This window comes from Ictidomys tridecemlineatus, chromosome 10, assembly GCF_052094955.1.
Source record: "Ictidomys tridecemlineatus isolate mIctTri1 chromosome 10, mIctTri1.hap1, whole genome shotgun sequence".
Taxonomy (NCBI): Eukaryota; Metazoa; Chordata; class Mammalia; order Rodentia; family Sciuridae; genus Ictidomys; species Ictidomys tridecemlineatus.
Genome location: NC_135486.1, coordinates 142521443 through 142591149, shown reverse-complemented (window position 1 = coordinate 142591149; position 69707 = coordinate 142521443). Strand labels below are relative to the sequence as shown.

At 49.7% G+C, this 69707-nt stretch overlaps 1 protein-coding gene across 3 annotated transcripts; it reads left to right on the top strand.

The window, feature by feature from the left end:
- Nucleotides 1-10801: 10801 nt before the first annotated feature.
- Nucleotides 10802-67161, top strand: Usp7 (ubiquitin specific peptidase 7). 3 transcript variants are annotated; one of them, XM_078024620.1, is made up of 31 exons: nt 10802-10964; nt 36603-36707; nt 41975-42173; nt 44336-44474; nt 45154-45242; nt 46493-46601; nt 47472-47602; nt 47983-48037; nt 48988-49068; nt 49155-49245; nt 51700-51782; nt 53648-53757; nt 54598-54754; nt 55793-55937; nt 56464-56594; nt 56975-57109; nt 57564-57665; nt 57801-57906; nt 58703-58795; nt 58877-58944; nt 59599-59699; nt 60320-60473; nt 61540-61607; nt 62078-62186; nt 62280-62357; nt 62925-63025; nt 63813-63912; nt 64861-64980; nt 65118-65189; nt 65330-65420; nt 65849-67161. In XM_078024620.1, the coding sequence occupies exons 1-31, from the start codon at nt 10877-10879 to the stop codon at nt 65953-65955; spliced, it is 3318 nt and encodes a 1105-aa protein (XP_077880746.1). In that variant the 5' UTR covers nt 10802-10876; the 3' UTR covers nt 65956-67161. The 3 variants fall into 3 exon arrangements, 2 of the variants coding, with proteins under 2 accessions (XP_077880746.1, XP_021583325.1); XR_013427142.1 differs by lacking the exon at nt 10802-10964 and having other exon boundaries at nt 65849-66275; nt 66341-67161; XM_021727650.3 differs by lacking the exons at nt 10802-10964; nt 36603-36707 and adding an exon at nt 37433-37577.
- The last annotated feature ends 2546 nt before the right edge of the window (nt 67162-69707 follow it).

The following is a 69707-nucleotide window of genomic DNA, read 5'->3' as shown; positions in this document are numbered from 1 at the left end:
TGCACGGAGCTATGTCCCCAGCCCTCTGTATTCTTTGACACAGGGTCTGGCTAGGTTGCCCAGGCTGGCCTGGGACCTGTAATCTTTCTGTCTCAGCCTCCTGGGTCCCCAGCTGGGCGAGCTAAGCAAGCGCTTTACCACTGAGCCACACCGCCAGCCCTTCTAGAACATTTTCATCACCCCCAAAAAGAAGCCATGTACCCAAGAGCGGTTATTTCCCATTTCCCCACCCGCCCCTGGCCACCCTTAGTCTGAGCTGTGTGTGTATTTTCCTATTCTGTGCATTTCCTACAAAGGAAATCTGATCTTTGTTTCTAGCTTATTAGCGTAATGTTTTCACGTTTCATATTGTAGCATAATTCAGTACTTCATTCCTTTTAATGGCTTGAACAGTGTTCTAGTATTGGACAGGCCACGTTTTCTTTACCACTGATCCGTTGATGGACTTTGGGCTGCTTCCCCTTCTGGGCTGCCATACACACTGCCGCCGTGAGGTCTCAGGTACAAGTTTCTGGGCAGGCGTACTTCCATTCTCTTGGCAGGATCCCGAGGCGTGGATCTGCACAGTCACTTTTGGAACTGTCCTTTCACATTTTAGAATGACCACACACACACACACAAAATTAAGTTACAGATTATATAATTTTCACATTATCATTCCGGTTGCATATTGCTGGGCTAGAATGGCTACTTTGGGTCCCAGCATTGTGGTGAAAACAGGTCCCAGCAGGGTGTGGTGGTGCATGCCTATAATCCCTGCAACTCCCGCCACTGAGGCTGGAGGATCACAAATTCCAGGCTGGCCTCAGCAATTTAGCAAGGCTTTAAGCAATTTAGGAGACACTGCCTCAATACGAAAAATAAAAAGGGCTTGGGGTGCAGCTCAGTGGTAAAGCCTGTCTGGGTTCCCCAGAACAGCAAAGAAAAAAAAAAGTTGGAAGGAATTACCCAGGAAAGGGTGTCTTGGCGATGGGGGGAGAGAGTCTTACTTTCCTTGCCTTCATGCCTCTGTTATCTTTCACAGTTGCCAAAGGCTGTTAATTGATCTTCTTGCCTCTAAGGCCAAACCTCCACCTAGCCAAGAGATTTTTAAATGTATAAATCTGATCAGATCACTCCCGGTTTAAAACTCTCCAAGGTTGCTAGAGGTGTAGCTCAGAGGCAGAGCCCTCGCCTAGCATTTCAAAGACCCAGAGTGCAATCTCCAGTTCTGCAAAACCAGCCCCTGAACAGCTTCCACAGCAGTTGCATGGAGGTAAAAAGGCGGGAATGTGGCCCAGGGGCAGGGGCAGAGCCCTTGCCTGGCCTGCGAGGCCCTGGGTTACATCCCACCTCCAGGAGCAAAAGGAGAGGAGCTCTGCTCCATCTGTCGTGGGGAATTTTTTCACCCCTTTCTTTTTGTGCTGGGAATTGAATCCAGGGCCTCAAGCGTGGTAAGCACATGTCTTACCACTGACCTACCTCACCCCAGCCCTAACTTTAAAAAATCTCCAAAGTAAATGCATTCTCACAAATCAATATCCACTAGTTCAAAAATACGGGAGCTGTATATTAGGAATTGTATATTAGGAAGACCCTTAAAAAGGGGAAAGAGACAGTCGCTGATATTTACACAGAATGTACTATTTTATTGTTCATACCAGGGGCCGTATACCTTTTCTAGAAAGACCCAGATAGTGAATATTTTGGATTTGGGTGACTCTCCAGTCTATGGCAATCACTTAACTGCTACTCTAGAGCCAGACAAGTCAGTGAAAGGGAGTGGTGATCCTCCAGCAATATGTCATTTTGAATAATTTTCTTTTCCTTTTTTTTTTTGATGTCAGTGATTGAACCCAGGGGTGCTTAACCACTGAGCCATATCCCCAGCCCTTTCCACTTTTTATATTGAGAAAGGATCTGATTGCTTAGGGTCTCACTAAGTTGCTGCAGCTGGTCTCAAACTTGCAATCCTCTTGTTTCAGCCTCTGGCGGCACTGGGATCAGAGGCCTGCACCACTGTGCCTGGCATCATTTTGTGTAATTTTCATGTGCTATGAAATTGTATTCCTTTGCCTTTTCCCCCCAAACCATTGAAAAACGAAAAAACTAGCTTTGGGGAGATAGTTCATAGTAGGGTACTTGTCTAGTGTCCCTGAGGCTCTGGGTTCCGTCTCCAGCTCCATTTTTATAATGAAAACAAACATGAAAACCAAAACATCACATTACCTCTCGAACACATTTTAGTTTAATATGCACATTTTGGGGGACAGTACTAGGGATCACATCCAGGGTTGTTCTACCACTGAGCTATATCTCCAGCTCCACTTTTTAAAAATTTTTTAGACAGTGTCTCACTGAGTTGCCCAGGCTGGCCTCAGACTTGCAATCCTCCTGCCTCAGCCTCCCGAGATGCTGGGATCACAGACTTGTGATAATATGTAGAGTTTTTATGCTTATGTATCGGTTAAAAATAGATTTAAAAAGAAACTTCTTTTCATTATAAATTGTTTGATAATTTGAATTTATACTGTGTGAAGGTATAACCCACTCAAAATTAAAATTCCATTTTAAAAGTAAAAAAAAAAACAAAAAACAAAAAATCACTATTCTTCGCTAGGAGGCTGTAGGAAACAGGAAATAGGGCAGTCAGATTTGGCCTCCCAACTGCCGTTTGCCAGTCTCTGATCCTTCTCATGTGAGTGTCATTATTCCTGGGTGAGGTGGTCAGGGATATATATATTTTTCCCCCAGGGCCAGGGATGGAACCCAGGACCTCCCCTGTGCTAGCCAAGTGTCTTCCCGCCGAGCTCCGCTCCTTGTCCACCTGCAAATGCTTGCGAAAGCCTTAGCGAGTCCTTTTGAGTACTTGTTGGATGTTTTCCCAGCCCAGGGGGTCCCCTCAATGCCATTCAAGCCGAGGTGACAGGGGCCCAGGAGGGCTGGGGGAGGTGCAGATGCAGGAGGCCAGGACAGGAGGCCAGGACAGGAGCCCGGCTTTGGAGTCCCCCAGACTAGGGTTGTCCTTTTCAGTGCAAATTTGCATCAATGCAATATGCAATAAAGATATGGGTAAAGTCTGACTTTTTTCCCCCTGAAGAGAAGGAATGAATTCCTGACACTCCCCAGGGGAGTTGGTCCAAGATCCTGTAACTGAAGGTGGGCAGGACCCAGAGCCCGCAGCACCCCGTGCGTAGCCATCACTAGGACCACCCCACCTGATGTGGTAGCTGGCCGACACCTGCCCTCCATTGTCACGGCTGGTTCTTGAATGATTAGCCACTGAACATGTAAGAAAAGCATTGGCACAGAGTGGCCCAGGAAGACCCCGGCTGTGTGAGAGTCGGGCCCAGGGTTCCCTTGGGGACCTGCTTAGGGGAATTCAGCCTGCAGTGGCTCCCTGTTAAAAGGGGCCAGGTGCAGTCGCTGGGGTAGCCAGGATCCCAATGACTCAGGAGGCTGAGGCAGGGGGATTGCAAAATAGAGACCAGCTGCAGCAATTTAGTGAGATACAGAACAAAGGACTGAGGATGTGGCTCAGTGGTCAAGCGCCCCTGGCTTCAATCCCCAGTACCAAAACCCAAACCAAAATAACAGTGACAAAGAGCTCTGGTGGAGAGTTCAAACTTAAAAAAAAAATAAAAAACTTCCCTAGCACACAATCCACCCGGGTTACGTGTGCAGTTCCGTGGCCGTTGGTTGCACCAACCATCACTTTGGTCAATTTTAGGACATTTCCTTCCTCCCTCAACCTCTTAAACCCCGTGCATTAGCAGGTACCCTCTTGTCCCAGACAATTGCCACCAACCACTCACCCGTCCCTGTGGGTCCACCTAGACTGGGTGTTTCCTATGAGTGGGACCTGCCGTGTGTTTTCGGTGACTGGCTGCTCGGCCTGGGCATGATGGGTTCCCGCTGTGTGCGGGTGTGCGGGTGTGCGGGGCTGGGGATGGAGCCCTCTTCCACTGAGGGCACGCCCAGCCCTGAGCTTGTGGGGACTACGTGGGCAGCCTCAACCCTCACTCTCAAATCTTTGAAAGAACTTTGCTTTTCAGCTCAGCGGTTGATTCAGCGACATAAAAGGAAGTTGGGTCACCGAGTGCACGGTGGTCATCTGGGAGACAGTTTGGGTTCTCACAGCCCTGGGTACTGCTGGCACACAGGGTGGCACCCTACAGGGCACAAGATGGATCCTGACAGAATTATCCAGCCCACGGTGTGTGTGGTGGGGAGGGCTGGGGACCCTGCTGTGTGTGGGTGGAGGCAGGCAGGGTCACCTCACTGACCTGATGGGCAGGGCCAGGTTGGAACCCCACTTCCTAGCCCTGCCTCAGCTTCCTGTTCTGTAACACGGGGATAAGGAGACTTAAGCTTTCTGCGGAAATGGGAAGCATGAAATAGGGACCAAGGGCAGAGGCTGCGGAGAGGTTCCAACCCTGGTTCAAGTCCTCACCTTGCTCTTTATTTCAATAGGGAAATACGACATGGGTGACATTGAGCCATCAGGTGGGGTGGCCCTAGTGCTGCAGGCGCTTGGTCTTGTTGAGAGGATTAAAGGAGCGAATTCATAGAAAGCCCTTGGAACGGTGCCTGCCCAAGAAAGTTCTCCGTCGACAGCGGGGTAGACATTAGTAGCCTGCAGCCTGTCACCTGGCTCTCTGGGCAGCTACTTGATTGCTTTCCAATTTGTGCTGAGAAAACTGTGGGAAGAGAGTCTGCGACGGGACAATCTTTAGGGTGGCATCGGCCGCATAACAGTTCAGTGGTCGGGCTTCGGTGTCGCTCAGGGCAGAGCCTTGTCTCGTCTGCACGAGGCCCTGGGTTTGTCCCGTGGGCCCTGCCAGCCAGGCACAGCGGCACAGGCCTGTGGTAACAGCGATTTAAGAGGTCAGCAGGAGGATTTCAAGTTCAAGGCCAGTGAGACAGTTTAAAAATAAAAAATAGAGAACTGGGGATGTAGCTCAGCGGTAAAGCACCCCTGGGCTCAGTCCCCATTACCAAAAAACATGCACAGACAAAGTGGCCTGGGTCCATCTTCCGTTAACGTGGAGGAAGAAACTGTGAACATGTTCCCCCCCCCCCCTTCCTGCAATGCTGGGCACGGAACCCAGGGTGTGGTGCCTGCTGGGCCCTGCTTTATCACTGAGCTACATCCCCAGTGCCTGACAGCCCGGTTCTGAACTTATGGGGTTCCCAGTCCATGTTTCCAATCGTGGAGGGCCTAAAAGGGGGCTCCAGTGAGCCGTTTGCCTTTGCTGTGTGTGAAGACAGGCTGCTTGGGCTCAAATTGGGGCTCCTTACGGGGAGTCTGACCTTGAGCCAGCTACTTAACCCTACGATTGTGCCTCATTGTTTCATTCTTCAAATGGAATCTTAGCACCTGTGGCCTCGAGTTGTCCAAGGAATTAAATTAGCAGCGAGTCCTTGGCTCAGAGAGTTATTTATCTGAACACTTAAGAGTTTTTCCAAATTCACATAACTGAGAATGTTCCCTTCTTCCATGTTCTTGCCCTAAAGTGATTTTTTAAAGGAGAGAAGGAGGTTTTGTAGGCTGCCCCTGACCTCACCCTTCTCATTGATGGGTGGTTTTTCTCTTCCCCTGTGGAACTGGGGATTGAACCCAGGGCTGCTAGACCTCAGAGCTACATTCCTAGCCTTTATTTAATTTTGAAGCAGAGTTTAGCCTACAACTAGTCTAGCCTACAACTAGTGATCCTCCTGCCTCAGCCTCCCAAGCAGCTGAGATGACCAGTGTGTGCCACGACACCTGGTCACTTTGTGAAAATTTAAGTCAAACTGGTCATGTGACTGAAGCATCTTTGTGAGCTCTTTTTAAAAAATAACATGACCTCAACCTCTCTGCACACACACTCCTGCCTGACCAGGAGCAGCAATTCCACAGAAACACAGCTGGGAGAAGGTGGGTCATGGGGTTGCATTCAAATTCACCGCCCATGGCCATTTGGGGTATTCAACCTAGAAGCAGTACAGTCCTCTACACATAGTAGACATTCAACCCATAAACAGTGAAAGCAGGGTACATCCTGGCGTCCAGAACTGGCAGGGGGCCTCTGAGCTGGCTGTAGTGGTGCATGCCTGTAATTCCAGCAGTTCAGGAGGCTGAGGCAGGAGGATCTTGAGTTTAAAGCCAGCCTCAGCAAAAGCAAGGCACTAAGCAACTCAGTGAGACCCTGTCTCTAAATAAAATACAAAATGGGGCTTCTGAGCGGCTCATTGTCGAGTGCCTCTGAGTTCAATCCTAGTACCAATCATCATCATCATCATCATCACCTCTGAGTACTGAGGTGCTGGAAGTTTTTACCATTTTACCTCCAAACTGTCCTTCCCTTTTCCCTGATAAGAACCTTGTTCAAAAAGTTTGCCATTCAAGCTCAAGTGCTGGGAAGCCTGTCTGGGGTCCAGACCACCTGGCTCTGAATCTTAAAGTCCCTTCTCCCAGCTCCAGGTCTTCCGCTGAGTGACCTTGGCCAGGTCCTTGATCTCCTGAACCCAACTCTAAACTAACCTTGAGCCGCCGGGGGATGAGGTCTTCCTTCTAGGGATGGGTCATTTAGACATTGGCATTTCTCGGGAAAAAGAAAAAAATGGGCTGCTAATCCCATTTCTCCTCTGACAGTTGCTATTTCAGACCCTGACTGACATAGTCTCCAGGTACATAAATGTCTTGGTTCTCAAGAACAAAAACCGACCCACTGTTTATGCCAAGTCATGGCGTGGGCCTCGGGAGCAGCAAAATATGTTTTGCTCGAAGAGTAATGATAGGGTGGCCCCTCCCTGCACCTCCCTGCCTCCACCTAATGACATGCCAGCCTCTCCTGTGGTTCCTGTCGCCCCGGTTTTCCATCTCGTCCTTGGGCTTCTGAAGCAGGGTAGAGGTTATGAATTTTTAAATTGGCCATCGTCCCCTCTGAGGCTGTCCAAGCCCTGTGGAGGCTTCTCGGCATCAAACCTCAGAGGAAACGGGCATTTTGGCCAACTCACTTCTGCAGTGTTCTCTCTCACACACACACACACACACACACCCATTCTGTGTACAGATGGGCCTTAGATCTCATGCAGGCTTACTTCCATCCGGGAAGAAAAGAACAGGCTGTCAGAGCCCCCTAGAGTGATTGAGTCTTGGCCTCTCTGCTAGGCCTCCAAGGGCGCTGGGGCTCTTCTCTGGAAGCTGTGGTGGCCTGGGAATGACCTTACCACCAACCACCTGCCATCTGCAGGATAGGTATGGCCAGGCAGGGAGACATGGGAAGCACTGACCCATGAGAGGCCTCCCAGGCCGGCGGGCACCTGCCTCCCGCCGCCATAGCATCCCCGCAGCTCCTGTCTTGGCACACAGGTGAAAGTCCTCACTGAGCATCCACTCTGTACCAGGTGCTAAGAACAGAGCTGCGAAGGAGTCAGTTTCTCTCCCTGAAGTGCTCCCAGGATAGGAGACAGATGTTGTTCGTGTGCATTGTTGCTATTGCTGCAGAATCCATCACCACAAGTTTAGCCACTTAAAACTCCCATTTATGACCTCAGAGTTCTTAGATCACGTCCAGGTGGGCTCAGCTGGGTTCTCAGTGTGGGAGCAGGTCTCGGCCAAGGCCTGAGCTCCCACTGGAAGCTCTGGGGAAGAAGGCCCCTGTGTGGGTTGTCCCGAGGTCCCTGTTCTCCTGCTGGCTCTTGGCTTTTCCCCCAAAGAGGCCACTCTCAGGTCCTTTCACGTGGCCCCACCCATCTTGCCACAAGCCAGAGACAATCTACTCTTAAAGGGTCAAGTATGACCCTTTTGCTAAGCACTATGACTTAATCACAGGAGGGCGGCACAGTTACAGGTACTGGCCCTCCTGGAACTCTGGGAGTTGAACCCAGGGCACTTAACGACTGAGTCACATCCCTAGCCCTTTTAATTCTTTGAGACAGGGTCTCACTAAGTTGCTGAGGCTAGCCTTGAATTCGTGATCCTCCTGCCTCAGCCTCCCAGACCCCTCGGATTACAGGTGTTCCCACCATACCCAGATGGAACACGTCTTTTATCTAAAGAATAGTTTTATTGAGAAATGATTCATGTAGCATACAATTCACCTATTTAAAATGTACAGTTGTATGGTATATTCAGAGAACGGTGCAGCCATCCCCAGAATCGAATAGTGTAGTGTCTCATTTTCAGCACTCCAAAAAGAGGCCCTGTACCTACCAAAGAGAAATGACAGGCACTCCCACACACCAATACCCTAACCCCTGGCAACCCTAATCTACTTTCTGTCTCTATGAATTGATCTGCCTGTTTTGGACATTGCATAGAATTGGAGTTAGACAATATGGGATCTTTTTTCTATCTTCTTTGAGCATAACGATTCCAAGTTCCATCTATATTGTTATGTAGCACATTCAGTAGTGTAGTGTCTCATTCTTTTTTATTACCAAGTAGTGTTCCACTCTACACAGGTGTTCAGGTTAAGTATCTCTAGTTGAAAATCCTAAGTCTAAAATGCTCCAAAATGACAAAATTTTTGAGTACCCACATGACACAAGTGAAATTCCATACCTGACTGGTTGCAGTCAAAACAGGTGCACTAAATATTATACAAAATCACCTTCAGGTTTTTATGAAACAAATGTATATGAATTTCATGGTTAGATTTGAGACATACCACAAGATATATCTTTATATATACAAAATTCAGAAAGAAATCCAAAATCCAAAATACTTCTGGTCTCTAACATTTTGGATAAGGAATGTTCAATGGAAATTACCTAACCCCTGTCTTGTTTATTTGTTTGGTTACTGGGGACTGAACCCAGGGGCACTTAACCACTGAACCACATCCCCAGCACTTTTTTATATATATAATTTTTGAGACAGGCCTAAGTTGCTTAGGACTTCAGTAAGTTGCTTATGACCTCACTTAGTTGCTGAGGTTGGTTTTTAATTCACGAACCTGTGTCAGCCTTCCGCGCCACGGGGATCACCTTCATGTGCCAGCAGGCAGGGAAAGCATTTTTTAAAATATTTTTTTTAAATTTCATTTTTGTAAGTTGTTGATGGACCTTTATTCATGAATTTGGATGTGGTGATGAGGCTCTAACCTCCCACAGGTAGGCAAGTGCTCTACCTCCGAGCTTAGCGCCAAGGCATTCTTTCTACTCCCCTCTGACCTGGCAAGAGGATGAGGTGGGCTGGGGGAACTGACCCTTTGCTCCCCAGGACCCTCCTTGCTGTCCTCCTGTGAGCTGGGGAGTGCTGCATCTGTGATAATAATGTGTGTTACGTTTGTGTGAATGGACACCTTTTCCGACGGGGTGATCCAGGGGAGAGGGTAATTCCCGGCGAAATAGCTTTAGTATCATCCTTTTTTAAACTGGGGGATGGAAGCAGGCCCCATTCTTTTTGAGGGAGGGTCTAAATGGCGGAGGTTGGCCTCACACTTGGACCCCGCCTCACCTCCCGCTGTGCAGGGCCACGGATGCAGCCTCCGCACCCTGCGGCTCCCCTGGCTGGAGGGAAGCCCAGGTGCATGAAGGGCTTGGGCCCCGGGAGCCCGTTCGCCTCGCACGTCCCCTTAACCCCGTTTCCCGAGCACTTGGGTTCCAGTCACCGCGGTGGACAAGGTTCCTCTGAGGGAGGGACAGCGAGGCCTGAGTGGGGGGGCAGAGCCGGGCGGGACGCGCGCGCCTCAGGCAGCGGGATCCGCAGGTTCGAGGCCAGCCTTGGCGACTGAGCGAGGCGCCGTGTGGAGAGTGGACTCCAGGGCTGGGATCTGGTCCGTGGTGGGCACCCTGGGCTCCCTCCCTCGTTCCACCCAGCAAAGGGTGGCGGACGCCGGGGCCTGGGGGACGGCGGCCGGGCCCGCTCCTGCCCTCCCCGGAGACCGCGGGGCGTCCTGCTCCCTCCTTTGTCCTCCCCACAGCGCCTCGGTGGGCGCGGAGGGGCCGAGCGGGGGGCCGCCCCTGGGGGCCTGCGGGGGACGCGGCCGGCCGCGCGGGCGCCGGGGTCCGGCCTGCGTCGGCGGGAGATGCACGCGCGCCCCCCGCGGCGCGGGTTCCGGCGCGGGCGGGCGGGCGGGGAGGCCCGGCCGCGGCCCCGGCGCCGCCCCCGTCCGGGCCGGGCGGGCGGGGGCCCGGGGCAGCCCCGCCGAGGGGCGCGGCGCGGGGGCGCGGCGCGGGCGGGCCGGCCGGGCCCGCTCCGCCTCCCGCGCCGCCTCCCGCTCCGCCTCCCGCGCCGCTCCGCCCTCCGGCTCCCGCCCGCTGTCGGCTCTCGGCTCGCTCTCGCCCCCCATGCGGATGTGACATTTCACGCCGCCGCCATTTTGAGAGCCAGCGGAGACGAGCGCCGGGCCGCGTCCGCCGCCGGAGCCCGCCGCCGCCCGCCGCCGCCGCCGAGGACGCCGAGGCCGCAGCGCCCCGAGCGCGGCCGGCCCGCCGCCCGCCCGCGCCGCCGCCGCCGCCCCCGCCGGCCCCCGGCCCCGCCGGCCCGCCGCGGCCCCCGCCGCCTGCCCGCCGCGCCCGGCCCGAGGCGGGGCTGACTCCGCGGCCCCCGCCCGGCCGCCCTCCGCCCCCGGCCGGCCCGCGGCACCCCGGCCCCGGACTCGGCCCCGGCGGCGGGAGGCGGGCCCGGCGGCGGCGGCGGCGGCGGCCGCAGCGAGCGACCCGGCCGCCCGGCCCGGCCCGCCGGCCGCCCGCCCGCCTCGGCGCCGAGATTGGGCGAATCGCGAGCAAGTACGTGCGCGTCTCCCTGCCGCCGCCCGCCGCGGGCCGCCCCGGGGCCGCCGCCGCCGCCGCCGACGACGCGCGGGAGGAGGAGGAGGAGGCCGCCCCGCCGCCGCCGCCGCCGCCGCCGCCCCGGCTCGCCGCCGCCCGCCCGCCGGGCGCGCAGCCCCAGGCCGCGGCCGACATGAACCACCAGCAGCAGCAGCAGCAGCAGCAGCAGCAGAAAGCGGGCGAGCAGCAGCTGAGCGAGCCCGAGGACATGGAGATGGAAGGTGAGGCCCGGGCCGGCGGGCGGGCCGGCGCGCCCATTGTGGCCGGCGGCCGCGGGAGCCACGCGCGGCTCGCCATCTTTAAGCAGGCCCGGCCGGCGGCCCCGGCCCGGCGCGCTGCACCGTCATGCGGCCCGGGCGGGCGGGGCGGCGGGACCCGGCACAAAGCGCCCGCGGCGCGGGGTCGGGCGCGGGGTCGCCGGGCTCCCGCGGCCGCTCGCTCGGGCCCGCCGTCCCCGCCCGGGCCTGCGGCGGCCGCCGGCCGGAGCCCGGAGCGCGGGGCCCGCCGCACCTGCTCCGAGAGGCCCCGGAGGCTGCGGCGGCTCTGCCCGGCGCCGCGCCTGACGGGGAAGGCACCTGCCGGGCGCGCAGATGGTCGCGGCCCCCGGAGGGCCCCCGGGGCCTCCGGGGCCCGTGGCCCGGGAGGCTGGCACCTGGCCGTAGGTGGTGCCCTCGACATCCGGCCAGGTGTGTGCTGAAACGGCAGGAAAGCCCCGCCACCCGCGCCGCCTACGTCAGAATCAGCCCTGACTCGGAAGGTAACTCGGTGTCTGTCCATGTGGCAGAGTCCCCGAGGCGCAGGCACTGGGAGAAGTGGAAGGGGTTGGTCCTGGGGCGCAGTGAGAGGCACAGGAAGGGCAGGGTCTGCGGCCCGGTGGTCACTGGATGGCACCTTTTATTTCTCATGAAAGGGCAGAGGGGCAGTCCTGTTTCCTGACCTCCCCAGGACTGCCGAGGGGCAGGGGTCTCCAGGAGCGTGAGGGTGGCATCTGGATGGTCAGGGCATGAAGCCTGGGTTCTAGTTTTGCCTTCAGCGAGAGGTCTTGAGTCTTGAATAGAGGTTTAGGGAAGTGGAGGTGGAGCGGTGTTTGCCCTGTGGCCCTCTCTGCTCACCGGTTGGGGGGTGGCAGCACTTAACTGTGGCTGCTGTTTTCCCGCAAATAACTCGCTGCTGGTAACTGGATGTGCACTGAGAAGCTGGCTGGCTGTGCTGCAGAGGACACAGTGGCTGAGGGGCCTGCAGAAGGCACTCACCAGTGGTACTTATCAATGGCAGTAGTGGGGGACAGGAGAGCTGAGTCCATGCCAGAGACCATGCTATCTCTTTCACTTGGCAGAGTGTCTGGCATGTTCGATTAAGCCAAACTACTGGAGGGATACCTTGGAGAGAATTTTGTGTATTCTTTCGTGATAGACTTTGCAACACAACTAAAACGGAACAGAAAGGTTTGCTTTTCAGTTTCCTTTGCCAGTTGCGTCCGATTAAAAAAAAAAAAAAAAAAAACCAATAGCTGAGCATGTCAGTTTCCCGTGTGCGTCCTCTTACCAACTCCTAAAGTGTCTTGGACACCAGTGAGAGAGAACGAACATGGGCATCACTGGGCAGCATGTCTCTGGGAAAATGTCCATGTCCACGGTTTCAGAGGCTCTGCTAGAAAGGCTAGAGCGCTGGCGGTGGTGGAAGGATCTCCTTTAGTCTCCCCTGAGTGTTTGTGCTTTCAAGACTGCTTTCTTTCATCAGGATGCTTGATTTTCGTGAAAGGTAACTCCTAAGATGTGCATGCACATTTACCAGAATCTCAAATTGGAGCACAAAGATTTCAGGTCTGAATTTTGCTCCCCCCTTCAACTTTAGGAACTAGTTTCTTCTGAGTAGGCTCCTACCCAAAGTTCATTATCCAGAAGGACCCTCATCTTGTAGGGCCTTATTTGTATGGGAAAAATGGTCCCTTGTGAGCACTCACAGCTGTGTGGCTTAAAAGGTGCCTATGTCATAGGTAATTCACATCAGCCTTTCCTCTCCACAGATGGGACTCTAGCTTAACATTGTAATTTAAGATCAGGAGAAGTGAAAAAGTGTTTCTATTAAAATGTCAGAAGTGTGGAATTTAGTGACTACAAGCTCTAGTAACCAGGCTTCGTGTGCCAGGCTGTGAATGGGATCCCATTTGAGCCAGTGGCTCGCACCTGTTGGGAATCTCTTCCTGTAGAGCTAGCAGCTGGAGACCATCAGGGCTCTGACCAGCTTGCGGCAGGGAAGGCTTACTTAAGTGAGGAGCCTCCTGCTGTCCCTCTAAGGCTGGCTGCTTTCTAAGGAGACTGGGAGACTGGTTTGGTTGGTTGGTTGTCCCACCACCCTATCAATAGGTCAGGGTCAGTTTGCTTTCCTCCTGCCTCCCTTTGTGGGGTTGCACTCTGCATATTCCTTGGGTATCCGCTGGAGAGCAACAGTGCTCTGGATGAGTTGTTTTTAAAATGTCCCGTGTTGAGCAGTTAAGTTACAAGGAAGAAGTTTTTTTTTTTTTTTTTTGGTGGGGGGGAGTTGAGGGGCAATCTTATGGGGCTAGGACCACATGCTACCTGTAAGACCTGAAGCAGCCACTTGGAAGTTTCAGGTTGTCAGGCACCTGGGCTGTGGAGGTGGTGTGAGCTCTGGCCAGGGATGAATTTGCTTAGCAGTTTGTTTACTAACTTTGAGGGTCATACATCCTAAGGGCCCAAGGAGTAACCTGAATAGGACTGCTGTGCTGTCCTTGGAGAGGTGATGATCCACTAAGTGTATGCCCTGCTGAGGCCACAGGAGGTTTTTCCAGGCCTTGCGCCCACTGGGTAGACCAACAGAGTCATTAAATCTCCGTTCCCTGGTGTGGTGGCCTGGGTGAGCGGGAACCAGTGGGATCGTGCCTGACTTTTGCTGACACTTGTCTTGCTGCCATCCGGAGCAGGTTGCTCACTTTGGTGTTTTTGTCAGGGTGTGTGTGGGGGGTTCTTCTGCACTTGTGTGGGGAGGTGAAGTTTCACCTTCTGCTGAAGCATGACTGGGAGCAGAAAGTGAGTTCTTGGTACACCACCCAGATGGACTAGGCTTGTCTGTTCTGTATCTGAGAGGCAGCATTACTTTCAAATGGTGCTAGAGCAAGATGAATGCAGTGCCATAGAGATAATGACCTTCCTAAAGTTGACTTCAGCTGGTGAAAGAATTCTTGCTGAAACAGTTAAACATCATCTGAGAACCCAGTACAGAGGAATTATTAGGCTAGTCCTGAAAACATCTCACTCTCATTAGAGTGAGTGAGTTTTGATGTCCCAGAGTATTTCCTGCAGGCTTCAACTCTCTCGATTCTTTCAGGTGCTGATTTTCTGATTGTTATTTTCTCCTCTGTAATCAAGTGAAGGATACCAGTAAGCTTGTTCATAGCAAAGCAGTTATGGTGACAGGGAAGGGATCTTCTCACCAGCTAGACAAGTGCTCTTCCCTGAGCCACACCTCCAGGCCTGGGTTGGAATCTGGGTTTTGCTGTTCAGTTGCTGTATGACCTCATGTGTATTGCTTCAGATCTTGATGTTGCAGTTTCTACATCTTTAAAAAGGAGGTCATTCATACCTACCTGCCTAGAGATGGTGAGACCCAAGTCCCTAAGCATGTGAAATGTGCCAGGCACAAAGTTTGGAGCACAGATGTTCAATAAGTGGTGTTGCTTTGCAGCTAAAGGCTTTTACTCCAGTTTTGGGTTACACATGATGTGGGGGAGACGCCACAGGTGGGGCAGGCTGATTATTGGTGGTGTGCAAAAGTGTTCTACGTGCCTGTAATCCTAACCCCTGGGGTGGCTGAAGCAGGAGAACCTCAAGTTCCAGGCCAGCCTGAGCAACTTAGACCCTGTCTCAATAAAAAATTTCAAAAGGGACTGGGAATGTGGCTGAGTGGTAGAGCACCCCTGCGTTCAACCCCTAGTCCCTCTCAAAACAAAGCACTACTTTAATGGTATTCTGGTGTGTTGGGAAGAAAACAGAGTCTGCCTCCATCTAAAGCAGTGTTGGACATGAATCTTTGCGTTTGATGTGCCTTCATTAGGATTCAAATTTAAAGGTAAAATATTTTGAGAAAAATTAACTGAGTAGATGTGGTGCATGTGGGTGCCACGTGGCTGGGGCCCTTGTGGTTTATTCCTGTGCTAGTGTTCGACCCTGATGGTGGATTGAAGCGGGTTGTATCAGGGAAGAATGATCAGGAGCCTCCATTCCTACATCCTGTTACCAGCCTCTGCCTCAGTCCTGCCTGAACCCTTCACAGCTGTGGAAGTGGGCTGCTCTCCGGCCACCTGTGGGAAGTGGCACAGTGGGGCTCTCTGGCTCCTGGGCCATGCCAGGGCCCACCTGCACTGTGTGGTCTGGCTGTGGCCCTCCTTCTGCAGCAGACAGTAGACACCCTAGGGAAGTGGCACAGACCCCATTTGGGTGCAGTGTCACCACAGCCACATGCCTGGTGAGCCCTTGGCTCCCCTCCCCTTGCCACCCTGCCCTTGGTGCTACCATTTGTGTGCCTGTCTTCTTCGTTCCTTCTTTGTTACACTTACTGTGGGAGATACTGCTTCAGGAAACACATCCAGTGCCCTCTGAGGCTGACCAGGAGTGCAGGAGATGGCAGGCTGGCCCGGTGGCCTTGTGAGCCCCACGTTGAAGCCATAAACCTGTATCGCTGTGACAGCTGCCCATTCAGGTTTAGTACTTCTAACGAGTGGCTTTGAATAGCAAGTGGCATTTCTTCTTTTTTTTTTTTTTATCATTTTGGAAGGAAAAGCCTTTCCACCACTATAAAAGAACTTTGAGAGAACTTGGTAAATTACAGAAGGTGTCTTTAGATTTGTTTTCTGTGGTATGGGGGATCAAACCCGGGGCCCTCTGCCGCTGAGCTCCACCCCCAGCCCTTTCCTTTTTGATTCATATTTTAAGTTGCTTGCATAGGCCTAAGCCTCCTGAGTAGTGGGGATGATGGGGGTTCCAGGTGTGCACCACCATGCTCAGCTCTTCCGAGCATTTTTATAGATTATTTTTGTTATTGTTTCTAGTTTTCGGGATGAATAATATGTAGCCTAGGTATTTCTGCTAGATTTCTAAGACCAAGGAACTCTACTCTGGGGAACAAGGTTGTAACAAGGTATTTCTTGACAAGTACCATGACAGAGTCAAACTGTAGATGTCAGCTGCTTCCTACAGCACTTGTTCTGAACTAATTGTGGATTTAAGAAATTGGAGGAAGAAGGGATTAAGTGTCAGCTCTGCCATCTTTCTAGTAAGTTTAATATATGCCTTTGCTAATGACAAGTCAGTTATATTGAAGTTCTTGAAGAGAAGCAGGTTTACTTCCTGAGGATGAGAAATATAAGCTTTTTATTTGGGAATTGGAAACAGTAATCAGAAAGTTTCTTTTTGATACTGGGGATTTAACCCAGGGGTTCTTAACCACAGAGTCATGTCCCCAACCCCTTGTAAGCTGGTCTCAAACTTGCAGCCCTCCTGCCTCAGCCTCCCAAGTCAGTGGGATTACAGATGTGTGCCACTGTGCCTGGCTAGAAAGTTTTTTTTTCATAGGGAAATACACCAACCTGGGCTAGAGTAAAGTACTTCCAGAACTTAATAATGGACACTCTGGAGTGAGTAGCAAGGACCCAAAATGGGAAAGGAGGAGGGGCATCTGGGAGAACTCACTCTGAGAAGCAATGTGGACATCTACCTTGTCCAACCCATGGAGTGGGGAACAGGTAAGGCCAGAGAGTGACTGGTCAGCTGCCTGTCGGAACAGTTAGTGGTAAGATGTTCAGGGTGCTGTTAAGGAGAGCACAGTATTTGATTGACAGGGGCTCTATCTTCCTAAATCCTTGAAACCTGGGAGCGATGGTGGTGTTCCAGCTTCAAAACGGTGGCCCTTCGTTCTTTTTGGGTCATTAGGACTCATAGCTGAGCAGGGTTTCCTGTGAAATCAGGACAGTGCCTTGTGATTTTCCTGCTTGCCGCAGAATATTCAGACCCTGTTCCCTAGGTTTTGATTGCATGCTGTCGAATAGGGTTCGTGACATTGCTGCTGGGAGGGCAGGTCCTGTGTTATGTGTCAGTCCTCAGGCTATTCTGCCAGGGAGGCTCTGGCTCTTGCAGGCAGACTGGTACCCGGTCTGGAGGGTGGGATGTGCCTTTGGAGGGTGAGCTGGACTGTGGGGTTGATCACATCTCAGGGAGCAGCCCCGGATCTGAATGGTGATCTGGTTTCCCCTGGCTGCCTCTGCTGCCGCTCCATTCACAGTATTTTCAGAAAGAGAGGAGGGGATGTTGCCTAGTGGTGGTACTTCTCTTGAGTGTTCAGAATGAGCAAACCTTACCACCCCAGCTCCTAGAAGCAGCCTGTGGGCCATTGACCTTGAAGCGCCAGAACAGTTCTGTCAGTGTGACTTAGGAAGTAAATTATTTCAGAGCTCTTAATGGACTATGCAGTTGCCATTTTAAACAAGCACACCCTTTAACTTGCTTGTGGCTAGCCTACATAGTCCCGCCTCCCTTTAGATAGAGTAGGTTGTTAATACTCAAGTGTTGCTTCCAGGTGCTAGTTTTTATCAGTTTCAGGAGAAGCTCTTCAATCAAACTGTGTGAAGTAATTAAAAACATTCTCTTAAAAACATACTTACCGCTGTTTTACAGTCTAAGACACTTAGAATGGTCCCTAAATGATTCTCAGCCCTATTCTCATGTCTTGTGCTTGTAAGGACTAAAGGTGAGCAGCAGGGCTGGAGTGCTGGACTTGGGAAAGCCCTCAGAAGGAGCTTCCTTGGAGCCCCAGCCTCTGAATAGCCTGATGCACTCTTCTGGAGCCAGGGGTGGTCCAGGGGCTGCTTCTCCTGATGCAGTGTCTGCCTGCCCTTGCCAGGTTCTGCTGCTGGTATTGAGGAGCACACACTGAGACTTTTCCTATTTCAACCTACATTTGTCCACAGCACCACTTGTTATACTGGGGACAAGGGGGGGGTGACGTATGGGGATAAGAAGGTTCTTAAGGGTCTAACTCCACACCATGCAACTGCGGTAGCCACAAGCCACATTGTAATTTGACATTTATTGTTTTGGTACTATGGATTGAACCCAGGGACTCTGTAGTGCGAGCCACATCTCAAGCCCCCTCCCTTTTGGGGATAGGTTTGCTGTGTCTTGTCTTGTTGCTGAGACTGGCCTCAAACTTGTGATCCTCCTGCCTCGAGAACATCTGGGATTACAGGTCTTAGGTATTTGAAAATTGATTTGACTACCCATATTTCGAATGCTCAGCAGTAGTATGGCCAGTATTGGACAGCACAGCGAGAATACCACGACAACAGAGCTTCATTGGCTAGTGCTGGCCTAAACAATCTGCTTGGAGTCTTGGCTTAAATGATTCTGGTGGTGCTAAGGTCACAGTTCATGCTGGGAAGATGCAGTGTGTCCTGGAAAAGCAGAATGAGTAAAAAAAGCATTAGGAACTTGTGCACAGATGGTTCTTATGACAACCCTGTAGAGCAAGGCTTTTCAAGTTTCTTATGAAGGATCAAGTTTTTTCTTTATTACAGTGCAGACAACAACTGCACTGAAAATGTGGAAAGCCTCAGTTTATTAATAAATTCCACAGCTATAAATTGCTGAATTACATTTCAGCAATTATGTTTAGAACAAAAATATTTTGGAGAAAAAGAATTGAAGAAACTGTGCATGTGTAGAAAGTGTGTAAAGGTGATTAACCCATTTTCTCCCATTGTTCCAGATGTGCAACAGGTAGAACTTAAATTGAGTAACAAATGCACCATTTGCCATAACTTTTAAGTAATTATTATGTTTATAGAATTAAACTCAGGACAGGATGGGTTAATATAAAGAATAGATCAGGGCTGGGGATGTGGCTCAGGTGGTAGTGCGCTCGCCTGGCATGCGTGCGGCCCAGGTTAGATCCTCAGCACCACATACAAAGATGTTGTGTCTGCCGAAAACTTAAAAAATATATATTAAAAATTCTCACTCTGGGCTGGGGATGTGGCTCAAGCGGTAACGCGCTCGCCTGGCGTGCGTGCGGCCCGGGTTCGATCCTCAGCACCACATACCAACAAAGATGTTGTGTCCGCCGAGAACTAAACAATAAATGTTAAAAATTCTCTCTCTCTCTCCCTCTCTCTCTCCCCCCCCACTCTCTCTTTAAAAAAAAAAAATTCTCACTCTTAAAAAAAAAGAAATTACATACATTGAAGCCTTCATGCATGCATTGAATGCAGTGTGTGCATGCATCTTTAGTTTTTATTTATCTTTTTGGTACTGGGGATTGAACCCAGGATTGCTTTTACCACTCACATCCCGAATCCTTTTTTATCTTTTGAGGCAGGATTTCACTAAGTTGCTGAGGCTGGCCTCAAACCTGTGAGCCTCCTTCCTGTCTCAGCCTCAGTTGCTGGGATTATAGGCATGATCCACTGTGCTTTAATTTTGGGTTTGGTTTTTTTTGCTAGTGAGGATTAAACCCAGGAGCATTTAGCTATATCCCCAGCTATATACATATATATTTTGAAAAGGGGCCTCACTAACTTGCTTAGGGTCCTTGTTAAGTTGCTGAAGATGGCCTCAAACTTGTGATCCTCCTGTCTCAACCTACCAAGTCCCTGGGATTATAGGCGTGTGTTACCATACCTTACTGACTGTTGTTTAGTTGATAAAATGTTTTTGCAATGCTTCATCTCTGTAGACAGCTTAAAGACTATCAGGTGAACTTATAGCTAAATTCTCTTCTATTGGAATAAATAGATTCTGAACTGGGCATGGTGGTGCATGGTGGAGATTGAGGCAGGAGGATTTAAAGTTTGAGGTCAGCCTGAGCAAATAAGGAAGAACCTGTCCCAAAATAAAAACTGTCTGGGTGTGACTCAGTCCTATAAAGTGTCCCTGGGTTCAATCCCCACTACCAAGAAAGAAAAAAAGAAGAAATGGATTGTGGTGGATTTTATTTATGTTGGGTTATAGTTCATCAAATCCTGAAATCTCGCAGGCCGTGCCATGGGCCTGCTGCACATGACTGACAGCAGTTACCTCTTGGGACGAGACATACCAGCTTCCTCCTTAGACAAGCCCCCAGACGTATGCTTGGATATGGCCAGGGAGGGCAAACTTCTCAAAATCTCTAAAGCCTCCCCTAACTTCCGTTCGGGCACTGAGGGGTATCTGTGCAGCCACTGTGTCAAGTAGCACTGCGAGGGTCCCTTTCTGCCCCTCCATCCCATGCCTGCATTGGCCTTCATTTCTGTGCCGTCCTGCCCGCCCCTGACTGCTTGTGCTGCCTGCGCCCTGGCGCCCACAGAGCCTGGCCAGGTGTTCATCCATCAAACTCCTGCTGACTGGCAGGTGCAGTGCTGGGTGCAGGGTTTTCGTCCCTCCCACACGTGACCACCTTGGAGGAAAGGAGGTGTGAGGGAGGGCTCCAGTGAGGGACTGTGGTGGAGTGGTTGACAGGGACGGTTGTGGCGAAGAGGAAGGAGGACTGGCCTGCTTGGAAGGGATGGTCTGGGGAGGTTTCCCAGAGGTGACACAGCTGAGACAGAAGAGGGTGGTGTGTTCAGAGATGGGAAAGGTGTGGGATCTTGCCAGTCTCTGAGATTTAGGGTCTGGAATAGGCTGTGGTGGTCTCACCCTCTCAGAGATGACTGCACCTTGATCCGGGGACCTTTGGACATGCTCTGCTGTGCCACAGAATTCCTTTGCAGATCCCCATACAAGATCATGATGCATTATCTAGACAACCAGTATCATCCTCAGGGCCCCCAGGGTCTCTGCACAAGAAACGGGGGACAGGAATCAGTGTCAGTTACCTGGGTGAGAAGATGACCAGCTTCTGCTGGCTTTGAAGGTGTAAGGGTGAGTAAGGGATGTGGGTGGTCCCTGGAAGCTGGGGAAGGGAGGCCAGGATGGCCCCCGAGGCCTCCACAAGGAACAGGGCTCTGCCAACACCTTGCTTTTATTTTAGCCCAGTGAGACCCATTTCAGACTTCTGACCTCCAGAACTGAGCAAGTGTATGTGTGGCCACCAAGTTTGTGGTAATTGGGTAGAGCAGCCAGAGGACACCAGCAGGCTTTAAGATGGTGGGTCACAAGGAGCATGGGAATGCTGGATGGACGTGCTGCCTCGACCTTCAGGAGGCTGCAGAGCTTGCTGTGTGGCGAGGCTGACCCTCTCCAAGGGTTCACAGTGCCAGGCCACGTGACAGGGCTGCACACACAGATCCAGGGTGGATGCAGCATGGTCCCCATTGTGGAGCAGAACCGAACAGAATGCTGAGCAAGTCTGAGGACCTGCTGGGCTTGGCCGGGTGGGTGGCACGGCCATTTGCCATCCATCTCTGTCTGGAGACACCATTGGCCATGAAAGTAGCAGTTCTTAAACACGCTGCCGCCTGCTTGCTGCGAAGCAGGCTACAGTTGGACTTCCTGGGCTGAACTGTCTTGTGTGGTTCACCACATGCTTTGAGTAGGGAAAGTAGCTCTCTGCCAAAATAGGCTGAGGCCTCCCATGGAGTACAGCAGGTGGAATTTGGTGACATAGGAGGGCACCAGGCAAAACATTACCCATTGGTAGATCACTTCAATTGTGAGTCAAGTATTCAGTAACATTTTAATGAGATTCTGAGCTTTGTAAAGCAAACTCTCCTGGACTGTGTAGCTCTGAGCGTGTGGACGAGTTTGATGTGAATAGGCCTGTGTGTGGCCAGCTGGGGAACAGGTGTACTGCATTTCAGGTACCCAATGTCTCTAGACACTCAGAGTTGGTCACTGAGGCATTTTAATCCAAAGACCAGGCCTCTCCACCCGGGCTCTTCCTCCCCACAGCCGTCTGCACTTTCCCTTGAGCAGACTGGTGTCTGAGCTGCCGGGCCCTCTCCAAGCCTGCACAGATCTCGGGGGCCTGGCTGCGTCCCAGAGCCCCACTCCCTGCCCATATCCTGTTTTTAAGCCCTGCCCAGCTGTGTAGGTGTCCTCCCCATCACCTGAATCTTCTAAGAGGGCAGCTTTCACAAGGTGGGAGGAAAAGTGGGTCAGAGGTACCAGAGCCTCAGGATTCCTTAACTGGGCAGAGGTTGAAAGAAATTGGGTGGCTTCAAAGGCTAGTCTCCTTGCACCATTAACTTCTAGCTAGCCTTGTGGTATTTACTATTGTGGCATATATTAAATAATTCCCTTTTCAGCTTCTTTACCTGACAGTGTTTTAAAGTTGTGATAGACAACTTTGGGCAGACTATTTAGGTATAAAGTAACTGTAGCAGTCAGACTATGGCAAGACTAGTTTAAATACAGAAATCCCCACCACCACCCCTTGCATTGCTAGGGAAGGAACCCAGTGCTGAATGTATGGTAGACAGGTGCTCTACCACTCAGCTACATCTCCAGCCCAGAAACCCTTTCTTGCTTTGAACTTAGTCTGCCTGTAAATCACTGATTCAAGAAAGATTAAATCAATTTAATATATATTAAATATATAACTTTTTTTATTTTTCTTTTTACATTACTGGGATTGAACCTAGGAGTGTTGTGTCTCTGAGCTATAATGATCCTAACCCATTTTATAAATTTTTACTTTGAGACGGGATCTCACTGTTGCCAGGGGTGTCCTTGAACTTGGAGGCCTCCTGCCTCAGCCTCCCAGGTTGCTGGAATCACAGGCTTGTGCCACCTTGCTGTTTTCTGTATGGCCCCCATGCTCTTCAGCACACCACTGGTTCTTTTCTGGACATTGCCTCAGATGGGTGATTTTAGTAGGTTGAAGGTGTGAGATTTTGCTGCAAAAATAAAAGATGGGCCACCCAAATTCTGGCTTCAGCATGTCCAGAGAACATGTGCATCGATTGTGTTGAGGAGATGGGATAAAGAGACTAAGCGGGGCTGGGGATGTGGCTCAAGCGGTAGCGCGCTCGCCTGGCATGCGTGCAGCCGGGGTTCGATCCTCAGCACCACATACAAAGATGTTGTGTCTGCCAAAAACTAAAAAATAAATATTAAACTTCTCTCTCTCTCTCTCAAAAAAAAAAAAAAAAAAAGAGACTAAGCCGGCTCAGGTGGTGCACACCTGTAATCCCAGAGGCTCGGGAGGCTGAAGCAGGAGGATTGCAAGTTCAAAGCCAGCCTCAGCAACGGCGAGGCACTAAGCAACTCAGTGAGACCCTCTCTCTAAATAAAATAGGACTGGGGATGTGGCTCAGTGGGGGGGATGACTCTGGGTGTCCTAGTCAGGAGGAAAGCAAGTGACTCTTGAGGTGATTGTCAAATTTTGGGATGCACCGCACCCATTAACATGGCTTCCAAATCATGGCTGGACAGGTAATGGCAGGCAGGGCCACCGGTTATTTAGGTCTCTTGTCCCTGTAAGCACCCCAGTATCAGGGGGAAACGTATTGCTGAAAGCTAAAGGTAAAATTTGCTGATGGGAGTTAGACGTGGTCAGGTTTATTCTCAAATTCGTTGTGAGTGACCTTGGGATGTGGAGAGGAAGAATTCTGTTTTGACAAAGCTAGGTCTTTTTTCTTTCCTTTTGCAGTACTGGGTGTTGAGCCCAGGGGTGCTAGGATTAGAGTACTTTACCACTGAGCTACATACTCAGCCCTTTTTATTTTGAGACAGGGTCTTGCTAAGTTGCTGCGGCTGGCCTAGAACTTGTAATCCTCCTGCCCTCAGCCTCCTGAGTCACTGAGATTACAGGTGTGTGCCTCCCTGACCAGTAGGCCCTATAATGTGTTTCAAAAGGGCTTTTATTTTTGTTAACACTTTAGAGTGTCTGTCAAAGCGTACTGGGTTATAGAGTTGTGTTTTTTAGAGCAGAGCTGTGTTGTGGCCCCTGCACTTCAGATGTAGAAACCAAGACTGTGAGGGGCTGAGGCATCTCTAGTTCTTCACTGTCCAGTATTATGCCACTAGCCCCATGTGGCTGATTAAATCTATAGTAGCTAGGATTAAGTAGTTTCTTAGTCTCTAGCCATATTTCATGTGCTCACTAACTACACGTGGCCCTTTAAGTCAAATAAAATGGAAGATATTAGTTCTTGTCACATGAGCCACTTTTCAAATGAGTGAGCCACTCACATGGAGCTTGCTGAGCCAGCGCAGCTGCAGGGCACCTGAGGTCTGTGGGACCATCGTGTGGACACAGGCATGGGCTGGTGTGGGTTCAGCTCTTTTCGGGGACTCTGTCCTTCTCAGGATTGACTACAATACAGAAAATCAAGCATTTTTATCTGAAATAAACTAGGAAGATTATTACAGACCCAGACCCACTTAGCAGAGTGCATACCTGGTCATCCCCCTGAGGCATGGAGCACAGATAGGTCATGTGAATAACACAGAGCAGAGCGTGGGGAGCACCAGAGGGGCGCACAGACGGGTTCTGGAAGTCGGAAGGGGAGGCTGCGTGGGGAGCAGGAAGGCCTGCCGAGGGTGTGGGCAGTGGGCTCTGCAGATGAGCATGGGCACGTCTCACAGCACTCTCATTCTCCCATTGCTTCCCTGTAGGCTTGATGCCAGGGGTACAGGGACTGGCCCAGGTCACTTTCTTTGCCTTGAAGAGTAGTTCTTCCTCTTCCATAATAAATGGGACACACCACACTTTTATATTTCAGCTTCAGTCATAAATTAAATTCCTTTTGTTAAATTAAACATTGTTAATCTTAATTTCGCCCACTCTGGTAACAGTTATAAAGAGTTCAATTTGGATCTGTTCTTTTCTGTCTGTGCTGGAGATCAAACTCAGGGCAGGCCTCACAGGTGCTGTGCTTTTTTCGTAAAAACACAGTAGCAATCACCATTATTTTTAAAATAACTAAATTGTACTGTGATCCACTTCAGAATTTACCCATTGGTAGATTTTAGGTTTTATGTATTTGGGGAGGGAGGCACTGGGGATTGAACCCAGGGACACGTTACCACTGAGCTACATCCGTATCCCTTTTTATTTTGGAACTGGGTCTCACTAAGTTGCTGAGGCTAGCAATCCTCCTGCCTTACCCTCCTTAGTTGCTGCTGGAAGTATAGGCATGTGCCATCGTGCCCATCTCTTGGTGGGTTATATTATTTTGGCAATTGTGTAGCTGTCAACACAATTTTAGGACATTTTCATCATTGCAAAAACGCCCTGAGCTCACCAGCAGACACTCACCATCTCTCCCAGTCTTCTGCAGCCCCTGACCTGAGTCTGGCTTTGCCTGTGCTGGGTATTTCACGTGGATGGAGCTGTGACGCATGAGGCCTTAGGCGTCTGGCTTCTGCTAGTGCAGCACCTAGCACCCCCGGGCACCGGGTGTCGGTGGTGGTGGTGGTTCCTGGATTCATGTTATGCCGAACCTCACAGTGATTTATATTGGATCAGAAAGATGTGGACGTTCTCATGATTGCATCTTCTGTAATAGATTTCATTTAGTGTTTTTCAGAACTATCTGAACTTTCTTGTAGTTAGGCCATACTTTGATAGTAAGCTGCAAAAATGACTGGGTGGTACCGAGTGGATGGGTGTTCCCTGTCAGCTGAAGGTTTCCTGGAGCAGCAAAACCCTTGAGGGGGCCAGAGGCTCTCCTAGGCTGGATTTTACTATGCACAGCCACGGGAGCTGGTTATGTGGTCAGCGTCTGTGTTTGGTGCAGAGATGACACCATGGGACACACATTCTAAAAAAGAAGATGGGTGGCACTGCACCCATCCTGACAGTTTGTCACCACTTAGTGTCATAGGGAGGGGCTGACATCCAGTTGGCTTGGGCAGCACAGTGCAGGCTCAGGAGGGCCTGTTGCTGGCTGGCGGGCCCAGTGGCAGGGTCTGTGGGGTTTGGGGTGCACTGAAGGTGAGTACCCCTCTGCATGCTTGCCATCACTGTGTTCTTGGTAAGTGAAGATGCAAGGCTGTACTGTTTGGTTTTTTTTTTTTTTTTGAGATGGGTTTCCTGCAATTGAATCTTGATTTTTTTTTTTATGTAGTATTTGAGATGAAGTTGTTTGTCTGGTGTGTGATTTGCAGATATTTTCTTCCAGCCTATTGCATATCTGTTTATTCTCTTAACAGTGTCTTTGTGGAGCAAAAGTCTTAGGACTTTTTTTTTTTAAGATGGTAAAAAGTAATATTTATATTCTAATTGTCACATTAAAAATTTGAGTGGTAAAAGCCTTAGTTTTAATGAAGTAAACTTTATCAAAGTTTTCTTTTTGTGTTCTTGTATTTGGTATCATCTAAGAATGCCTGGCCCCCTGCACAGAAACTTTCCTTCTAAAAGTATGACAGCTGACATTTCATAATGAGTTGATTGCTGCAAAGGCAAGGCTCGTGTGTTGTCCCTGTCTAGAGTTATCCATTGGTTAAGGAGACTGTTCCTTTCCTATTGAATTGTATTTGCATGTTGTCAAAATCAAACCATTTGGGCTGGGGATGTGGCTCAAGCGGTAGCGCGCTCGCCTGGCATGCGTGTGGCCCGGGTTCGATCCTCAGCACCACATACAAACAAAGATGTTGTGTCTGCCGAAAGCTAAAAAAATAAATAAATATTAAAAAATTTTTCTCTCTCTCTAAAAAAAAAAAAAAAAAATCAAACCATTTGTTGAGGGCTGTTCTGGACTTGGTTTCGTGGAGCCATGGTGTTCCCTCCTGCCAGCCAGGGCTATCTCGATCCTCATGCTTCATGGTGAATCGCAAGCTCAGGGAATGGAACACCTCAACTTGTGCTCCTTTTTTCCAGCTCCCTTCACCTACTGTTTCTTTCAACCTCCGTGAAAGTGAGGTTAGAAACGCGAGCTTTTCGTTGTTCTGCAATACCGCGATTGACCCAGGGATTGCTGGGGATTGCACCTCGGGCTGCTTTGCCATTGAGCTGCCTCTCCAGTCCCATGTGAGTTGCCGAGGCTGGTTTCACTCTGCTCCTTCTGCCCCGGCCACCTCAGTGGTTGGGATCATAAGTGTGTGCTACCACCCCAAGCCCCAGATTTTAGGCTAGATTTGTGTTTGCATGAGTAGCTCTGGAGTGGATGGACTGTGTGTGGACTCACTGGGAGCGTGCCTGCCAGGGCAAGCCTTCCTGCCTTCCTGAGCAGCCGTCTTCTGCAGGGCTCTTCTCTGGGGTGGCTGTGTCCTGTGCTGCGTGGCTAGCCCGCACCCATGTTGAGGCCTTCACTGGTTCATGGATGGAACTGCACCCCCCAACATGCTGTGCTTTTTTTTTTCTTTAAATGATAAAGCTAGATTTTCTTTGCTATTCCCTGGAAAACTATTTTTCAGTTGTTGATTCCAGGGAGTATGCATAGATCCTTTCTGAAGGAGAGTAAGTCATGCTTTGTGGTTGGTGTGTGTCTCAGGTGGGTAAGGGTAGGGCTAGTTTAAAAATGAATATCTGTTTTAGGTTCCTGTTTGGTTTTATTCAAATGAAAGAACCAATTTGGAATTGGTTGTCTTTTTTTTTTTTTTTTTTTGGTACCAGGGAGGGACTGAATCCAGGGGCACTCAACTACTGAGCCACATCCCCAGCTCTTTTTATTTTGAAACATGGTATCTTGCTATGTTTCTTAGGACCATACCAAGTTGCTGAGGCTGGCCTCAAACTTGTGATCCTCCTGCCTCAGTCTCCCAGGCCATTAGGATTACAGGTGTGTGCCACCCACGTTTTGAAAGTTTTAATGATCACAGCCTATCTAGCTCTGAGCTCACCCTCAACCCCAGACTGGCCCATGTTTTTGAATATTTCTTAAGGGAAACAGGCACGGGAGCGAAGATGCTGCCATTTGCCATGGTATAAACACATCTTCCAGGCCATGACCAGTTCAGCTGTGTGTCCCCTCCCTTTTACTCTTTTTGTACAACTTCCACGGGCTGCCATGCCCCCACTGGGGTCTGGGTATGCTTTCCTGGCCTGACTCGGTCTGTGTGTATGTGTGCTTTTGCTTTCATAAGGGTGACAGGTACTTAGAACATCCAGACAACATGGAGACCTCACGGTGGTGGAGGAGCGCTGACACTGCGGAAGTCATCCCAGTCCATGCAAGGGTGCAGTTCCGGAGGTCACTCTGGTGGCCAGTTGGTGTTGTGGGTATTTCTCGTACAGTTGGCGCACACCTGTTGTCCTGCTACTTCTCTGAGGCCATACAAGCTGGTGCTTCTTTTGCCCAGGCCCCACGTTGTGTCTCTTCTGTGGCAGAGACAGTGTGTGAGCAAGTGCAGAGATCACAGGTTTGTCCTCCTCATGCCCGTCACACCTCAGAACCACAGAGCTTGGCTGGGCATGACTGGTGGTGAGGAGGATCTCTGGGGAGCAGATGATCTTTTACATAATAAAGCCAAACCGAAAACCCCATTTATTTAAGGAACACAGATTATATGTGGCCTTCTGTGGGCTTTATTTTCCTGCACCTAATTTAAATCGGCACTATTCCAGAACATAGAGCAGCTGTCAAGGTTCAATCAAATGGGTCTCCTTCCAGTCTTAAGGCTTTTCACCTTTGAAGCTGGGTGGGCACTGGCCTTGGCCTGCAGGGGCCCTCAAAGGAAGTGTAGTTCAGCAGTATGGGACTGTCACATAGAGGCTGGTTTCTTCGTGAGAATCATGGAAACCAAATAACCGGGTTCACAATTGTTAGTAATGCTTTGGATAGTTGAGCCGATTAAGCCATTTTGACTGTTAATAAGGTGGCCTGAAGAATTCATAGGGTGCAGAGTTGCCCATTTCTAAACAACGCAGAGATGAGAGATGACAAGCGGGGGGATGGGAACGAGCAGGGTAGTCGCTGCTCTCCAGGGCCCTGGCAAAAGAGCAGAGGAGCTTTGTAGGAGACCCTGCTGCCTGCTCAGGGCAGTGTGGGCAGGCGGGGTGGGGTGCAGTCATGGGCTTCTGTGGAGGCGTGGTGGCCCTTGGTGGCCTTGCCTTCCAGATCCCCCCTTTCCCACTGCCGGCTTTCCTGCCCTTCCTGTGCTTTGCTCCAGAGTCTCTGCCCCCTGCCTGGCCACTATTCGTCCTGTGGGCTTCATCCAGATGTCTCCTCCCTGTGACCAAGGTACATGTCTGCCCACTGTGGCCCCGAACCCTGTGGTCCTGACACTGCACACTTTCCCCTCCATTGAAGGTACACCCCGTGAAATAGGCGCCCACTTTCTGGTAAGCACTGTCAGTCGAGGGCTTGTCTTTCTCAGTCCTGCTGGACCCTAGAGCCTGGTCCACCTGTGGCTGGAAATGCTTGTCTTTGCTTCTCGTGCTTCTGCTGCCTGGAAAAGAAATGGACTAGGCCGAGGAGTGTTCCTGTTGTATAATTGCAGGCAAACAGAGCATGGGCACCAGTTGGGGTTGAGTGTGTGACCTCTTTGGTCATGTAATGATAATGTGGTATGATCTTCAATGAATATTTTTGAAGCATAGGTGAAAATTTCCACTTAGAACCGTATTCCTGAGTTGGCTGCTTCTAAGGGACTTCACAGATGTAGTCAGGAACGGAAGGAAGGGCCATGTGTCGGTCTCCTGGCCCACGGGCAGCATGCTCATCCGGAGGCGCAGTGCTGCCTGACTAGCCCTTGTGTTACACCCTCTGTTGTTGGGAGGTGAGTGTCAAGCCGCTGAGTTTGGAATGAAAGTTGCATTTTTAGATTTGAGGCTGGAGAAGAGATAATTCTAAGCTGTGATTCCTGACCTTATCACATTTTTTTTTTAATTGAACACAGGGCCTTTAGCCACACTCGCTAAATTTTATTCACAAATAAATTAAAATTTATTTTTGTGACAGGATCTCATTAAGCTACCTGGGCTGGTCTCTAATTTGAAATCCTCCTGCATGGCTGAAATCCCAGGAGTGTACAGGGTGCCTGGCTTTCTCGTGTCCCTTTAAGAGCTTTACCTGCTCATCCCCTCTAGGTTGTGCGGGGCGTGCATGTCTCTGCACAGGGAACCCCACAGGGACTGCAGTGGACCCAGAGGCCTCTTCCCACTCCCTGACAGTGGCTAGAAAGCAGTTCTCGGGAGTCTCTGGGAGTGTGGCAACTCAGCCAGCTTGTGGTTGGCCCTAGCCCTGCTTCTGTGAATGCCCTTGAACTTATTGATCTCCTCCCACTTCTCCATCCTATATTACCTGGTCCCACAGCGAACCCCCCTGCTATTGTTCCTCCTCGAGACACAGCCTGGTGGTAGCACCCAGCCCCTCAGCTGTCCTCGGTGCTCCTCCTGCCCCGTGCTCGGTTTCCAACTGGTCTTTGCTCTTCCCATGAGCTCAAGAGTTTTAGGTCTTGGATATTTCTTGTGTGAACTGGGCCACCAGAATGTGGCGGAGCTAAAAGAACTGAGCCTTTTCTTAAAGGGCATGTGAGCTTGGCCAGGAAGGTGGTCTGCAGCCCAGCGTTCCCAGCTGTTTGGGATTGTTCTGTTTCTTGGATATCAGCTGTTGACGTTTGACGTTGCCATTGGACAGAGCATGGCTGGCTCTTGGGGCCCAAAGGGGGCCTGGTGATAAAGGTGTAGGAAACTCAGGGAGCTAGCTGTAGGACAGATCCTTGGGCACCGTTGTGGCATTGGAGTGGCAGCAAAGGTGGGGTTATGAAAAGTCAGAAGTAGTCTTCTGGCAGGGGGGTGAGTCAAGGAATTGTGGCAGTGTTTTGGAGCTGTTAAAAATTATGCATATCTGGGGCTGGCGCTGTGGCTCAGCGGCAGTGCACTTGCCTGGCATGTGTGAGGCACTGGGTTCGATTCTCAGCACCACATATAAATAAATACAATAAAGGTCTATCAACAACTAAAAAAAAAATTATGCATATCTGTGCAGTGTGTGGCTGTCCTGGCCAGGGCTGTGCTGAGGAGTGCAGTGTGAGTAGTGAAGTGCCTTTTCCTCCCTGAGCAGAGGACGCTCACCATGCATGCGTATGGGAGTGGTTCCTTCCTTGATGTTAGGACAGGGAGGACCTCACCCTTTTAAAATCAAATAGCAAAAATTACTATGAATCCAGGTCCTGTACAGAAAGGTTCACAGGAGGTCTGTTTGCAATATCCCCAGACTGGAAATGGCCCAGGTGCCAGCAGCTCAGTGGTCAAACAGGGGCACACCCCTGCCGTGGACTCCTGCTTAGCCATGAAGGGGAGCACATTGTTGCAGGCTGCAGGTCACTTATGACACTTTTGAAATGGCACAATTCAAGAGAGGTTGGTTGCTAGAGATGGAGGTGTGGGTAAAAGAGCTGTTTGGTATCTTGACTGACAGCTGACCCACACACCTACACCTGCACTAACATTGCGCAGAACTAAGCACACATGAGTACAAGTACATTTGGTGTATCAGCAACATCGCCGTCCTGGTTATGATTTTGTACTATAGATTTTTCGAGATGGTATTATAGGAGAAACTAGGAAAAGAATACACAATTTCTCAATTTTATGAAAACCACTTGTGATAATAAATAATATTAAGTAATTATTTGAGTTTAATATCATTCAGTATAATGTTCAGTATAATGTACAGTCTGTTTGGGCAATAAACATTTTTAAGAAGCATATACATGACCCGATGTGGTGTTAGTGTGTAATCCCAGGCACTTGAGGCTGAGGAAGGAAAGTTGCAAGTTCAAGGCCAGTCTCTTCAACTTAGCCAGACTCTGTCTCAAGGTAAGATTTGAAAGGGGCTGGGGATGTCGCTCCGTGGAGAAGCACCTGGTGCAGCCTCAAGGGAGGGGAGCATGACTACAAGCCTGGGGCTGTAGGCTAGAACCAGTCAGAAGTGCCCCACTTGTTTACCTTGAAGGTGTGCAAAGGGCGCCACCTGAAATAGGGGTCTGGCCGCAGGAGGCGGTTCTTTTCTCTGCGGTGCTGGGGATGGAGCCCAGCCGGCACTCTTCCACTGAGCTCCACACTGTGAGGAGAAGCAGTAGTAGTTGTCATTGTTCTTTTGGTTCTGAGGATTGAGACCAAGGGAGCTCTATTGCTCAGCTACAACCCCAGCCTTTAAATTTTTATTTTGGGACAAGGTCTGCTTCAGTTGCTGAGCCTCCCTCCCTTGAAGATGGCAATCCTCCTGCCCCAGCCTCCTGAGTTGCTGGGATTCAGTGTGTGCCACTGCACTAGGCCAGTTGAGGCATTCGTGTTGTGTGTATTGTGTGTCATCGTGGCCCCCCGAACCCACCAGGGAGGGAAGAAAGTTTGCCTTGCCCTTTGCGGTATACCTTGTCCCCCGCGTCCAGGGTGGGCCATGCACACTCTCCACAGCAGGTCCTGTTCTCTTCTAGACACTGGCATCCGTGTCTGTGCGGGAGACTTTGTGTTCCAGCTCCCAGACTCTTTTATGCCTTTGATTCTTTTCAAAAGGCATGCTCTCGAGTGTGTGATGCTGAAATTTTGTTTTATCTTTTATTTTCCTTGTTTCTCGGGCTTGAGGACTTCCAGGTTGCTTTTAAAATGAGCTCTTAATTTTAGATCTGCGGAAAAGTCGCACAGTTGGTAGAGTTCCCTGTCTTGAGCCTCGTCTTCCCCACTGTTAACAGATTACAGCACCTGGGTGGTTCATGCAGATCCAGCGCATCTTTAGCATCTTGAGGACCTCGCAGCTCTCCCCCAGGGTCTCCTCTCTGTCCCTGGACTGTACTGCCTTGTCTGAATGGACAGAGTTGTAGGGATGCTTCTGGTTCTAGAGACAAGACTTTTGTAGGATGCTTCAAAAGAAGAGGAAAGGGAAGGAAACAGAACGCCGGGCAGGCTGGTGGGATTCTATGCCTTCACTCTGTGGAAGGAACCTCCCCTCCCCCGCCCACAGGCTCCACTCAGAGCCATGAGACATGGCTGGGAACCACAGGCTTGGGCCAGAAGGTGATTGCAGGTTTCCAGAACCCACATTGGCATCTTTCAGTTATTCTTTTGAAATGTATTTGGGGTTGCTAGTCAGGAAGTAGAATTGATTTGAACTTTACAGGCAGGAAGATACTGGTTTTCTGAGCAGTTTTGGTAGCCTGTATTAGATAATGTTCTTCAACGAGTTCAGTGGGAGCCGGGAGCTGGGAAGAGGGGAGCCAGACAGAAGGAAGCCCAGAGGGGTTTGACCTGGAGATGAACTGAGGGCAAGGGGCAGGGGATAATTTCAAGGCTCCATTGACCTGTCCAGTCTGGGGAGTGTGAATCGCCACCTGCTCTGGTGTCTGCAGATGTTGTCACTGCTTGTGGGAAGAACCTGGGGGTCTGAGTGGAGCCCTCTGTGGATCCGGGGTAGCCCTGGCTCTCTAGGCAGGGCACCCCTGGCTGATCTGTGGACTCTCACAGGCGGGGTTTCCAGGTGGTGCTTGATGGGCCTTTTATAGGAGCTTTATGAATTTGGGGGAAGTGACAGAAAGTGTCCAGGCCTGACTTGTTGATCCTGTCCAGGGGGGTGAGATTCAGATGCTAAATTAATGCCACCCAATTTCCATAGCAATTGGCAAGAGTTCCTTGCTGGATGGTAGTTATGTTATGACATCACAAATGGAAGCCCCGGGTGAAGGCGGAATTTAAGCACGGGCATCCTCAGGAAGAGGAGGAGCCGCTGACTGACTGCACAATAGCCAAAGCAGCCCGCCATGTTTCTAAAAATAGGTATTTGTTCCTTTTAATAAACACATAAAGTTGTGCCTCTGATACTTAGAGTGGTGAAAATTGCCCTCTGTTATATTTCTGAGTATGATGCGTATTTTGGAATGGTAATTGTTTTACTGTCCAACAGATTTTTACATGTCATTACTCTTTGCCAAATGTCTCATTTTTTTTTTAACTACTTGTGATAATTAAGTCAAGAAATGAGTGTTGTAGCTGGGCATGTCACATGCCTGTAATCCCAGCAGCTTGGGAGGCTGAGGCAGAAGGATTGCAAGTTTGAGGCAAGCCACAGCAAAAGCAAGGTGCCAAGCAACTCAGTGAGACCCTGTCTCTAAATAAGATAGAAAAATGGGCAGGGGATGTGGAATGTGGCTCGGTGGTTGAGTACCCCTGAGTTCGATCCCCAGTACCCCCCCCCCCCCCCAAAAAAAAATTGAGTGCTTTTGTTCATGTTTGGCCAGATCAGAATTAATGTCTTTCAGAATCCCAGCTAAGTGGGATGTGAAACGCAGGAGTGCAGTCACTTTCGTTTAGGGATAAGTGTGTGTACACACCACTTCTTCGCCTAGTATTTGACAGTTAATGAGGACAGCCTTGTCGTGGAGGCTATTTCTAGAAGCTTCTGGCACAATTTTCATGTATTTATTTGTTTTGGGGGAACTATCAGGTGCTTTCATTATTTATTCCTGGCTCAGGGATTCACTGTGCTTAATTACAGTTTTAATCCTCCCGAAGAAGTTTTTAAAAAAATACTGGATATTCTGTCCCCTGGTGACAGACTTGAGTTGTTTTGGCAGTTGGTTGGGAGCTTCCTGGGCCAGGTCCTGTTTCTCAGGAACCTGGTGGACCAACCAGTGGCCTTTGTCTGTTGTGCAGCCACCTGCCTCTACACACACTGTGCCTGGAGGGCTGGGAATTGCTCATGGAGAATTCCATATCTTGCCTCAGTTTAGACCACTGACACTTACACATTTTCTAGTTCTTCTGTTTTGGTGATTGATAATCTGTCTGTTTCTTCATGTGTACAGTGAACCATGTCTTAAAGTAGTTGCTTTTGGTTGAACTGAGAAACTATATATACCAGGTGTACTTCAGTGAGTTACGGTGTGTCCACTATAGCGAGTGTGCAGTGGAGAGGGCTTTGCTGCCCTAGACCCTCCTAAGTCTCTGGTTAAGAGATTCTTGTTTATAGCTCCTTACACACTTTCCCCCCCTTTTGCAATACTAGGAATTTAACTCAGGATGCTCTACGACTGAGCTACATCCCCAGCACTTATTATTTTATTTTGAAACATTCTCACAAAGTTGCCATGACTGGCCTCAAACTTGCGATCTGCCTCAGCCTCCCAAGTCATTGGGATTATAGGCACTTGGCCATTAGCAGTTTTGAATTTTGTAAAGGGAGATTTTTTTGTTCCAACACAGCTCTCTCCTTTATAACAAAGGTTGCATGTGATACAGACTGCTTGGGATATTAATTTTTTAAACCAAACTTAAGAGAAATTACCATATAGATACATGAAAAATCTTTTAAAAAATGCTGCACAGGGCATAGTGGCACATGCCTGAAATCATGGAGCCTTAGGAGGATCACAAGTTCAAAGCCATCCCAGGCAACTTAGTGAGACTGTCTCAAAATAAACTAAAGTCAATCACACACAGACACAGACACACAAAACCCCACCAAACTTGCTGTAAAACATGCCATTGATGGAATGTGTTGTATCTGATTTAATTGGCCATTCATACGGATTTCCCCCATAAGTATTTTTATGTAATTCAGTGTAGTTTGAGGACAGATAGGGATAGTAGACATCTGGAGTATGTTTTGTGTGTGTGATTCTGCATATTCTAGGCGAGCACTGCCATTGAGCTAAAACCCTTCCCCCTGCCTCCCCCACCCTTTTTGGCCAGTGTGTTCTGTCTGGAGAGTTCAGACAGCAAAGAGAATCTCTAAAACTGTCTTTTGGCCCACTTGACTGCCTTTTTTCCCTAAAGGCCCACCCCCCATCAGCTGGAATGTCATTCCCCCCCCCCCCAGCATTTCTGTCAAGGCATAGAGGTCAAGGACCAGTTTAAAAGTGTGTCTTGTTTTTAGAAATAGCTTTTTAACACAAATTTATGCACAGTATTTAACAAAACTTTCAAGATGGGCAGGGGTGGAAATAGTTAAACATCTGTGTAAATGTGGGTAGAAAAGCCTGTTTCCTGGTATTCTGAGAGTCTTGAGATCATTATGGAGTGGTTTCGTGATGTAACTCCATAGTGGAGTATTTGAGAAGCTGAGGGGAGCTGGAGGGGCTCCGGAGGGGCACTGTCCGAGGTGCTGAAGCGGAGCGCCTGCCTGCCTGCCTGCCTGCCTGCCTGCCTGCCTGCCTGCCTGCCTGCCTGCCTGCCTGCCTGCCTGCCTGCCGTTCTGGGCGAAGGCACAGCCTAGCCTGGCTGGTGTGAGAGTCCACTTCCTGCTGGTGTTGACTGTCGCTCCTGTTGGGGAAAGTGTACCGTGGGCAGCGTGGGGTCAGCATTCGTTCCAGAGAGCTGTTCTGGAACAACCCGTGAATTAAAATAGGAAGTCTAGTTTCCTAAAGGCCTGAACTTTGCTGTGTTTGTTCTGGCTTTAAGTCACAGACCTGTGTCAGTGAGAGACCAGTGTTTAACAGTGAGTGCCGTAACTGTGGAGTGTGCTCACCGTGTCTGCCAATCATTACTAAAATTTCATTTGTTTTTAAAGTCAGGTTTTAGCCAGAATTTAGAGTAACAAATACACTTTGTCAGCATCTGAGTACTTTCCAGACTCTACATAATTATACAGAGATTGTCCAGTGGCCCTTTGAGGCTGACAGTGTGGTGACGCAGGACTGGCTTGTGTCCACAGGCTCAGAGTCCGAGCTGCACACTGCTTCTGTGTGCAGGATGAAGTTTTATTAGTGTGAAACCTGTTGCACATGACTTCCCACCTTACACGCAGATTCTTAAATCGAACCCTAATAGCCATTATAGAATAAGAGTTAAGTAAATTTACACTGACATTTTGTGCATATGAAGTCATTGCATAAATATAATTGTAAATGGAGCAGGTTATTTTGCAGGGTGTCATGTTCAAATTTTACTTAGCATCTGAAAACAAAATTCATGTTACTAATAATTGTCATTTAAATCTGAATGGATTTTAATTATGGTACATTAAGACTTAGGTGTTACCAAAGTATAGATATATTTGTTTAATGTAATCTGTGAAGGTAAAACCCATGGACTTTTTGTTTTTGTTAAAGCTGGAGATACGGATGACCCGCCAAGAATTACTCAAAACCCTGTCATCAATGGGAATGTGGCCCTGAGTGACGGGCACAGCAATGCCGAGGAGGACATGGAGGATGGTAAGTGCACGTGCCTTGCTTACTTGCAGCGGTGGACACTGTCAAACAGACTCCATGTTTTTTCCTTGAGCACTTGTGAGTTTCTTAAGAGGAGCTAGTTCTCAGAGGGTTAGTTCTGAGGGAAATGTAGAATCCTGTATTTGTTTTGAACTTCAAGATTGCCTACGAAACCTCAAGGTGAGTCGGGTCTCCCCAGCCCAGGCAGGAGGCCCAGCTGCGGAGGCGTGTGCGTGGGCGCCTCCGTGCCTGCAGTTCTCCAGCGCCAGCGCTCCGTGTTCAGGGCGAGTCGCTCTCCTCTGCTCTCCTTTTCATCTGTAGAAGGGCATTTCCAGCCACTGGGATTGGCCTCCCTCATCCTCACTGCAGTGTGACTGTTAGGGTTTGTGGCAGGGCCCTCCCCACTCCTGTGAGGTGTGAGGTCAGAGCCAGGCACTGGGCCGCCTGCTGCCCTGCGCAGAAAGGCATATGCATGTGTCCATGCATGGACAGTTGTGTCTAGGGAGTCACTTTTTCTTTCGGGACTGTTTCATCCTTATATCAGATTGTGTGACCTATACATGTGCGAGGTCAAAATCCTGAGAAGGAAAGCAGCCAGTCAGTGCTTTATGCAGCCCCTGGAGTCGTGCAGTGTAATATGAAACCATGTTCTGTACAAGCGTGTCCATCAATCCTCATGAGGGTTGTGTCCTTCCCAGGGGAGTAACGGGGCAGTTGAAAGAAACCATCAGGCACGGGCTGCACCACCAGAAGGACTGCCGTTCAGACCTCCTGCCAAAAGTTCAGCCTCCATGTGAAACTGCAGCCGCAGTTGAGAGTTCTCTCACAGTGCGGTTTCCCCCTGGCAGCTGGCTGAGGCAATATCTGAGGAAGGTAAAGAGGCGTGGTCTGAACCCGCTGCTTTGTTCCGTGGAGTGCGCTTTCCACCTAGACAGGGGCGCCGGTGTGGGTGTGGTCTCTTCGGTTGTTGGGCTTTTGGTGGTTTTACCTCAGACACCAGAGATGCCAGGAGTGATTCAGAGAGCGTGTTTGGGAAGGTGGCCAGGTCAGAGGTGCCAGGTGTGCATTTGGGAGCAGTCTGGGTCACTTGTGGAGCCATAACTGGCCCCCGCCCCATCAGGACAGTTTGTGACAGCACTTCCCCCTTTAGGGGGAGGGTTTGGGAGGCCACAGGTAGAAGGGCGTCCTGTGCACTGCAGGGTGCCATTATCTCCCTGCCTCCAGCCACCATGACCAACAGTGTCTAGGACATCTCTGGGCCTAGCGCGCCCCGTGGAGGATCACTGCGATCGGTGCTTAGAGTAGCACAATCTCCTGGCTTTCAAGGCAGATTTTGCTGAATTTGTAATAGTAAATAATGTAAATTATAGGACCTGAAAGGGGGAAAGCTCCTGTTGGGGGCAAGTAGAGTGGTCTTCAGTGACATCTTCTTGGTTTGGAACTTCAGTTGCTTTCTCAAGGCCCAGGGGTGAAAGGTCTGTCCACCAAAGGCCATGGTGTGGGAGGGAGAAGGCTCTGGCCCTAGGCGGCAGAGCTCTTGGTTGAGGCGACATTTTTCTAGCCACGATGTGTGTTGTGAAACACTCTTCTGTAGGGTGTAGGTGTGATGTGGAGAGTGTTCAGAACCTGCGAGAGGAACTTGGGTCTCTGCAGCAGCTCGACTCAGGTGTCCGTGCCCGACCGCTGCCCTTACGAGAGTGTTCTGTTAATGATCCCCTAGACTCTCTAGACTTCAGAAACTCTCTCCCCAAAACTCCTTTAAACGTGAAACTAGGAACCACACTCTAGGAAACACTGGACCAGAGGAGTTTTGTTATTGTCTTCTGTGGTGCTTGGGATTAAGACGGGCCTTGTGCTTACTAGGCAAATGCCCTACTGCTGAGCTACATCCCCAGCCCCTAGAGGGATCTGTAAATTTTTTTTTTTTTGCAGCCACCTTTTCAGAGATTTGAGTGAAGTGCAGAGGATCCCTCTTGTTAAGGGGCATTTTTTATATAAGAAGTTCAGTAGCTAGCCAGGTGTAGTTTTACACACCTGTTATCTCAGCCAGGCAGGAGGATCACAAGGCCAACCTAGCAAGACCTGTCTCACAGTAGTATATTTTTTTAAAGGGCTGGGGGTGTTTCTCTGTGGTAGAAGTGCTTGCCCGGCATGCATGGAATCCCTAGTACTACCCCACCCCCAGAGGGAGAGTGGAGAATGGATGGATGGATGGATGGCTGGCTGGGGCTGGGGATGCAGGTCAGGGGCAAACAGCCCTGCGTCCAGTCCTCAGTATGGGGTTGGAGAGATTGCTGATGGCCCAGGTAGCTGGGGGACAAGTAGAGTTGAGGAAGAAAAAGGTCACTTAAATCCTGTTCACAGAGCACCTAGCAATGATCAGAATTGACTTCCAGCCACATCTGCTCCACTCCGTAGCACCCCTTGCAGCAGTTTTCCTCAGATGACCAGGAGATGTTTGAGAGCCAGTGCAGCCTGCTAGGACTAGAGGAATCCACATTAATCCTTGCTTGGTTCACAAACAAAAGTAATTTTTTGGTGCTCAGCTAGACTTATAAAACGTGTGTTAAAGTGAAGAATTGGGGCTGGGGATGTGGCTCAAGCGGTAGCGCGCTCGCCTGGCATGCGTGCGGCCTGGGTTCGATCCTCAGCACCACATACCAACAAAGATGTTGTGTCTGCCAAGAACTAAAAAATAAATATTAAAAATTCTCTCTCTCTCCTCTCTCTCTCTTTAAAAAAATAAATAAATAAAGTGAAGAACTGAGGTTGGACCCAATTACTGTGGGAGCCCACTTGGGGGAGGCTGTCTGGCTCAGGCATCTCTGCAGTGCCCCACAGTGGAGCCCAGGCTGGGCCCGCAGCCTCTGCTGGGAGAAGATGAGAGCAGTGTGGGGCCTTTGGACTGTCTGGCAGCAGGGCTGAGGGGAGTGGGTCCTTTAGGAGTCTGGCCAGGCTTGTGCGATGACAGCTGTTAGCAGGAGCACAGGGTGGGGGCACCTGTCATTGGTGTCCTGCAGGTGACAGTCTCCTTCCAGTGAAGTACTAAGTCCCAGAGTATGGGGTCCCCGGTGTGTTCACTTTTTAAACTCTCATGACGTTGCAAAAGGAGCATGTGACTCCCATGCCCTGTAGGGAGCGTTGTGGTTGGCAGAGGTGTCGTGTCAGTCATCGCACAATTCTTCCTGGAATGATTGGCCGGCTGTTTCAGTACAGATGAGTTTTAAGACTGGGTCTCATTTTCATAGTTCTTTTGTTTGGCATTTAATGTAAACTTTAATTCTGTTAGCACAGAGTTTAGAGCTGGGGAGGTGATTTTTTTTTTTCTTTTTTAGCACTAGAGGTTGAACCCAGGACCACTCCTAAGCTAAGCAAGTGCTCTGCCACTAAAATGTATCCCCAGCTCTGAGCATTTTTATTCACATGGTTTCATGCTAAACTTCCTCATTGGCCTGTTTTGTGAACGTACATTTATTCTAGAAGTGTGCCTTTAGTGTGAGGGTTAAATCTAGCGTGTCACATAATAAAGTGGTCTCAGCACCTTTGCCTGGCAGTGCTGGGCTGAGGGACACAGAGGAGCACCCGGCATCTAGTAGACTTGGCATCATGCTGAGTTTCACCTTTTTATTTAATATTATAAAATGATTCAGGAATTCAATGTGTGGGTGGGGGAATTTTTAAAAGCATTTATACCATGTGTAAGTTTTGTGTACATTGAATATGATCCTACAAGGCTGAATTATACAAAATAGATGAGTTAGAAGAGCAGCACAGCCTTCCAGCAGAGAGGCCAGAAGTCCTGTGGTGGTTTCCAGATTCTCGGGGCAGTTCGTCCAGGGGTCTGTAGAGCAGGCCTGCTGACAGTCGATTTTATTGGCTTCTGCAACTTACGATATCAGCGTCTCCAGCCAGCTTCTTCCTTTTCGCTGACTTATTCCTAAAGGAGGCGGGGGAGCACCCCACTTGTGCAGGCTGGAATCAGTCATTCATCTCTTAGATGAAACCCCCTCTTTGATCTGCTCTTCTGAAGTGTACTCCTGCTCTAAGCCCTGGAGCAGGGACACGCAGAGCAGCGCCACAGAACCTGGGAAGAAGGTAAAAGTACTGACTGTCACCAAGACTTTGGGCTTTTATTTCTTTGGTAAAGAATACGCTCTCGTGAGGGCTGATGGACATGTTTTCTTAAGAACAAATGCAGTTAGTCGCAAACTTTCAGCAATTTCTGTGAACAGAGATGTGGCCGATCCTGAGAACTCAGTTGCGTGAGTACGGTTTGAAGATTGATGGGTCACGGGGTCCCATCATGATGGCCTTCAGAGGTCTGAGGTGATCAGGTGACAGTGGCCTTAGTAACATGCTTTCCCACCAAGCCCACAGTCTTATTTGTGCCTTGTGCCCCTGGGGGTCAGGGGTGTTGCATTTGGTTCTGAGCCAGGAAGAGCCTTCCGGCCTGGCCTGTTTGGTGGTGTGTGGGCCCTCAGTTCTTGTCAATTGGCCACCTGTTTGCTCTCTACAACGAGAGGCACAGAAAATGAAAGCATTCAGAGCCGTCTGTAGCCATTCGGCCTTTTGCAGCAATTACTCTATTCCTGAGTGTTGGTCAGCAACAGACTTGGCAGTGGCCATGGGATGACAGTCACTGAGTAGTGTGAGAAGCCAACAGTGAGACACTGCCAGACTCTTCTCAGCGAATGGGCCTGTGGCCTGCAGTGGCATGCAGATGATCAGTAAAAGGTGGAATATTCAACAGAATTTTAAGTCCTTAAATGAGTCGTCAGTCTTGTACCTCAGCAGTGTCAGGCCGGCTGGACGCGCCTTGCCTCGAGCAGGGCTGCGCAGCAGGGCGCTGGCGACCCCTCCTGGGTCCTTACTTTCCAGTGTCCAGCCATGTCCCACCCTCCACCTGAGGCCCACGTCTCTCCATAAGCCCCGTCCTTGGTCAGTTATGTAGTCATCTTGCCCCTTCCCTCCGAGGTCTTTCCACACCCGTTCAGTGACCGGGATGCTTGGGAATGAAGATGTAGGAGACTATCATGTGCCACACTGAACTGTTGAGTAAGAGGGAAGGCGAGTATGGTTAGCCCTCTGAGGTAGCAAGGATTCACTCAACAGAGGCGGTCGCCTTTCAGTCCTAGCTGTCTGATAAATGGAAACCTTGCTCTCGGGTTTAGTCGATAGATGGAGATTGCATAGAGCAGTCCGTGCCAAGTGCGTGCTAGTGCTTGCAGTTAATGCACAGGCTCCGTGATTGATGGCGTGTTTTCTTGCAGACACCAGTTGGCGCTCCGAGGCAACCTTTCAGTTCACTGTCGAGCGCTTCAGCAGACTGAGTGAGTCGGTCCTTAGCCCTCCGTGTTTTGTGCGAAATCTGCCATGGAAGATTATGGTGATGCCACGCTTTTATCCAGACAGACCACACCAAAAAAGCGTAGGATTCTTTCTCCAGTGCAATGCTGAATCTGATTCCACGTAAGAGTTTAAATGATGCAACTACAAATCCACAAATAGTTATTACATTATTGGAAGCCAAATTCAATCAACCTTCCTCGATTTCATTTCCAATTTCCTTGCTGCTTCCACACAGCCCTTTGCTTTTAAATTAGACTAAACACATCTCTCTTTAAAAGTCACTGGTACGTATTTTCCAAACTAGAAAAGTATATTTTTTACTTGCAAATAAAAACTGAAGTTTGTGTGTTTAAAATCTGCAGCCCGTGGAATCTGGGCCATCCAGACTAGCTGACACCGAACTTTGCCCTGTGCTTGCTGCAGCTGCCTGAGAGCAGCTTGCATTCAGGACCACGCCTCCCCTTCGTTGAGAGATAGATAGGCTAATCCTGTGGATTATGCAGAAAGTACACATTAAAACCTTAAGTAGTTATGTTATAAAATGCCTTAGGCTGAGAGGAATCTTGGTGGTCCTGTTTACATGAAAATGAAGATAAGAGGCTTCACATTTTTATGAGTATTCTAAACTGCCTACCCATTAATTTGATCTCAGAAGTTTACAAATCTCCCCTTGGTATCAATAACTGTCAACTGTTAAACTTTTAGCAAAAGGCTGCTGACAATCTGTTGAAGGGAGTGCGGGTTTGTCCTCTGGAAGCTGCTTCCTCGGCCCTCATCGGCCTGAGTCTTGCTCCACCCCCAGACCTGGGCCCAGGGAGCACTGACTCTCTGTGCTGTACTCGCATGGCCCTGGGAGCACAGCTCTTTTCTCCCTTCCCAGCTGGGCTGGGCCTGCTCTGGATAGATTGCTTACCTGGCAGGTGGGAGCCTGGTGTTTGATCCCAGCCAGAGCCTGTGTATAGGTTAAAGCTTCTCTTCTCTTTGGCATTATGATATGATCCTATGAGATTTGGGCTGGACTTGTTCTTGTCTATAGTTTTTGGCCTATATGGTAGTTTCAAGAACTAAGCTCTCCATATCTTGTAAGTAACCTGAGGAAGCAGAAATACCCATCTGAACAGCACTGTCCTTCAATTTGCTTTAAAAAGCATATCATAGCTGGGTGCAGTGGTGCACGCCTGTAATCCCAGTATCTGGGGAAGCTGAGGCAGGAGGCTTGCAAATTCAAAGCCAGCCTCAGCAACTTAGCAAGGACCTAAGCAGCTCAGCAAGACCCTAGGTAACTTAGTAGTGATACCTATCTTAATTAAAGAATTGGGAATGTGGCTCAGTGGGTAAGTACCCCTGGGTTCAATCCCCAGTATAAAATTTTTTAAAAGTCCATATTTCAGAGATCAGTGGCAGTTTTCACAGAGAAAGCCCCACTCAGTGGTGAGCCCTTTCTTTAGTGGCTGTAAGGTAGTGAACCATTTTGTTTTCTAAACGTCGGATCCTGAGCCCCTTTGTGGTCTGCTCCACACCTCAGTCCATGTGTGGGCCATCACCGCGACCCCTGTCCCTGCTCGCGGAGTTCCTGGCTGCCTGGGCAGGCCTGTACAACTGGGAGCTGGTGCAGCTCCCTGTGCAGCCCAGCAGGCAGCCAGAGCACCAGCCCTTCCTGGCACCTGGGAAGGTGTGCCGGAGAGCGGGCGGGGAGACAGTGCGCAGGAGTGGTGCAGGGGATGCCTCCTGTTGATGGGTCCACATGTACACATGGGCATATGCTCTTTTCTTTTCCCCCCAATTTTTCATTGCTGGGAACTGAACCCATAAACTCCTATGAACTGAGCCTCACTGAGCCACTCCAGTGCAGTGTATTTTTATTCTTTGTAAATAATCATTCTCTACTGAGAGGTCATTATTTTTTTTTGTTTGTTTCTTTAATCTTGTCAGCTGAAGGAACGAACCCAGGGCCTGGCATGCAGCAGTCCTCTACTGCTGAGTTGTGCCCCAGACCAGTCACAGGCTTTAACAAAATCCAAGTCCACTGTGTGAAGTTCAGAAACTTGTATTTTGTAGACGCAGTTTAAAAATACTGGCTTCAAGTATTTTAGGAACTAAAAAACAAATGAGTTAAGTCATTTCAGACTCCAAGGACACCCTTAAGCCCTCCCCATTTTTAAGAGGTAAACGAGCCTTTCCCCACCCAAAGGAGAGAAGGCATTCCCTGTGCTGGGTTAGTGTCTAAGCATGGCAGGCCTCAGCTGAGCTTCAGCTGAGGCGCAGGTTGTCTCTCTGAACAGGTCATGGTCTTGCCACGCCCAGGCAGTGCTGAAGATCATCAATTACAGAGATGACGAAAAGTCCTTCAGTCGCCGCATTAGCCATTTGTTCTTCCACAAGGAAAACGATTGGGGATTTTCCAATTTTATGGCCTGGAGTGTAAGTAACAGAGTATTTAGTCTGAATTCTCCACTAGTGCTTTAATTAATTCTTACTTCCTCCTGTAGCATCTTGGAGTGAAATTTTTGCTTTGTAGGTTGGGCAGGTATCTGTGAAATCTATTTGATTTCTGGCCTTAGCTGCTGGCACACCATCTGCATTCAGGGCTCCACTCCTGAGCACACCTGGAGGCTCCTTCTGATGGGCGGAAGTCCCTTCACCAGACATGTTGCTTTGTGGGCCTGTCTTGGGTCGAGCTAGTATAGAGTTGTTAGATTTTTCAAGTTAGTTAATTTTGGCTCATTTTGGTAGTGTATTGTTTTTTGGAATGTTCTTGCTTCTAAGTAACTCATTACTGCTGAATGTTACTGTCTAGCTTGAGTCCAGAACCTCTGAAGTCCTGCTGTAGCAGGTGGACGCTGTGGCTTCATCCATGCTGTGCCACTGAGCCCTAGTACCTCTGGGATGGCTCCTGAAGAGCCAAGCTGTTGAGGTTTTGTTCACAGACCACTGTTTAAAACAAATCAAAGCACTTTTAAACTGGAAGCAAAATTGGGGTGTTAAAAAAGTAGTATTTTAATCTGTTAAGTACAGGACACAGGGAATATTGTCCTTTTGGAATGAAGTCACGATTTGTGTGTTCTTATGAAAGTTGGATATTCTTATTTATCTTTTATAGGAAGTGACTGATCCTGAGAAAGGATTTATAGATGATGACAAAGTCACTTTTGAAGTCTTTGTGCAGGCGGATGCTCCCCATGGAGTTGCGTAAGTTTTGAATGGGTGCTGTTAAAAATACCTTTGTGCTGAACTGAAGGAAGCAATAGCATGTGTTGTTCTCCCCTCTGCACCTCAGCACACGACAGAGATGCCTCGTTTACCACCTGGCAGATTCACTGGGCAGTTCCTTCCCATCATTCACTCCTGGGCACTAGGAATGTAATGGTGGTCAGCAAGACAGCCATTTTCTTCATATCTGGAAGACCTTTGCAGACGGGTCTAGTAGAGGAGTCCAAGGCTGCATGTAAACACCCACTGTAGAGGAGCTGTGCCTTTTATTTTGAGGGTGGCAGGGACATGATAACCTGGCCAGATGTCCTTGAGCAAGGCAGAGAGAAGCAGGCCCTGCTGACAATTCAAGTGGTGGGGAGTGGGAAGCTCCAGCTGGGGCCGTTGCTGTCCCACAGCCGTCCTGCTCCCGGACGATTTCTGTGTATGAGGAGGGAATTGGGGTGGAGGGGAGAGGCTTGCTCTCTCCCAGGTGGCATTCTCTGGCTCCCTGTCAGACATCGGGGTGGAGTGAGATACCTCAGAACCTACCTTTCCTAGCCAGCCACCAAAATAATAAAATGAGGGGAGCAGCTCTGTGTAAGTTCCTGCCTGTTTCCTTCGTCCATGACCCATTACAGGAAAGGTGGGCTGGGGCCGTTCCTGTCTTGCCGAGTATATATGTGACATGTGTAAGGGGTGCAGGATAAAACGCTCTGCGAGGCAGGCACACTAGAAGGAGCATGTGGGTGTTCTCAGTGTCTTTGAGTACTTATCTTGACCAATAACAGCCTTGCCTTGGGCTCAGAGGCTCTGGAGTTTGAGGCCATCCTTGGCAACTTAGCAAGACCCTGTCTGGAAATTTCTAAAGGGCCAGAGGGTGGCTTAGTGGCAGTGTACCTGCCTAGCATGTGTCCTGGGTATAGTCCCCAGTGACACAGGTGCACACACAGCAGTGTATGAACTGTCAGCAGATGTGACCAATGCTATGTGAAATCTGGGATCGAATTGACAGTCACAGAAATGAGCTGGTGGCCTTTGAAGGGGAGCTGTGTAAACACTGAGGCCTGAGTGTCCTTCGTGCCCTGGGCCTGGTGAGGAGAGGTGTGGACCCTGTTCCGTCAGGTGGTAGAGAAAAGGCCATGGCACCCAGAAGGGGCCTGTCACCAACACCCAGCCAGCCGCCGCACGTGTGTCGCAGAGCGCAGCCACCTCCACGCAGCCACCCTCAAGCTTGCCTGGTCTTTCAGGTGGGACTCAAAGAAGCACACGGGCTATGTCGGTTTAAAGAATCAGGGAGCGACTTGTTACATGAACAGCCTTCTGCAGACTTTATTTTTCACAAATCAACTACGAAAGGTAAATTAATAGTATTTCTCTCTCCCACCTTTCACCCACTCTGTCAGGTGTGTCAAGGGTCAGAGTCCCCAGCAGAGGTTTCTGTCCCTCACTGTGTGTGCTGCAGGCCTCTGCACTCTCTACAGGGAGCCCTGGCTGGGCTGGGGCTTGTCATTCCCTTGTGCCTAGACACCGGCTGTCTTAAGCTAACTTGGTGGTTGACAGCATAATTTTATAACTTTAATTGTGCTGGAAATGACAAATATAAAAATTAAACAGGAAAGCCATTAGTGGCAACAATTGAAGTTTTTGTTTCGAAATTGAGTTGATTCTTGGCTCTAGTCTGATATTCACTTTTTAGGGATGCATCTTGTTTTTGTAAACATTGTAAAAATCCACACTCGGGATCTAATGCATGGTAGGTGAATTTTGAGGACTTGGGAACTCTGAAGCCGTCCGGCTGCAGGCGGACACTGTTGTTGGCTGTTGGATGAGCCCCCTCGTCGTCTGCACGCCCCTGTCCACATGCTGCTGGGCGGGGGCGGGGGTTCTGTAGGGAGAGAGCTAAGTGGGGTAATTCCAGTGTTATTGAAGTTTTTCAAATCTTTTGTTCATGAGTAATGGTAAATTTAAAACATCACTTTAAGAAATATGGAGTGAATGTGGGTCTTATTGTGTGGTCTGCCATAAGTAATTATCAAAAACAAAACAAAAAACCTCTTTTTTTTTTTTAACCTTGTGTTTTCCTAGATTGTCTCTTAAAGACATTCATGACTTCAGACTCTCTCACCTGTTTGGGGATAGATAAAAACCCTAGCAGTCACCTATTGTGATATTAGAATTGATACTTTTATATGAAATAGAATTTTGATTCTGAACCAATTCTTTCAGGCTGTGTACATGATGCCAACGGAGGGCGACGATTCCTCTAAAAGCGTCCCTTTAGCTTTACAAAGAGTATTCTATGAGTTACAGCACAGTGATAAGCCCGTAGGAACAAAAAAGCTAACAAAATCATTTGGGTATGTACCAGAGCCTGCCCCGGGTCTCCTTGCTTGGTGAGGGGCGGGTGAGTGGGTCTGAGCGGGGGGCAGAGCTCGCAGGGTGGGCCTACGCCAGGGAGGCTGGTGCTTTTAATCTTTGTATTTTGTCTCATCTTCAACATCTGTAGCTTTCAAATGTCTGTACACTTGCTTGTAACCCTACCTTCCCTGGCAGCACAGCTTCCAAACCCAAGCTGAAACACGTGTAAATGTTCCTGTCTTTGAATTATAGAACCTCCAAAATCTTCATAAAAAAGTTAACTGGAGAATAATGGCTGATTATTCAGTTGAGTTTTAAAATCTAAGTTGCTGTTTAATTTGCTCACTTCAAATATAGATGTCTGTTTTGTCTTTGAAAGGTGGGAAACTTTAGATAGCTTCATGCAACACGATGTTCAAGAGCTCTGTCGAGTGGTAAGTGTCCAGCACTAATTGTACAGTCCTACATTAACTGTGAAGCACTGTCAGGAACAGTCAACCCAGTACAACCTGAGACCTCATTCAGACAGCACCCGTCTTTGTTTAGGCCAAACCCAGGCTAGAAGAGAAGGAAGTGTCTGTCTAGTTTTAAATGCTGGAGAGAGCCGTTTGATTAGCTCTTTGGAGGTGAGGTGTTAGGGGAAGTTAGGGTGTAAACAGTCGCAGGCTTTTGACTTGGTAGACTGGTGTACACACACACGAGCAGAGAGCCAGACTGAATGCTGGGGTGGTGTTAGTGGTCCTCAACCGCTGCTGCTTGGTGACTTGGGTGCTGCTCTGGCATCCAGACCCTGGAGCACCCCATTCTCAGTGGTGCAGACCTCCACCCACTGTCATTTCTCCCCAACCTCATTAGGCACTAGCAAATCCTTTTCCTTCCAGTTGTGATAAAAGACACACACACACACACACACACACACACACAACATGGATGTTCAAGGTGATTGGCTGGGCAAGGTGTGTTTTCTTTTTTGCAGCACTAGCTGGATTGAATCCAGTTCATTAAATATCCATGGACAAACCAGTCAATCCTGTTGACAGGCTCAACTCATTAATCTCTTGGTGTGGACCATTACGAGTTAAGTTTAGTGATCAATTTACATGCTTTTCCACAGAGGTAAAATGAATATTAAAAATGCTTTTAAAGGCACTACAGATTACTAATTCATTCCAAAGGCTGTATAAAAGGTTAACCTCAACTGTTGCATGTAGATATTTTTGTAAAAATCCAACCAAGAAGGAAGATTTTGTATGTTTTTGATAATTGCATGCCAAAGGTCGTAATAGTCTAGAATTTCTTTGACCGTTGACATTTCCGAGTATTAAATTACTGTATCTTACTGAAGTGAGAACATCATTTTAAAAACTCACCTCTTCTCTTTCAGTTGCTTGATAATGTGGAGAATAAGATGAAAGGCACATGTGTGGAAGGCACCATTCCAAAATTATTCCGAGGCAAAATGGTGGTATGTGATCTTTAGCTTAAAGAATGGTTTTTAAAAATTTCAGTGCAGATTTGGCTGTTAATGAGGCCCCCTTTTGCTTACTGCAGTCGTATATCCAGTGCAAAGAGGTGGACTATCGGTCTGACAGAAGAGAAGATTATTATGATATCCAGCTAAGTATAAAAGGAAAGAAAAACAGTAAGTGTCATGTGCAGAAAGGCATGTGCTTTTGATTATTTCTATTTTGGTTTAATGTCTCGTTTACACACCTTGTTTTTTTTTTTTAAGTGTGCAGTGCAATGGGTGGACAGACACACACACACACACACACACACACACACACACACACACACACCCTGAACTCTGCCCCAGACCAGCCCAGTCCCCAGCTCCCCTCTCCAGCACCTCAACATCTGGGCTTCTAATAGCTCAGGATAACTTTGCATGTTCTAGATGATTATTTAAAGGGAATCATGTAGCACAATGTCACCTTTTCTGGTTTCTTTGGTCCAACATTATATTTATGAGATAGTCATGTTGTAATGAGTGATAGCTTGATCATTTTCATTGTTTATAGTGTTACATTTTAGGGTTGTACCACAAACTCTTTTCCGGAGTCTCTTTCTCCGGTTGAGGTGCTAGGTGCAAGATAGACACGTCCCCTGCCTGCCTTCTCAGCAGGTACGGGATTTCTTCTTGGATCTGTGGGGTCATATGTGGTTCGCATTTCCTTGAAGATCTGTAACGGTCTTTTTCAAATGCTTTTTAATGATTTAGGGGGAGACTTACTTTTGGGGGGGTGGTAAGAGACTTGTTTGACTGTGGCTGCCCAGGTCTCATTTCTGTTTTGACTCCTGTCCTTTTGAAGGGGTCTTCAATCACAGGTTCGGAGGCTTTCCCGGGTGGGGCTCCCTGTCGGGTGTCCCTCCTGCAGGTGTCCCGAGGCCCTCCTCTCCCTGGCACAGGCTGCTGGGCGGCCATCCTCCTTCCAGTTCTGCTGTCCTCTTGTGTGCATCATTTTGAGGAGGTCTCACGTCACCCTTTGTCCCTCTGTCAAAGTGTCCCTCAAAAAAGCCCAGTGCTTTTGGTTTTCCTTTATCGTGGGCTTTAAGCTGCCTGGGTATGAATCACACTGAGTTCTGGGGTAGTTTCTCCATGTTCTGCAGCTTGGTGTTCACTAAATGTCTTGGATCTGTGGATTTATAGTTTTCATCAAATTTGGAAAGCATCTCGGCCGCTGGTCACAGGTTCTGTGCTCCGCACCCCTCCTGCTGCCTAGCTCACTCCATGGGTCAGCTCCATTGCTTTGTCCTCCACCTCCCCAGTCTTCCTGTCTGCTGTTGATCTCATCCTGTTGTTATTTTCAGATCTAAGAGGTTTTATTTGGATCCTTTTACAGAGAGATTCCAAGTCTCTCCTTCACACCACCTGTGCTTGCCTCTGTGCTTGCCTTAAGGTAGAGGCTGCAGTTTGTGACTGTCCTGATGTCCCCGCCTGCTGTTGTCGGTCGCCTGGTTTCTGCCTGTCCTCCTCTAGGATGGTTTTGGCTCTCAGCTGGACTGTGGCTGCAGCCTCTGCAAACTCGGGCTTCGTTTCCTGGGTGACGGGCATGCTGAGGACGATGAGTTCGCTTGTAAATGGTCTCCTTCTCTCCAGCCCTCTTTTCAAGCCTTATTAGGTGGGAGCATTGCAAGTGCTGTTGACGGTTGATCTGTGAGTCTTTTGCTGAGTCTCCCACAGTCAGGAGGTTCCCCACTGTGGCTGGTGGGAGCACTTCTTCATCATGAGTCCAGAGGCCTGTCCTCCCTGATCTTTGTCTTCCTGGGGGCCCCTGAAATGTCCTCACCCGATTCGCCGATGGTTCTCCCAGCCCATCTCTGCAGTGCTCTGCCTCGAATTCCACCGCCTTGGCACCTCCTGTTCTCGTGCCTGTCCGCAGGGCCCAGTGGATGCAGACCTCTGTCTAGCTTCCCTCCTGTTCCCTGTGCAGCAGTCTGGGGGACGTCCACAGTGAGCTGGCTGTCCTGGGACCTGATTCCTGTCACCCCCAGGTGTGCACTGCTGGTGCCATCTGGCCCTCAGACAGGAGCAGAAGCCCTTCCCTAGCGTGCTGCTGGCCTGCCACTCTTATTGCCATTTGTTCAACAAAACTTCTTGGTGTTAGTGACGACACCCATCGTGTCTGTCGTCACTTTTCTTGATGTCCTCTTGCCTGGTCCTGTTGCCTTTTCTGTCTGTGAGCCCCTGTAACAGGTGAGTATTGGGCCAGCGGGCTGACCCCACCTTGTGCAGGTCCAGCTGAGCCCCAGGTTTCTGCGTCTCCATGCCACTGACCACCCTGAGATGCGCTGCCTCTTGCCCAATTTTTGTCCCTCCCCTCCAACCTGTGCAACCTCAACTGTACCTTTAATAGGCCTTGACCCTGCAATGCTGCCACTTGAGCCACTCTTGAGGAGTCCCTCAGTGTCCTTTGAGCCAGCGAAGCTGGCAGTGTGGCAAGCTCAGCACAGATGTAGCAGAGGGTACTCATTACTACAGTTGGTTTCCAGAATGTTCTAGATGCACTGATGTTTATAATCTGCGCTGGGTTGGTTCTGTTACAGATAGTCTCAGTGATCACATGGATTGACCTGTTTCTCTCTCTCTTTAAAGTATTTGAGTCATTTGTGGATTATGTGGCAGTAGAACAACTAGACGGTGACAATAAATACGATGCCGGGGAGCACGGCCTGCAGGTAACGTGGGTGTCTGCTTGTGTCCTGTTGCAGCCTTTCTTGTGTCCCCTGCTTAGTTACCAGTGCAGAGCCTGCCTGTGCCTTGCTGTGCGCTGTTGGGCTTAGAGGCTAAGGAATTTCACACAGAGTTCAAGGGGTCAGGGTCGGGGTGGGCAGTCGCGGGGATCTCAAGCGCAGCAGTGTCCAAGCCCAGCTCAGCTGCCCTGCAGGTTGGAGAATTGCCATGGGGTTGGAAGAAGTTTTCTCTTGTCTATTGTGTTCATTGCTAGAGCTTTTCTTCAGTTTTTCGTGGTCATGCATAAAGTTTATTTAGTTACTTGATTCCTTTTAGTTAGTCACACTTTTTTTTTTTTTTAAAGTGTAGTTAGTTTTGAGGGCTACAACTTCTAGGGTCAGGAGTGCATTCCCTAGCAGGGGACACTCTGGGCATCTTGCAGAGCACTGAGCCTCTTGAACAAGTGACCATTCTATGGTTTAACGAGGTGACCTGGGCAGTGGTTGCTGGTCTACTCGATCCAGCAACCCAATGGCCCAGGTTCTGATTTTGCAGCCTCCTAACCTGAACTCATTGACTCAAGTAATTTCTTATTTCAGCTTTGCAGATTGGCCTGTGCTGACCAAGCTGTCAATGCATGGCTCATGGTGCCAGTGTACCCGTTCTGTAGTAGGCAATGTGCCCACTATTCTGCTAGGTTAGAGGAACCAGGGCATGGGTTAGATCAGGTCTCTTTACAGGTCTTGATTAGAGCTTTCTCATCCAAGTGTGCTAGGAAACATTTCTGTTCACTCACGAGAATCGCTCTGTGGGGTCTAGGTGAGCAGTGCGTCCTAGGCTTGGCCTGTCTAGTGGTGGAGAGGATGTTTTTGTCTTCAGTGTCGTCCTGTAGTGTGGCCCTGGTTCCTGGGAATTTGGGTTTTTCTTTGCAGCGGTACCATGTCTTCCTCAGCATTCTCAGGCATACTAAAGAAAGTTGCCAAATAGATATGTTCTGCGGAGCTCCCCCAATTCCTCCAAGTCTCTGGCCTTTATCGGAAGCACACCTGTGAATCGGGCACCCAAGTGGAGGTTCTCAAGGCCTTATTTTGATGAGGGACAGATAGCTGGCCGATGGAGGCCAAGAGCCTAGAGGTCACATGTCCCTCCAGAGGAGACCCTACCTAGAATATGGAGCTGCATGCCAGTGTCCAGTAGCACAGAGGCTGGCACCAGGGAGAGGAGTACTGGTTAGTGGGACTGAGCAGTAGGCTGAGCTCTGACAGGACCTGGTGAGGGAACCCAGGGCACACAGGCTGTTTGCTGGTGGTGGCAGCCATGCTCATCTGTGCTGGTTCTCGTCTCAGCTTCCACTGCATGCCCAGTCGGACACAACTGTAAGCACCAACTTTCTAATTTGCCAAGGAGTGTTTTTTCTTTGATTTTTCCCTACGTGTTTAATGCCAGTTAAATATGGCTGCATATGTAATTAACTTAACCCCTCCCCTTTGCTAGGCATCAACTTAGTACTTAATCTCCCACACAAATGCTGGTGTGGTGTGATTTAAATGGCAGAGACACTGTAACTTTCCTGCCTTTGCCCATCCAGAGTCCCCAGACACATTCAGTTGTGCTGAAATTGTATTAACTTTCACTGCTTCAAGAAATACTAGAGGTGAGCCAGGTACAGGCACACACTGTAATCTTGGTGACTTGGGAGGCTCAGGCAGGAGGATTACAAGCTTAAGGCCAGTCTCAGAAACTTAGTGAGAGAGACCCTCTATGAAAATAAAGAAAATCAAGGACCAGGAGGTGTGGCTCAGTGGTTGAGTGTCCCAGTACTGAAAAGAAAAAGAGATGAACTAAGTTTGTGTTTCTTCTCAATGTTCAGGAAGCAGAAAAAGGTGTGAAATTCCTAACATTGCCACCAGTGTTACATCTACAGCTGATGAGATTCATGTATGACCCTCAGACGGACCAAAACATCAAGATCAATGACAGGTAATCCCAAGGGCGGAGCGTGGAGGTGCTGTGGTCTGTGGGCAGCTCATCTTCTTACCCTGGTTGGTCTGAGCACCAACCTGTGTACAGGCTGGCGGATGGTCAGTCACCTTTCAGGCTTGAGGGCACCCTGAGCAGACCCCCGACTTGCCCCCGACTTGCTCGCCCTGCTGTGGCCTTATGATGAGGGCTGCCTGGTGGGCTGTAGACATTGGGGTTTAGTCCATCCTCACCTCACTTTTATTAGAATTGTGTCTAGTGTTTTAAAAATTATGATATTTCACACAAATGTCCAGATTTTTGGCATCATTAGGAACTCGGCACAGGGCTGCCACTCCACGGCGCTGGGCGTGAGAGCCAAGGGTTGGAGCCCGTGGGTTCCCTGCAGCTCTTGTGCACTTTGTCACCACTGGTGACGAGATTTGACCACCTGAATCTAATGCTGTGAAGCCAGCAAGAGCCAGGGCTTCTGCAGAAGGCAGCCAAGAGGAGTCTGTTCCCATCTTCGCTCCCAGCCGCAGCCTTGGCCCGTCTCTCAGGTGGCAGTAACTCTGCGGTCTGCAACTTGGCCTTGCTGATTGATGCCCAAGGGTTGTCCACACCCTAGAAAGTTCTCTGTAGACTATCCCAACACTGAATGTTATGTTAAGCCCTTGGATTTGAACTAGTTCAAATTCTAGTGCTTTTTAGGCATTTTTCTCAAATCTAGCCACAACTTTATATTGACATAACAATGAACAGATTTTCTAATTAGTGGAAGCTATCTCAGAAGTATCAAAAGTGCCTTCCCTTAAATGTATAAACGAATGTTTAATTTCTTTAAAAAATTTTTCTTAATAGATTTGAGTTTCCGGAACAATTACCACTTGATGAGTTTTTGCAAAAAAATGATCCTAAAGACCCTGCAAATTATATTCTTCACGCTGTCCTGGTTCACAGTGGAGATAATCATGGTGGACATTATGTGGTTTATCTGAACCCCAAAGGGGATGGCAAAGTAAGTGTGGGGCCCAGGTGATAGGACCCTGCAAACTCAGCTATGCTGTGCTCCCTTCCGCTCTGCTCCTTGACCGCGTCCATCAAGGATCCCTGCCCTGCCTTTGATGTCCAGTTTTCTTGCTGTGCAGTGCCATGTTCCTGTCCCTTCATTTGCCAGTACTTTAAAGGTAGAGTGGTAGGTCGGAGATGGTGCTCCTCTGTTAGTAACAGACACTGGGCTTTACAGAGTGCTTTACAGCTGAGAGGCACTTACTTAGTTCTGCTCACAGGTTGCTTGTGTATTGGGGGCCCCTTGTCCTCCATCTCATCCTCTTCATAACACTCAGGAGGGCAGAAGGTCTGTTAGCATTTGGCAAATGAGGGTTTCAGAATCAGAGCTCCAAGACCACATGGCCAGCAAGCAAGGGATCAGGGGTGGAGTGCCTTTCCTGTCCCTTTAAAGTGGCTTTATTGGAGGCAAGAGATGGGAAGATGACTATCATATACAGCTGTGCTGGGTTTTTTCTTTTCTTTTGTACCTGGGATTGAATCTCAACCACTGAGTCACACCCCCAGCCCTTTTTTGTATTTTACTTAGAGATAGTCTTGCTAAGTTGTTCAGAGCCTTGGTAAGTTGCTGGGGCTGGCTTTGAATTCTCAGTCCTTGTGCCTCAGCCCCTGTAGCCTCTGGGATAACAGGTGTGCACCCTCACACCTGGCTTTTTTCTTGTTTTTAAGTCATCAGTTTGTTGCAGTGTGTCATGGGATGATATAAAATATCCCATTGAACTGTACAATCATAGCACCAAGTGTCAACTAGCTGAATTAGGTATGTTTAATTCTCCAGATTTGTTAGCACCTGTCATTGAACCCGAGTAGGAAGTGGAGCTGGTGAAATGGCAGCACTTCCCACGGAGTATTAAAGAGGCAGATGGCAGCTCTGCTGCTCTGTGTGGCAGCCTTGGGGAGGCCACGCCTGCTCTGACCCAGCGGAGCCTCGTGCGAGGGCCGGTCCTGGCGCCTTGTCTCTGCTGATGTCTTGCTGCTTTCTTTCCAGTGGTGTAAATTTGATGACGACGTGGTATCGAGGTGTACTAAAGAGGAAGCCATCGAGCACAACTACGGAGGTCACGATGATGACCTCTCTGTCCGACACTGCACGAACGCGTACATGCTGGTCTACATCAGGGAGTCGAAGCTGAGTGAGTGCAGCTGGACTTTGTCCTGCTCTTAGCCACGATGAACCCACACAGTTGTGCCATGGGTACCCCTACTGCCTTGGTATTTTACACCAACGGAATGCAATTAAAAGTTAACAACATGGACCAAGCTGTGTTGCCCATCCAAACCTGTTTCTACTTACTCTGCCTTCCTCAGACCATCCAAAAGCAAGTGGACAGGGCTTGCAGATTGTAAAGTGGACTATGGTGCCAAACAGTTTTACTTTTTAAAAATTTATTTATGTTGATGCCAGGGATTGAAGCCAAGGGTGCTTAACCTCTGAGCCACATCCCCAGGCCCCTTTTTATTTTAAGACAGGATCTTGCAAAGTTGCTTAGGGCCTAAGTTGATGAGGCTGGTATTGAACTTGCAACCCTCTTGCCTCAGACTCCTGAGTTGCTGGTATTACGGTTGTGAACCACCATGCCCAGCAGTAATATCACTTTAATAGGTCATTTTACTAGTGGCCGTGGCACCAAGGTGAAAGAGGATGCATTTGTCCTGTAGGTGAAGTTTTACAAGCTGTCACAGACCATGACATTCCTCAGCAGTTGGTGGAACGATTACAGGAAGAGAAAAGGATCGAGGCTCAGAAGCGGAAGGAGCGGCAGGAGGCCCATCTCTACATGCAAGTGCAGGTCAGCCTCTGCCCCCTGAGCCCTGCCACAGACCACTGGACTTGGGGGACTTGGACACAGGTGCTGGTCAGCACTGAGGGATTGGATGTCCACCCAGTGTAGGAGTAAGGGCTTAGGTGTGAGCCGGATGGAGGCCACATACAGCAGTGCAGTGTGTGTGTGTCAGACAGGACCTCCTGGGGAGGAGGAAGGGCTGTAGGGAGAGCACCACAGCAACCCATTAACTAGAGGCTCTGCTGTTCTGTTGTGCTCCTCTGGTCTCCTGAAGAAGTCCCTTCAGAGGATGAGCCTAGCCTTCAGCCTGTGTGGTGTGAATGTGCCTCGCCGGACTCCTCTGCTATCTGTCAGCTGTGAACTCTGTTCTGTGTGTGTGTTTTCAGATAGTTGCAGAGGACCAGTTCTGTGGCCACCAAGGAAACGACATGTACGATGAAGAAAAAGTGAAGTACACTGTGTTCAAGGTTCTGAAGAACTCCTCCCTGGCAGAGTTTGTTCAGAGCCTCTCCCAAACCATGGTGCGTGACCCCCTTCCCTCGCCCATTGGCACTTCCTGCTCTGCCCAGGCTCCTTCTCCACCCCTTAGCACAGATTGGCTGCCTGTGGAAGTGGGGAGCATCCTGGGCTCTGCTTCTGTTGGAGCCAGGGAAGGAGATGCTGAGCTCTCGACTCCAGTGCAGGGAATCCACAGCATTTCAGAGCCTGTTTCTACCCTGAATGGGTCTTGCAGTGGACTGGCCGAGGAGCAGTGCGGGTGGGCGTTCCTCCCCAGCTGCAGCAGCATTTTGGAACCACGGGCCCTCTGCCCTGGAGTGCTAGAGAGCCCGAGGAAGGAGGTGTAGCTGACCAGCTCAGACGGGGGAAGGGTTATAATTAGCGCCCCTCCCCCCAACACAGAAGCGTTAAATTAGTATAGAATTGAAAAGTGTGTGATGGTGGTTGTTCTGATCTATTTTTATTTTTCTCCCCTAGGGATTTCCACAAGATCAAATTCGATTGTGGCCCATGCAAGCAAGGAGTAATGGAACAAAGCGACCAGCAATGTTAGATAATGAAGCAGACGGCAACAAAACAGTAAATATCGTTGGTGCTGGGTGTCTGTGGCACTGCAGGAGGCATCCCCTCTGCAGGCGGTGCGCACCGCGTAGTTTTCACTCTGTCACCTAAGCCATTAACATCTTCTAAAACCAGCATCTCTTTTGGAAATAGATGATTGAACTGAGTGATAACGAAAACCCTTGGACAATATTCCTGGAAACAGTGGATCCTGAGTTGGCTGCCAGTGGAGCAACCTTGCCCAAGTTTGATAAAGATCGTAAGTGCCCATGCAGTGCCCGGCTGCACATAGCCCGGGAGAGTTGGGGTCCTGGAGCGTGCTGAACACAGAGGGCCGAGCCTCCCCTGGCAGAGAGACCTGCTGCTCAGTGCCACAGCTACTCACCGAGTCCGTGTTCAAGGCTTTGGGCAGCTGTGCTGAGGTGGCCTGCCCCGTGCCTGCTCCGGGCCCCTGAGTCGTGCGCATCTCTGATCACATTGGGCAGGGGTCACAGGTGTCTTTCAGGGCCAGGTAGTAAACATTTCATTCTCTGGGCCACCTTGCCTGTTGTCATGTAGAAACAACCACAGAGTGTGCACCTAGACAGGTGGGTGTGTTCCGTTCAGCTCTAAGAGCACCCTGACCCTCACAGTAAAGTTCCAGGTCTTTATTGCTGTGAGGATCCACTTCTGGCAGAGACCCAGCTAACATATACTCCCAGCAAGTTAGTGCCAGGATTTTCTTTTTTGTTTTTGTTGTTCCTGGGAATGAACTTGGGGCCTGTCACGTGTGAGGCACGTGGTCTGCCTCTGAGCTGCATCCCCATCTGTCCAACTTGGGATTTCAAGTTTATCATCCTTAGAACTATCTTTACTGCCTGGGGTAGTTGTAGTACAGGGCGTGAAATCTGGAGCCTACCTCTGCTGTCATAGGATCAGCAGCCTCTTGACACTTTTAGGGGGACATTAAGCTATCATTTCAGTCATTGACCTCCTAAGCTCAGCTGTTTTGCTTTTTTGTTGTTAACATTGTAATGAGTGTTAAGATTCTAACAAACCCGTTCATCAACTTATAGATGACGTAATGTTATTTTTGAAGATGTATGATCCTAAAACACGGAGCTTGAATTACTGTGGGCATATCTACACACCCATATCCTGTAAAATACGTAAGTCCTGCTGCACCTGCCCTCTGCATGGATTTGCTCAATGTGTCTCAACTGTGAATTAAAGCTTTTCTTCTATCCTAGGTGACTTGCTTCCAGTTATGTGTGACAGAGCAGGATTTGTCCAAGATACTAGCCTTATCCTCTATGAGGTTTGGATGACTTGTTTTTCATAGTCATTGTAACAGTCGTCATTGGAGGTGGGAGGGTGGGTGTTTTGTTTAAGGTCCTTTAAATCCAGGCTTCTGGTAGTTTGAGTTCAGAAATTACACATTTTTAGATTTGTGAATTTTAACTTATAGGATCAGTGATTATTAGGTACCTGTAGGTTTGTTTTTCCCATTAACATTTTTTTGTTGTTGTTCTGGGAATTGACTCCAAGGATCCCCGAGTCACTGAGCCACATCCCCATTTTTTTATGTTTTATTTTAAAACAGGGTCTTGCTGGATTGCTTAGGTTGGTCTCAAAATGGGAGGCTGAGGCAGGATGATTCCAGAGTTTCTGGGATTACAGGCAGGCACCACCCACGCCCAGCTTCCATTGACATTTCAACTTGGTGTGGGTGCGCTGGGTGTGGTGGTGCATGCCTACAGTCATTCTGGCTCCTTGGGAGACAGGCAGGAGGATGACCTAAACCCAAGAGTTTGTGGCCAGCCTGGGCAACATGAGGAGAATCCATGTTTTTTTTGTTTTGTTTTTTTTTTTTTTTTTTTTTTTTTAATGGTGAACAGAATTGGGTATAGAGAAAATACTTAAATTATGTGCAGACAAATTTTGTAATGAACTTTTATATCTTTTACTATAGGAAGTTAAACCGAATTTAACAGAGAGAATTCAGGACTATGACGTGTCTCTTGATAAAGCCCTTGATGAACTCATGGATGGTGATATCATAGTGTTTCAGAAGTACGTACCACCTGATGGTTCCATCCCTTTGCACCAGCATCTGGTTTGTCCCAGAACCAGGGTACATTTGCACTTGGACCTGAGCCATGAGTCCTTGCAAGTATCTGAGTGTTGGCAGTAGCTAGCCACCTCTGGGTTTTGGAGTTAGGGGCAGTGAACATTGCCATCATTTAAAGCTCTTTTGTTTCCTAAAAATGTCGATAGCTGTTAGCAGGTGGGAAGACTTGTTCTTCCCTCAGCACTGGAAGTCAGAATTCCTTGGCCGTATCTGCTCAGGTAACTCATTCAGACCCATCTACAGCAGACTCAGTCTGGTTTGCAGTACTTGAAGTCAGGAACAGCTTCCCATCAGACAGAAGCCTCCCCTCCGAGTCCTGGGGCTCTGCTCTCCAGCAGTGCTGTGCATGTGGTTCTTCTGTGAACCTAAAGAGTGCAGAGCAACCTGAGCCGCACCCTGCTGGGGCTGCCAGCTTTTCTGTGGCACTGGTGACATAGTTAGGTGCACTCCTAGCACCCTGCACAGAGAGGGTCTGTGGGCATCGCTGCTGCCCAGCAGATGAGGTCCCTCAACAGGGGCACTGCATGGGCCTCCATTCATTCTGAGCATTTCTTTTCCCCAGGGATGACCCTGAAAATGATAACAGTGAATTGCCCACTGCAAAAGAATACTTCAGAGACCTCTACCACCGTGTCGACGTCATCTTCTGTGACAAGACTATCCCCAACGACCCTGGCTTCGTGGTCACCTTGTCCAACAGAATGAACTATTTTCAGGTATCAGAAAGACCTGTTTATTTTTCAGAAGTCTGTTGAGGAAGCTGTCTGGCTGTGGTTTGGGAAGGGTGATGTTAGACCTAGGCCGATGCTCTTGGGAGCTGGGCCTGTGCTTCCCTGTCCTCCACTGTGTCTGCGTATCTATCCCAGGAAAGCTTCTCTGGTGCTGCAGTCTGGCTGGGCACAAAATCATGAGCCACTCAAGCAGGAACAAACTTTATTTTTGAAACTGCCGCCAATGCCCCGTATGCCGATCCACACTTGTGCATTCTCCCGGAACCCCTCCCCCCCAAGTTCCTCCCCTGGAATTCCCTCCTACTGCACTTCCCCAACCAGTGGGAACTCTCCAGGAGTCCCATAGCAGGCTGAGGTGAACAACAGGAGTCCAATATCCATATGAATGCAAATCTTAACATCTCAATAGCTGCTAGCTTGCAGCTAGCTGGTGCCACCTTTCAACCAAAAATGCCATGCATCATATTACTTGGCTGTGGCTCTTAGCACTCTGGCATAATTTTGTTTTGAGAGAGAAGTTGCAGTAGCCCCTTTGCCTTAATATAACATGGCAGGTGTTTAATCGTGAGAAAATAAACATAAGCATTACCATTAAAAGTAAGAACTTTGAGCCAGGCATGGTGGTGCACACTTTGTAATCTCAGTTGCTTTGGAGGCTGAGGCAGGAGTATCTCAAGTTCAAGGCCAGCCTCAGCAAAAGCGAGGCACCAAGCAACTCAGTGAGAAAACCCTGTCTCTTAAAAAGGTGGGGGGCGGGGGCTGAGTTCCATCCCTGATACCCATCCCCCCAAAAAAATAAGAACCATGAGATGGGAGTCGCAGAATCCAGTGACAGAGACATGACCAGCGCCTGAGATGGAGAGGCCCCTTGTGCTGATTCCACCCAGGCCATCGTGTGTGTGCCTCGAATTGTCACATCCTGTGCCATGGAGTGTGGGCACCACAGAGATGACCCCTTGCCTGCTCACAACACATTGCTTTAGTTAACCCCATAAGATACGAGGCCCAGGAGCTGTGCCCCAGACACAAGCCTGCCTCTCTCCGTCTCCAGGTTGCAAAGACGGTCGCACAGAGGCTCAACACGGACCCCATGCTGCTTCAGTTTTTCAAGTCTCAAGGGTAAGCCATGCCCGTCGACTCGGGGATTTCTCTTTACTAAGTGCTTTCCAAAGCTCATCGAAGCATCTTGGAGCTGACATGCTGGTAGTTGGCCACTGTGCCTGAAATGCCATTTCTCACCTCCCTTGAGGTCTGCACTTGTCACAACTCATGTGACACCCACGTTACTTGGAGATGTCAAAGCAGTTGACGGCTTCATTGAAAGCCAGAGTGTTTCATGTACACTACTGGTCCAGCTGCGTCAGGGTCATGTGGTCAGGCTTTGATTGCTGTCACCTTTGTGGACAACATTTGAGTGTGACAGCTAGAGGGACTTAGGTCTAGGAAACGGGAGTGTTGAGTTGAACCTTGAGCCAGGCCCAGACCTCATGTCTAGGGGTGGGGCCAGGGGCTTGCTTCTGTGTTCACTCAGGATTTGTGTTTTAGGCCAATAAACACTTCATTTATTGATGTGCTGTTTTCTTGTGTAGTTATAGGGATGGCCCAGGTAATCCTCTTAGACATAATTATGAAGGTACTTTAAGAGATCTTCTACAATTCTTCAAGCCTAGACAACCTAAGAAACTTTACTACCAGCAGGTATGAGTCCAAATCAATGTCCCTCTGGGTGATGAGGGGAAGGTGTGGGCTTTTGTGGAGGCCTATCTAAACTGCATGTCTCTTTCTTCATAGCTTAAGATGAAAATCACAGACTTTGAGAACAGACGAAGTTTTAAGTGTATATGGTTAAACAGCCAGTTTAGGGAAGAGGTGAGTTTTGGCTTTATTGGCACTTGCCTGTTGTCAGTGCTAGCCTGTGTGAGAGGCCCTCGTTGCATCGCGGTCCTCCCCACTCGGGCAGCCTGCACGCTGCCCACGAAGGTCTCTCAGCCCTGAGCCTGCCGCACTCGGGGCCTTTTCTGGACACTTTGTCTCTGCCGGCTCTTCTCTTCAGCTCCCCCAGGGCTGGGGAGGGAGACCCCATTGCCGGCCCTTGGAGAACTGATGTGGCCAGAGCCACGGTGTGGGCCTGGCTTTTCCCTCTGAACCGTGTCCCACTCTCCCGGGGCCCTTCTCGGGGCCACTTCCTGTGGTGCTGGAAATGGCAAGCTTTCTGCATCAAGGTGGCATTTCCTGACCTCCTGTCAGTACTGGCTTGGTCCAAGTATGGGCAGATGGTCCCACCGTGCGTGGTTTCACAAGCAGGGGCCCTGGGTTTAAGGGGAACGGTGGTGGCCCACGGGGTGCTTGAGCCAGTCGGCCAGGGTTCCTCTTCTTATGTGCTGCAGCAAAAGTCTGTTTTCTCTAATGCGACTGTGTCATCTTGTGGTCGCGTAGGAAATAACACTATATCCAGACAAGCATGGCTGTGTCCGGGACCTGTTAGAAGAATGTAAGAAGGCCGTGGAGCTGGGTGAGAAAGCATCAGGGAGGCTTAGGTGAGTGTTTCCCCAGGTTGGAGCTGGGCAGGGCTGCTCCCAGCCCAAACAGTGCACGTTGAACCCCTTAAAACCCACTGCCACGTCCTCCTGAAGCTGGTGCTGGGTGGAGGTTTGGAATAATTTTATTAAACCATTTCCCCCGCTCTTTGTTTTCTGATGTTAATGACTGTAATTAAAGTTGAGCTCAGGTGGAAAAGCCACCACAGGAAAGGTCTGGTTTGAGTTGAATGATCAACTGACCCTGGAAAAGGTGACTCCTGATTGTATTTGAGACTCAACCTCATATTTGTGTTAGAATTGTCGGCTGATGCTGAGTTTGGCGATCAGTGTTTTCTGAGAGTTGGGCCCTGCTCCTACCACTTTGCCTCTGGTCAGCTTGAAGGACAGCTGACCTTTAAACAAATGAAGAGACTATTTCTCTCTGAAGAGGGAGTGAGAAAGTATCTGGTCCTCCCCGCCCAGACCTCCTGGTGGGGAAGGTTGGCTTGATGAGCCTGACTCTGGGCCCAAGTGTGGCCATGGGCTAGCTCCAGAGGCTTATTGACTGGACTCGGGACCACCTCCTCAACCCTTATCAGGCCCTGCTTCTGATGTGTACGGTTCCTTTGTTTTATACATAAGTACGTAAATCTAGAGGAAGAAGATAGGCGTGTTCCAGTAGCTTCATGGATTCAGTTTGTGGTAGCAGCCAGATTTGTTGGTTTTTTTTGTTTTGTTTGTTTGAAGACATGAATACATATGTGTGCATATATATTTATTTGCCCCATTTTTTCCCTTCATTTAGGCTGCTAGAAATTGTAAGCTACAAAATTATTGGTGTGCATCAAGAAGATGAATTATTAGAATGTTTATCTCCTGCAACGAGTCGAACATTTCGAATAGAGGTAACTGTCCCCTTTTGGCAGCAGAGTGCATTTGGATCCTGGGACAGTGTGTGGCAGGGCGGGTGTCTACTGCCCATGTGACACTCACTGTGAGTCATACAGAGGACCTTAGTTTGGTTCATGTACCAATAGTTGAAGTGCTTTCTGAGATAATTTAGTTCTTCCAGACTACAAAAGTGATTCATTATGAGAAAATACAACAGAGTTCGCCATTTCCATCATTTTTAAGTGTGTAGTCGAGTATATTTACTTTGTCATGAAGCCTTCATCACCGTCTGGCTCCAGAACTTTTCCATCTTCCCCAGCAGAACCGCTGTCCCTATTAAACACTGGCCCTTGTGTTCTCCCTTGGGTCCACCATGCTGCCTCCCTCTGTGCGTGAACTCTGGGTGGAAGCCTACAGAATTTATGCTTAGAATCCAAGTTTAATATGGACCCCAAGTGCATGTAGGCAGAAAGTGTTGGGATGCCATGAATTGAAAGCTGAATGTTTTCCTGTGGTAACTACAATAATCGGCACTCTCATTCTGCAAGGTTTATCATAGTATTTTGGCAAAAATGTGGTTCCGCTGCTTAGTTTTCCATCATTATAACAAAATACCCGGAATGCTCATCCTAAAAGTGTATTGTGGCTCACAGTCTTCCGCCCCTCATGAACTGGTCCCTGTTGCTTTGGGGTCTGTCAGGGAGCTCAAGGTGGAGGAATGAAAAGAAGAGACCAGGGTTCTGCAGTCCCCTCCACAGGCACACACAAGCCCTCCCACGTGGGCCCTACATTGAAAGGTCCTGTCACCTCCCGGGAGTGCCAAACCTCTGATGCACTGGCCTTGGGGCCCTCTGGAGTGCACTCTAGCCTGCTCGGTGGAGTGCCACATTAGAATTTAAGTGCAACACGTGCCGGCAGCGAGTGCACTTAGGACACTCTTTGTGTTTGGAATGTGTCCCCAGGAGATACCTTTGGACCAGGTAGACATAGATAAGGAAAACGAGATGCTGATCACAGTGGCCCATTTCCACAAAGAGGTGTTTGGGACATTTGGAATTCCGTTTTTGCTGAGGATACACCAGGTAAGAGTTTGAGGGAAGGTCAGAACTGGAAGCTTCTGAACAGGTGTCGTTCACCTGCGCTCCTGCCTCAGTGAGCGCAGCCGCGGCACCGAGACGGTGGGAGTGAGCATGAAGCACTCGGTCCTTTGCCTTCCCAGGGCGAGCGCTTCCGAGAAGTCATGAAGCGGATCCAGAGCCTGCTGGACGTCCAGGAAAAGGAGTTTGAAAAGGTGCGCTCCGGGGCCCTGGCGAGAACGCAGGGGCCGCCCACTCCAGCCGCGACCAGTGGCGCTGCTTAATCAGTAATGCCAGAGATAGGAACTTTGCAGTGTGCAGAAATAATGGAGGAGTCTTGATTTTTGTCTTCTAGTTTAAATTTGCAATTGTAATGATGGGCCGACACCAGTACATTAACGAAGATGAGTATGAAGTGAATTTGAAAGACTTTGAGCCACAGCCTGGTAAGAGCCCTCTCCCTGGAGGGATTCATCAAGGGGAGCGCTCCTGAGAGGCAGTGGGCACGGATGGGGAGGTGGACAGCCGGCTCTTCGCTCTCCACGTCGGGGCCCCTTGGTAAACAGGGCGTGACAACCGGTGGCCCCTGGACTCTCAAGGATCACAGCCCTTCCCGTGGGCTGAGTGCTGCCTGAGGACTGAGGGACAGGTGCTGGTTGCCCTGACCCGCAGTTCCCAGGGCTGCCTTGTGGAAGCGAAGCCCTCACGGCCCCTAAGTGGAGCGCCCCTGCTCCAGGCAGGCAAGCACAGCTCAAGGGCCCGGCTTCGCTGAGACGCCCACATGCAGCTGTGGGGGTGATGGCTCGTGTGGGTAGGAGGTCCACGATGGCCCGCCAGGGGCTCTAGGGTCTCACGTGTTCTCTCTCCCCACCAGGTAACATGTCTCACCCTCGGCCTTGGCTAGGGCTCGACCACTTCAACAAAGCCCCAAAGAGGAGTCGCTACACTTACCTTGAAAAGGCCATTAAAATCCATAACTGACTTCCTTACCAGTGTGTTCAAGGCGGGACAGCGCGTGGGTGTGTGCCCCTTTTTAACAGCCGTAGAACTTTGGTACACGTGTACTCTAGCCGAAGTCTCCAGCAAGAGGATTTGCTGCTGATGTTAATTTTATTTTGTTGAGGCTGTTCAGTTTGGCTTCTCTGTATCTATTGACTGCCCTTTTTGAGCAAAATGAAGGTGTTTTTATAAAGCTTGGATGCCAATGAGAGTTATTTTATGGTAACCAGAATGCAAGGAACTGTCAGCGTGATGGGGAGAAGAGGTTCCTAGGACGCGTGTCACTGGCAAAAGGTCTCTAGGCTGTGTTTGGGTGGCACAGGCTGCCTGGCTGCCCGCCTGGGGCCTGTCCACAGCCTGCAGCCAGGCAGTCTGTGCAGGCTCGTCTGACTTAACTCCTTCAGTTATACTTTTAGTGACCTTTTGTGCATCTGTAAAGGCAAAACAGAGAAACTCACAACCTAATAAATAGCGCTCTTTCCTTCATGTGTGCATTGTCGGCCCTTCCTCGGGTTCCTCCCCTCCGGATGCCTGGGGTCTTCTAAATAAGCTCATCTCACCTCCGCCAGCCACTGCTCTGCAGCCCACTTGCCAGGTGGGTGCACTGAATACAATCCTGACAGATGTTTTTGGGTCTTTATATTAAATTGGACACGTTAAATACAATGAAGGTTCACTCTGCTGCCTCAGCAAGCTTAGTGAGCTCGCAGCTCCTCAGGACGAGCAGGTGAAAGGATCACAAGTAGAATCCGAGGAAACGGGCGGCCAGAGCGACAGGAGAGCCTTTAGCAAGAGGGCGCGCTCGCTGGTGGTTAGGAAGCTGCTGACTTTGTACAAAGGGTAAAATAACAAAGGAAAAATGAAATTGTATATTTAATGAATGGACATGTACAATTTGCCACGGGGAGAGGTCACTTTTTGTTGGGTGAGTCTACAAGTGGATGTCCCTGGTGTCATACTCACTGTGTGGTTCATTTCGGCCCCCGCCTCGTTTCCTTTTCATTTGGAGCTAATGCCAGCTGCGTGTCTAGTTTCGAGTGCAGTAAATAGAATCGGCAGATCACACTTACTTTTCCTCCTTTTCCAGTACCTTTGTTTCTGTAGCAGCAGTGTTCACCAACTCTTCCTGTATATTGCCTTTTTGCTGGAAAATGTTGTATGTTGAATAAAATTTTCTATAAAAATTCAGTGAGTGACGTGGAAGTGGGTGGAGGAAGGTTGCTGCCCTCCCGCTGCTGCCTGGGACGCCCTTTCGCCATGCACACGTTTCATGGAGCTGCGTTTCCTCCTGATTCCAGGGGCTGGGGTGGGGAGGGGAGACTTGCCTCTGACTGGTCACAGTTAAGTGTAAGAAATAAAAGACTGAATGAAATGGCGTCGCCGGGTGCGGGGCTGGCAGGGCTGGCCTCTGGCCTCCACCCTGCGTCCGTGGCATCAGTGCCTGGTCTTTTGGCAGTTGCCTCGGAGGGTCTCTTCGGTTTCTGCTGTGAGCGCTGCCCTCCTGCTCAGGCTGCCTCGCCATCCAGGCCTGGCTTCCTCTCGAGCAGGCCTGTCCTTGTCCTAAGACCCCCAGGTTTTGCCTTCGGGTGTCGGCTGGGAGTCTAACTGAAACCAACCCACAGAGGTACTGTGTGTGTGTGTGTGTGTGCGCGTGCGCACACCTGCACACACCAAGCACTGCTCTTAGGCTTGCGGTTTACCGGTTCTGGTATCGGGAGCTTGCGTCTGTTAGACTGGTTTTGGGGAGGCAGAAGTGCAAGTTTTAAAATTTAAGGGTAGAGAAGAAGCTGCCTTCCAGGTGGCCCACACGAGTCTTCTGAAGCTGTCAGGTCCTGTCCCCCTGTGGCAGGGCAGCCCTCCTCGTGTTGAAGCTGGCGTATGGCCCTGGAAAGCTCTGGGCACATGGGCCCTGTCCACGGGGCCTGCCTGCAGAAGCAGCCTGCTGGGCTGGGCCCAGCGGTAGAGCACTCGCCTGCCATTTCAAATACCTTAGCACCACGTAAAAATGAAGGTACTGTGTCCGTCTATAACTAAAGATCATTTTTAAGAAGTGCAGGGAGGTGTGGTCTGTCATTTCCGCAGCAGTTCCGCATGCAGGAGCTTCCCCTCAGCGTTAAGGCAGTGTCCCTCACGTCCACCTTGGAGATGGAGGTGTTTGGCAGGAATTGCCAACCTTGAAGAGTTTTGAGCCAGCTGCCTTGGGGATCAGCACAGCCATCTAGGAGAGGGACACGCAGGTCTAGGGCTGCTCACACGTACTGCCGTTCAATAAATGTGTCATGACAAAAGGACCAGAGGAGTCTGGCAGGAGGAGATGAGGCTTTGGAGCTCGGTGGGGCAGCGTCCTCGGTGCGGTGGGGACCTGCAGAGGCAGACCCCAGTGTGGGTCTGTGGCTGAAGGGGAAAGCGAGTCCAGCGACCAGCTGCCACAGTGGGGGCCTGCCTCGTTGTCCAGGGCCTCAGAATCGCCTGTTGGCAGCTTCTCGGGCTCATGTTCTTTGGTGTCTGGGTGTAAGAGGTGACAGCTTCTTAAGGCTCCATGAGTTACTAAAGTGAGGTGTGCAGGGATTTTTTTTTTTTTAAATAATGTGGTTTGGGTTTGACATTAGAGCCAGTGTTGACAAATTAACCATGAAAGACCAGATAGTAAATACTGCCACTTGGGGGCCATGTGACATCTATTGCCACTGCTCAGCTCTGCTGCCCTGGCGGAAAGCAAGCATGGGCACTGTGCTGTTTGAAGAGTGGGTGAAGTCATTTCCAAGGCGGGGACCCATCTTCATGCTTGAAGTATGCCTGGAGGCTGAGGCAGGAGGATTGCAAGTTTGAGGCTGGCCTTAGCAGTTTAGCGAGACCCTGGACTAGATAGATCCCTGGTATAAAAACTACTTTTCTCCAGTGGAGAAAGTTTGAAGTGAGATTGCCACCACAGTCCAACTAGCAAGTAGGTCCCCTGGGGACAGGGCGGGAGTCCAAATGATCAGGGAGCCAGGCCTTGCTCCTGGGGATAGCATCTGTAAGCACATTTCAAATACCGTTGAGTTAGGACTATGTCTCTAGGATTTTTTTTTAAAGAGAATTTTTTAATATTTATTTTTTAGTTTTCAGTGGACACAACATCTTTATTTTTATGTGGTGCTGAGGATCGAGCCCAGCGCCCCGCGCATGCCAGGCGAGCACATTACGGCTTAAGCCACATCCCCAGCCCCTCCCCAGGGTTTTGTGGGGCCATTATGTGGCAGGGCCTGCCAGTCTGGCCCTTTATCTCCTTAACCCAGCACTGTCCAGCAGAACCTGCTGCTGTGGCGGAATGTCCCCTCTGTTCAGGGCAGTAGCCCCCGGCCACATGTGGCAGTCTGGTGTAGTTGGCTGAGGAAGCAGGATTCCAATTCTGACTCCAGTCACCCGCGGCCAAGGGCTGCCCTGGTGGGGAGCACAGCGCCAGCTGGTGCCCTCGAATGGGGTCGGTGCAGACCATGATGGCATCCCTGCCGGGCAGGCTGATCCTGCCTGGCCCTGCCCACCAGTGTGGAGTGGGTGTCCCTGGGCTCTGATTTCTACAGGATTCAGCTTCTCAAGGTGGTGTCAGCCTGAGGCTGCTCCTGGCGGCTGGTGGGAACCACGGGGCGTGTCTCTGCCTGATGCTGCTCCTAATGGAGCCCTGCCGGCCACACCTCCTGTGATGAAGGGCAGAGCCCCTCTCGGTTGAGGGTGGGGTGGATGGTGACAGCCAG

What these genes read in the sequence shown, in the direction of transcription:
- Usp7 (XM_078024620.1), top strand. Translation starts at nt 10,877, where the DNA reads ATGAACCACCAGCAGCAGCAGCAGCAGCAGCAGCAGCAGAAAGCGGGC. An exon ending in AGAGCCTCTCCCAAACCATG is followed by an intron (nt 57,110 to 57,563) that starts GTGCGTGACCCC and finishes TTTCTCCCCTAG; the next exon opens with GGATTTCCACAAGATCAAAT. An exon ending in AGGAAAAGGAGTTTGAAAAG is followed by an intron (nt 65,190 to 65,329) that starts GTGCGCTCCGGG and finishes TTTGTCTTCTAG; the next exon opens with TTTAAATTTGCAATTGTAAT.